Source organism: Diabrotica virgifera, chromosome 7 (genome assembly GCF_917563875.1).
Source record: "Diabrotica virgifera virgifera chromosome 7, PGI_DIABVI_V3a".
NCBI classification, from domain to species: Eukaryota; Metazoa; Arthropoda; class Insecta; order Coleoptera; family Chrysomelidae; genus Diabrotica; species Diabrotica virgifera.
The window spans coordinates 48,479,891-48,551,979 of record NC_065449.1 but is presented as its reverse complement, the minus strand read 5'-3'; the positions used below and the strand labels follow the sequence as shown (position 1 = coordinate 48,551,979).

Sequence of the window (72,089 nt, the reverse complement as noted above, 5' to 3'; positions counted from 1 at the left end):
CTCGCCCATTTCTAGGGCGGATTTGGCTAGCCTGTCTACTATTTCGTTACCCCTAATGCCTGCGTGTCCCTTTATCCATGATATAATGATGTTTTTTCCTAAATTTGCAATTTTATTATAAAGAGTCATAATTTCCAGTTCTATATAATTGAGTTGTTGGGACTTATGTACGTTAGTTAGTCTATCAACGACACTCTTACTGTCTGTAAATATTATGCAGCTATAGGGTTCGTTACTAAATATGTGTCTTAAAGCAAAAAGTGTCGCTATCATTTCAGCGGTATATATCGATGATTCACAAGGCAATTTGAATAATTTTTTAAATCCACTTTGAATATTGATTATTGCACATCCTACTTTGTTTTGTACTTTGGATCCATCTGTATAGTAAAACTGATAATGTGGCCATTTATGAAATATAAATGATTGAAAAACGGCTGGATTTAAATTAATATCCATAAAAAAAGTATTAATTTGTTTTGAGAAAATTTCTTCTAATACATGGGAATACATAGGTGAAACTTGATTTTCATAAGTATAGAAAGTACTTCGGTATTGAGATATTTTCAAGTAACTATTTACAAGAAGGGGATATTTTTAAATTGTAATGCCATATTCGGATTCAGCATAATCAAAAGCAAGAAAGAAAAATATTTGGTAAAAGTAAAATGATGAATTCAACGATATTTTTAAAATTATTTATACAAAACAATTCTTATTGTTTAAACAATTATTAATAAACAATTAGCCGCCAAATCTGCGAGTAGAACGTTTTACTTTAACATGTATATAAACTAACAAAAAAAGTTTTAGACAAATATAAGCTTGTTTGAATTTTTCCGAAAACATGCATTATGTTTTTCTTCTAATTGCACTCACCTATTAAGTGAAATTTCAAAAATAGATTAAAATCCACCATTAGAACGATACTTATTTAAATTCGGAACTTTCCTAATTAGAACCCCTTTCTGTTAACAGTCTAAATCTCTGCCTTTTACAATTTATAAGACATAGAGACGACGATTATATTATATACTCACGGACAAAAATATTGCATATGCATGTGTAATGAAATTTTTTGTGCTATTATCCTTAACCCCCCTGTATCATAGGAATAAGATTTATTTTCTGACGGCAATGTTTTAAAGTGTCATATAAAGGCTATAACCGGATTGAAATCTGATCTGGGCTTTATGCTGGCCAGTAGGGTGGAGCGAAAAATCTCGAATTTTCAAAAATTTACTTTAGCAGTTAGCACTATATATCAAAAGTTGCCTATACAGTAGTAGATGTTTACCAATTTTTTTCAAAATTTTTTGACCTTGAAATTATGCCCCGCCGTGACCTTAAAAAAATTTTTTCACATTTTTTATACAAGATTGCACTATCAGCTAATCTATTTTTAGGCACTAGTAGATCATTCATGCTTTTTTTGGTTCATTTTGACCACTCCTTCATTCCCCGCATTAACTTAAGAATATTTAATTTTGTTAGTTTTAGACCAATATGCAGCTCTCAGCTAGTTTTATAAACTACCCAGAACACACCACGTGGAGGTGGCTGCATTTCGTGTTCCACCACCCCTACTCGCCCTCCAACCACCCTATTTTAATTATTATTTTTAATTTTCTACTTTATAACAACTCGTTATTCCGCCTTATAATGCCGTTTGATTTCAAATATTGGCATTATATTGCGATCTTTTAAACGTCATCTTATAAAACCATCTCGAGCACTAGCGCCACAAACACTTTAAGATGCTTCTGACACAACTTTAACACATCTCTCAACGGCTTGAGTGTGACAAGGTAAATCAAAAGTTAATTGAGAGATAAGTAAGTTTTTATCGATTGCATTTTTCAGCTCTTCGTCACTTAAATGTTGGGTTAATGTTGACTCACTAATAACTTGCTCTTGCCAAAAAATAAGGTCAACATAGTCCGTCGCCAAAAAGTTTATTTTAGGGACCTGAAACTTTCTTATTTTAATTTCTTCCCCCGCTGCAGACTTCTTTGCTCTAATGGATAATATTTGGCGCATAGCTAGCTATCGAATATGTCGCCTTTCATCAGTTATCATTTCAACCAATAAACTTTCAGGGTGGGCGAAAAATGCATTTCTTTGTATAGTTGTATCAACAATTTCTCTTAAATCTTTCTTTAAATATCGGCTCAAATATATACTTTTCCATAAATTGAACGGCGCATCTTTTATTTTTGGTTTGGTTTTAATAGTAAACCACATTGGGGCATATAGGTACCTTATTAATAAAAGTTGCGATTTCTATTAGGTTTTCTGATGGATTCAATGTGCTTACATAGAGCCTTAAAATTCTGTTGGCAGTGGTAAGCCATCTCGCATGAGATAATTTACCAGGATTCTTGGAAGCAAGACTGGCAGGAAATTCACCTGTACTTACAGCGGTGCTTATATCGAAGAGGAACTTTTGATCGGTACTTAGTTGTTCTCTATCTACTTCGGGCAGTTCACTTTTAATATGTTAATAATTTATTACTGGTAACTGGTCGCAAATTGCTAAGCTCTTTCCGATGGTTCCCGAGAATCCCCTAGGACCAGACGTGGTTCCATCTAACTTTTCAATTAAATGCCTCAGAGGAAGTTCGTTAGAATGTAATTGGCAGACAATCCAATGCAAATGTCTACCGAATTCTTTTTCCAAAAGACACATGACACCACCGAAGTTACCTGTATTTATTACAGTTCCATCGCAACCTATTGCTAGTATATCGGATCTATTAATATTAAACTCTATTAAAAACATACATATCGCATTCTTAATGTTTTCAGCTGACCCACTTAATGGCGAAACGTGTCCTAAATAACCTGATCCCGGATCGTAAATAATTGAAACATGTTCTTCTGTAACCATTGTTCGTTTACTAATACCACCGTCTGCTTGAACCATTGTCATCGTCTTATCCTTTCTACCGTCGAAGTAAAGGCCCTTAATAGTTAAATCCCTAACATTTTCCATTTCCTGTAAATCTAGTCGCATCTTTTTCCTTTCCCTCCTTACTTTGCTTCTATCGATAATTATCGCCGCCTCCGTAGTACACTTTATTTCTCCCTTGACCTCTTTATTTATATTTACGTCATGCAATAATGCAGAAGCAATTGCTGCGGCTGACCGGTCTGCGATTCCATACCTATCACAAGCTCTTGCAAAAGTCGGCAGGTTAATTCTTGTTTGCAATGTTGACGGCGTGGGTTGAATATTTTCCTCCAAATTTTTAAGAACTGCTTCTTTTTCTTTAGGCATCTCTTTTGGAATTTTTTTTTCAAACTCAACTTGTTTCTCTCGCATAGATTCCTTAGATTTTCTTATTAAGCTTGTCAGTTGTTAATCGGTCTAGGGATCCTATAGCCATGACTCGTGTAGTTCGCTGGTCCAAAAGAAATGGCCTTTCTAATAGCGGTACTTTGTGTGATATGTCGCAGACACATTCTTCAAACGATTTGCATTTGCAATATGCTATGTCAAACAAATAAGAAGCATTTTGCCTAAAAGATGTCACTTTATTTTTAAAACTTTCGGTTTCTTTGCGAGCGTGTGAATAAGACTTAAGGATATTGTTTAGCTTTTCGTGCTCTCTTTTTATTTCATTGGTAATTGTGACATGATGAACTGTAGGAATAGAGGCTTTTTTCCATATTTCCTCCAACGTCGTCGCAATTTCGTCATAGATTTCACCAACCTTTGGTTTGTATTGTCCTTCACTTTGTTTCTTTTGTCTTATAAAATTATAATATTGAAGCACTTGTTCCCGAGAGGGCAACACTGTTCCTCCTGAATTTAAATCAATCGAAGGCCCAATTATAGGACAATTTGTTTTACTTCGCGTCGTCATTATTTACTACGAAGTAAATCCACGACCACTATTATTTGGGTAACTTAATTTAAAGTATTCTTTATTCTCGTACAAAAACACAACACGCACTACGTAGCAGAACTTACTTAAGCGACAAATAACCAAGAACTGAACTGTGGTTGATTGAGATCGACTAGACCGAGAGCCGAGACCGCGCCGAGAGTCTGCGCTCTCAACCGACGTGACGCGATAATATGCGATGCTGACAAAAGTAGCAATGGGTTGAAAAAACGAGCTGAAGGTCAAATCGATGTTTTATTTACTGACAATTATGCATTTTTTTTAAACAAATTTTTTTCTAGTAAATATAGAGAATTGGATTTTTCTAATGTTAAGAAGCCATAAAATGACCAATGTTTTAAAAAGTTTTGGCGCGTAACTTTTTTTAGGATCATGGCGGGGAATAAAAAAATGTTATAATATATATTTTTTTTTAATTGTAGATTATCTACAGAAGTAAAAGCAACTTTTAGTAGTTAATGCTATTTATAAAAAAAAAAATATTTTTAATTTTTTGGGCATGCGGCGGGGAATGAAGAAATTTTTTTTTAATAAAATATACTAAGAAACAAGGAAATTCGTAGACGAACCGGAGTGAAAGATATTATCGAACATATCATAAGGCATGGAGATGGACGAAACATGTTGCAAGAAATGGAGATTAGCGAAGCATGTTGCAAGAAAAAAGACAAAAATGGACATAAAATTTGCTTTTGTGGAGACTACGGGCAGATAAGCGATGTCCCAATGCCATGAATTGACGACCTCAAAAGAATTATGACCAATTGGGTAGCAGAGAAGCAGAACAGAAGAAGATGCAAATATCTGGACGAGGTCTATATTCAACAATGGAGAAATCTGAGCTAATTAATGATGATGATGATGATGATGAGTGCTATACTATAAGGCTGTGAGAAATACTAAAAAATATAACGATTATTTTCAGAGAACTTTATTTTGCCTATATTAAGGTAAATGATAAACGCCAAAAATACTTTTTGTAACGTCGAATACTTTATACATGTCTATATAGATAAGGCAAAACCTGCGGGTTCGTTGAAAAAAATATTCCCATGAGATTTTTTTGCATAATCATATTCGTGAGACATCCCAGAATAAGGTTCAAGAAGTCGCCCACGTGAAAAGTGGTTCAAATTTTTTTTTTAATTTTTTTTTTAAATCAAATTGCAAAAATCAATATTTTCGCCCCGAACAGATTTTTTTAGGTTTTTTGGGCCATTCCGGAAAAAAAGGTCTCTTAAAATTTTCTCTAAAGTTGCTCGTTTTCGAGTTATAAGCAATTTAAAATTGAAAAAAACGAAAAATTGCGATTTTTAAGGCTTAATAACTCGGTTAAAAATATTATTATGAAAGTCAGAAAATGATCAAATTAAAATTTAAAGCCCGCCCTACAGGATCCTGAAGAAACTTTTGTCATTATTTTATCACTAAGCTGTTATTTTTAAGTAAAAATTATGAGCGCTATGCACGTATTAGGCGGCCGGCAATGATGAGTGCGAGAGAGATGCCAGTCCGGCAGTCAATGGTGCCTCTTACTCGCACTCACATTTACAGCCGCGTCAATACGATCTTACGGCTCATTATTAATAATTAAAAATAACAGCTTAGTAATAAATTAATGACACAAATTTCTTCAGGATCATGTAGTGGAGGCTTTAATCTTTGATTTGGTCACTTTCTGAATTTCATAATAATAATTTTTAGCCGAGTCTTAAAAATCGCCATTTTCCGTTTTTTTCAATTTTAAATTGCTTATAACTCGAAAACGAGCAACTTAAGATAAAAATTATAAGAGACCTTTTTTGTCCAGAATGGTCCAAAAAAACAACTAAAAAAAATGTGTCCGGGCCGAAAATATAGATTTTTGCAATTTAATTAAAAAAAAATTGAAAAAAAGATTGGACCACTTTTCACGTGGGCGACTTTTTGAACCTTATTCTGGGATGTCTCACGAATATGAATATGCAAAAAAAATCTCATGTGAATATCTTTCCAACGAACCCGCCGTTTTCGTCTTTTCTAATAAAGATACATAGTTAAACACAATTAAATTTACAAAACAATTGACTATTTTTTTAATTGGTTTTGTTTAAACATTGAGGATGATGATAATGAGTGCTATAATATTGTGTGAAATAATAAAGAATATAAGGATTATTTTCAGAGAACTTTATTTTGATTATAATGATAAACGGCAAATATTCTTTATAATATTTAATACTTTATGCCAGTTTCTTACGATACATAGTACAAAGTAAGTTTTACGTATGGAATACCTCAATTCTCTCATAAACGGCTTGCAGGATTTTTATAAATTTTGGTGAGTAAGGGTAAAAACATGCCGAAGAGCGCGGTGTAGGTCGCGATCGTGGTCGAGGTTTACATCGATGACGGGCAGAACATACCGAAGATACTTTCAGTATCCTGTTTTGGCATCGATATCGCTATAAACCGCGATGCAAGTTCGCGAGGGTGGACGGGTGACAACATCCTTGGTATGTGAGATCTCATAAGAAAATGAAGGTTTGTTTTGATATCGATGCAGTGACCGCGATCGCAACCTACACCGCGCTCATCCATGTATCTTCGGCATGTTTTTACCCTAAGGGTCTTCTAATGCAGCCGATATTATAGTGGTGTTTTCATTGTTGTCAGATCTTTCCATTATATTTTACCCTGTATATCTTTTGCACTTTGATATTCTGAAGAAACCCTGAATATTTTTTATGTAATATTCCCTATACCGAAATGACTTAATTTTGCAGTTATTGCTATATTTATTTAAAAATTTTCTTTTTAGACAAATTATAAAACTCAATTTTCGGCCTAGACAGCCATCATTTTAGATTTTTTGGATCATTGGGAACAAAATTTTTTTATGTAATTTTATTCTATAGTTGATAGTTTTCTAGTCATAAATAATTTAAAACTGGATCAAACCGAAAAATTATGATTTTCAAGGCTCAAAAACACAAGTAAAAAATATAATTTTTGATATTACGAAGTGCCTAGATTCAAGCTCAAACCTTATTTTATCAGTTTCCGGTTAGTAATTTGAACTTATTTAATTATAAAATATTATTTTTTGGTTGCTAATGAAGCCCGATCGCCCATCCTCTCATAAGCGCTTCATTAACAATTCACAAAAATAAAGATTTATGTAGAAACATGCCCAAAATTCATATCGGGTGTGTATAGAAGAAGGGTTTAGCTTAAAAGGCACTTCGAAATTTCAAAAAATTATATTGTTTCCTTGTGTTTTTGAGCCTTGAGAATCGTGTTATTTTTAGTTTTTTTCAGTTTGAAATGGTTAAATTTTTAAACTCGAAAACGATCAAATTTATAGAAAAATTATAAAACTCCTAGTTTGTTTCCAATGATGATTCAAATAACCTAAAATAATATCTGCCTGGGCCGAAAACTTGATATTTATAAACTGTTTTAAATGTTTTTAAAAAACAAATGTAGCAATAACATCGAAATTACAACATTTAGGTATGGAAAATATTACATAAATAATAATCAGCAATTCTTAAGGATTTAAAAACGCATAATATACAGGGTGGCTTCATTTGTCATAAGAAAGTTCATTAAATTTTGAGAAAAACGGAAGATCTTACAACAATATAAAGACCACTATGATATCGGCAGCAATATAATTTAAAAACGCATAATATACAGGGTTGTTTCATTTTTCATAAGAAAGTTCGTTAAATTTTGAGAAAAACGGAAGATCTTACAACAATGTAAATACCACTATGATATCGGCAGCAATAGAAGACATTTATTTACCAAAATTTATAAAATTCGAGCAAGCCGTTTCTGAGACAATTTTCTATAAATAAAACTCACTATATATGGTTAATAGTTATTTTTCTACAACCGTGTTAAGAATGCAATTTTTAGCACTCTATACGAGCGTTAAAAATTCTACTTTAAAGCACTAGTGCTTTAAAAAAATTTTAAGGCACTGCAGTTCGTATTGACCGTATATGCAATTTTGATGTAATGTCAAAAAAATATAAAATTGGAATGTCAGTCAAGTTCAAGTAAAATTTTTTGTAGATATTGTCCTGTAATTACGTTTGTAGAAAAAATATTGTATGATATGCGTGTTAAAAAGTACACCTTTAAGGCACTCATGTGAATTGCAGAACTCGCTTTCGCTCATTCTGCAAACTTTCACATGCGTGTCTTAAACGTGTACTTTTAACACTTATATCATAAATAACTATTTTCTACAACCGTGTTAAAAATGCAATTTTTAGCACTCCATACGTGCGTTAAAAATGCTACTTTAAGGCACTAGTGCTTTAAAATATTTTTAAGGCACTGCAGTTCATATTGACCGTATAGACAATTTTGATGTAATGTCAAAAAAATATAAAAATGGAATGTCAGTCACGTTCAAGTAAAAGTTTTTGTAGATATTGTCCTGTAATTACGTTTGTAGAAAAAAATATTGTATGATATGCGTGTTAAAAAGTACATTTTTAAGGCACTCATGTGAGTTGCAGAACTCGCTATCGCTCATTCTGCAAACTTTCACATGCGTGCCCTAAACGTGTGCTTTTAACACTTATATCATAAATAACTATTTTGATATAAGTGTTAAAAGTGCACGTTTAAGGCACGCATGTGAAAGTTTGCAGAATGAGCGATAGCGAGTCTGCAATTCACATGAGTGCCTTAAAAATGTACTTTTTAACACGCATATCATACAATATTTTTTCTGCAAACGTAATTACAGGACAATATCTACAAAAACTTTTACTTAAACTTGACTGACATTCCATTTTTATATTTTTTTGACATTACATCAAAATTGCCTATACGGTCATACGAACTGCAGTGCCTTAAAAATATTTTAAAGCACTAGTGCCTTAAAGTAGCATTTTTAACGTTGGTATGGAGTGCTAAAAATTGCATTTTTAACAGGGTTGTAGAAAAACACCGTTAAATATACAAAAAAAAAACATTTTTGGATTGGTTTCGATTATCCAGAATTAGTATTTATATATCTTTGCATATTTATATAATCATACAGGTTTTGGTTATTTGTCGTCTGAGGATCCGCAAATTGTTCATGCTTTGGTAGCATTCCCTTTCCATGATGATCATCAGCCTCAAATTTAATGCTTCCAGGAACTTCGTACTCACCAAGTTCAACGTAGGTGTTATTGTCACTATTATCTACATGCTTTTCTAAAAAGCTTCCAGATTTTGTACTGCTCTTTGAATTTTTCCTGCTTTTTTTCATATTGCACAGTAATAATACCACCAGAATAACAACTATTATTACTAGAACTGTGATGGCTAGGTACAGGTACAGTACTGGTACTGGAAAAGGATTGTAATCACATGTTGATGAGCCTGATGTATTATTGAGTGATTTGTCTGATGTACCTGATCTATTATTGGGTATTTTGTTGTCGCAGATAGTTTGCAGTTTCTTCTCGGGTATTACTTTATGAGAGATGTGGTACTTTGATAGTCTATAATTATATGCACATTCGGTTGTAGCGAATAGTAAAGGAATATCTGTAGTCAAAATTCCTACATCCACCTCTTCTTTTAAATACAGTACGTATGGAGAAGTACTTTTAGTGTCAAATGACAAAACTTTTTGATTGTCCTGATATAATAATGTGGCTATTCCAGTATGATAAATTAAATTCATAAAAGAAGAATTTGTATCCCACGCATAAATTATATTTTTAGAAATATCGTAATAATACCCTTCATTAAAAACTCCTTTAACTAAAGCCTCATCGTAGATGGATTCATTGTAAAACAATCTGTAAAGCAGTAAACTGTTGTTTAAATGGTTACTTTGATTTTTTAATAGGCCTCGTATCTCAGTATGGTTGAGCAGATTTTCTTCTATTTTTCTTTGTTCGGGGTTTTTTATATCCACTTCTAAAGAGCATATTGAGTCATCGCAACTAAAATTTGCCACTGCTTTACCTTGAATAGTAGAAAGAGGTACATCGTCGTGTGATTTTACCAAGTAGGCATATAGATTGGTTGTAACTAGGCTCCATCTTCCTGAATTTATTATTGCTGCACATTTTTCACTTTTACTCACATCCACTATGATAAATAAAACTATTAATGTAATTATCTTTGTACTCATTGTCTTATTTTAAAAATGTGATTCGAATTGAATGTCAGAACTGTTTAGATAAATTTAGGAAATGGCAAAATGTGGTTTCCGTAGCGCAGAACAACCATGCCATTGACGTAGATATATTTTTTTTTATTTATTAATCTTATCAACCATTGCAGTTTATTAGCTGAAGGAAAAAACGATAATTACAATATAAAATTACAAAATAAATTATAATTTCAGTTTGTACTATTTATGTAAATTAAAAATTTAAATTCTATTTATAAATTATTTATTTATTATATGTATTTTTAAATTATTTGAATATACAGAGAGCACGTAATGGTTAGAAACAATTCATTTTCTCGAGAATGGACAATTTTGGAAAAAAATCCCGAAACAGGTCGATTTTATTTTTAAATTACGACTTCTTGGCATATATGTCATACTAGTGACGTCACCTATTTGGGCGTGATGACGTCATCGATGATTTTTTTAAATGAGAATAGGGGTCGTTTTATAGCTCATTTGAAAGGTAATTCAATTCTCTATTCAGTAATATAGAGATTAACATAATTATTTATACAGGGTGTCCAAAAACATTTTGAATTAAATTTATTTACATAAAAAGGAGAACCTGTGTAATTTTTTTAATTCAAAATACATTTTACTGCTATTAGAAAATAGGAAAAAATGTTTGTTTTACAAATAAATATTGTTTTTTGCAAATTCAATATTAAAGCAGCCACCCACCTGCCTTTTGACAATTTGAGCATTTAATTTAAGTGAAAATAGTATGGTATAGTTAGACCCAAACCCAGACATCCAAAGTGAAAGTTATCCTTTAACACCAAATTGTTCTATATGGTTCACATAATGTTCAGAAAAAAATCACACAATTTAGAGCGTCGGGTTTGGGGGGGGGGGGGCGAGAAATCTGTAAATTCGTAGTTTTTTACGTTTTTCGTCAATATTTCTAAAACTATGCGGTTTAGCATGAACAACCTTCTATACAAAATTGTTCTATATTAAATTTGAAATATAAAAGGTTCTATGCATAACTCTTCTAAAATGAACGGTTCAAAAGTTACAGAGGTAGTATTGTATAATTGGTCCAAAAAAAGGCCTAACCCAGACATCCAAAGTAAAAGTTTTCATTCAACACCAAATTGTTCTATATGGTCCACATATTGGTCAGTAAAAAGTTACACCATTTTGAGCGTCCGGTTTGGGGGGGAGATGGGGGAGAAATCGGTAAATTAGTAGTTTTTTTAGGTTTTTCGTCAATATTTTTAAAACTATGCATTAGCGTAAAGATTGTTCTATAGAAAAATGTTTTACATAAAATTTTAAACAAAAAAGGTTCTATACATAATTGTTATAGAATAAACGGTTCCAGAGTTACGGAGGGTGAAAAGTGGAGGTTTTCAATACTTTTTATATTTACAGATTTCTCCACCCTCTCCCCCCCAAACCCGACGCTCAAAATAGTGTGACTTTTTTCTGAACATTATGTGGACCATATAGAACAATTTGGTGTTGGAGGATACCTTTCACATTTTATGTCTGGGTTTTTGGTATAGTTATACCATAAATTGCCCAAAAAATATAAAAAGTATCGAAAACCTCGACTTTCACCCACCGTAACTCTGGAACCGTTGATTTTATAACAATTATGTATAGAACATTTTTTGTTTTAAATTTCATGTAGAATTTTTCTGTGTATAACATTGTTTACGCTAAAGCATAGTTTTAGAAATATTGACGAAAAACTTAACAAAACTACTAATTTACCGATTTCTCCCCCATCTCCCTGTCAAACCGGACGCTCAAAATGGTGTAACTTTTTACTGAACAATACGTAGACCATACAGAACAATTTGGTGTTGGAAGAAAACTTTTACTTTGGATGTTCGGATTGTGCCTTTTTTGGACTAGTTATAATATACTACCTCCGTAACTTTGGGACCACTCATTTTAGAAAGATTATGCATAGGGCCTTTTTTATTTCAAATTTAATGTAGAACAATTTTGTATAGAAGGTTGTTCATGCTAAACCGCATAGTTTTAGAAATATTGACGAAAAACATAAAAAACTACGAATTTACCGATTTCTCCCCCCTCTCCCCCCAAACCAGACGCTCAAAATGGTGTGACTTTTTTCTGGACATTGTGTGGACCATATAGAACAATTTGGTGTTGAAGGATAACTTTCACTTTGGATGTCTGGGTTATGCCATCTTTTGGATCATCTATACTATACTAAAAGCAATGACTTTTTTTCAAATAAACATTTTTTCTGTTTTCTGAGAGCAGTAAAATGTATTTTGAATTAAATAAATTACACATATTCTTCTTTTTATGTCAATAATATATTTCAAATTTTTTTTCGACACCCTGTATAAATAATTATGTTAGTGCTTACATTACTGAATAGAGAATTGAATTACGTTTTAAACGAGCTATCACACGACCCCTATTCTCATTTAAAAAAATCATCGATGACGTCATCACGAAGAAATGGGTGACGTCACTAGTATGATATATATGCCAAAAAGTCGTAATATAAAAATAAAAATTGACCTGTTTCGGGATTTTTTTCCAAAATCGTCCATTTTCGAGAAAATGAATTTATTCCAACCTTTACGTGCTCACTGTATAAATTTATATTCGATCGATTTTATAATTTGTTAATGATATTAATGTCTTTTGAATAGTTCCTAAAACGTAATATTTTCAGCCATTGAGTTTGTGACTTTCATTAATTTTCCGATGCCAATGTGACCGAAAAATGCCAAAAAACCGCATTTTTGGATTTTAAATCGCTTATAACTTTAAAACCGTTAACTTTTGAGAAAAATTTCAGGAGACTTATTTTATTTAGAATGTCTCAAATAATTTATAAAAATATTTTTCGGAGAAAAATATGAGATTTTTGAAATAGACCGCGTATCCATTAGAAAACAACGGTATAAATTAAGGTTAGACGCGATCACTCTTCAGAATCTTGAAGCGGAATATTTAATCTTCAGTTAAAGTATCTGGAAACCTCAAAAATACTAACTTAAATATGAGTTTTTAGGCCTCGAAAATGTGTATTTTCGCATTTTTCAGATTTTATATCGCCTCAAAAGATATCAATTTTTGAGAAAATTTACCATCCTTGTTTAGAATGACCCACAAAACTTAAACATATATGTTCAAGATAAAAAAAACGTGATCTTTTGTATTTGTTAAAAAAAATGTTTAAACAATTTCTGCCCAAAAATTCCGCCCGGCACCCTTCAGATTTGTTTAAAGGGGACATTTTTGAATAGGAATCCACAAAGAAACCGAATCAGAAATTTTTCCAGACGGATTGGTCTCACCACATGGACTATTTTGTATTGACTTCCCCTGGATATTTCAGTTGAAAACTAGCGGCAGTAATTTTTCGATTTTTCAAATAGAAATTTCGTCGAAATTTTTTCAATTCGATTTCTCAAAGTCGTAAAGCTTTTTGGACTTCGTTTCCTGGGACAATAAGAGAAGTTCCGGTAAACCTTTGACCAACGCTGTAAACACCAAAAAAATATTAAATGAAAAACAATATAGTGTAATCCGTTAGTACGTTCATGAGAAAATCAACTATGAAATATGGAAATGAGCATAAATTTTGCGGCTACTTGTACATATTTAATTTTATCTCTAATACTAAAAATATGTACCAACATTTCGTCACTTATTGTATTCTCACTAGTTTTTTCTGTATCATTGTCTTGAATACACCTTCGTTTTAACTTTATAATTATAATATAATAGATATAACCATAAAAAATACTGTTATGCAGGGTATTTCAAAAAAAAATAACACCGTCTCTACGATAGGTGAAAAACTAAAAAATATTTGATTTAACCCAATTGACCTAGTTCGAAAATTCTTCTTATCAAGAAGGCTAGAGCTCTTTGAAGATGGCGTCTTGTAATTTGTTTTTTTAATACTTCCAGAACGCTTCTATCTATAAAAACGAAAACTGGTAGGCCTCTTTATCTTTTAGAGATAGGTTAATAGTCCAGGGCGCATCTGTTTTGAGATTGACGTTGAGAGGTGACTCAAATTTTTTTGCAGAAATTGCTTGAAAATAACTCGAATAATAATATTTGAGCCATCCTCCCACTCAAAATGGTCCGGAACATTGTTTAAATAATTATTTGATTATAATCAAAATGTCAAAATATGAAGGAAAAATTCGATTTTTTATTGGTTTTTTGATTATAACTTTAAAACTATTCATTTCTAAAAAAGTTGTACTGACATAAAAGTTGGGTAATTAAATTTTATACAATACAGAATTGATTAGAAATTTAAAAAATAATCACCCTTGTTGCAAAATAGCAATAATTGCGAAAAAAACCACACAAAAACAAGTATTCGCATTTTACGTTTTCCAACCATTTACGCTTCACTTAGAACCTTCATGTTTTACACAGAAAATTTTTATAATATCGTAAAACAACACTGTAAATTTCATTACGATCGGTTTAATAGATTTTGCAAAATAAATTTTGAAATCCAGCTTTCGCAAAAGAAATTCATTTTTTTTAAATGTTGGAGGGATGAAAATAAAGCAGGTATCAAGTTGAAGATTTTTTTGCTTATAGAAGTGTACTGAACCTTTCATTTGCAATTTACAAAATTAAAATCGATTAATTACCACGGCGTCAGGAAATTTTTTAATAAAAATTAATTTTTGGTGCTACGTGCAGGACAGCTGTGTTCGATTCACACAAGTTGATTTCCACCAAAATTTCTTTCAATCTTTATTTTAATATATTATTTTCTTACTCTATATTTTGTTTGGATTTTAATATTTTCATTCCACAAAAATCCTACTAATTTTATTATTGTTTGTGAAATATTGTTTAAACAATTACATATGTTTAAAAATAATAAACTTTTATTCTCTAAGTTAAAATATATGAACAAAGAAAGTTTTTGCTAAAATAGTGTTATTTCAAAAGATAGAGTATGTGTTTTTATTTTGCAATAAACAAATTTATTTATTTATATCGAAATGTAATAAAAATTAAAATGTATCAATCATTACCAAAGGTCACTGGAATGCCCAATCAGAGCAAATTATCGGCTGTCCTGCGCGTAGTACCAATAATTAGAAAAATCCTGACGCCGTGGTAGTTAATCGATTTTAATTTTGCAAATTGCAAACGAAAGTTACGGTACACTTCTATACGCAAAAAAACTTGCTTATCTGTTTTATTTTCAGTCCTGTAACATTTTGAAAAAAATGAATTTTTGTTGCGAAAGCTGGATTTCAAAATTCATTTTCCAAAATCTATTGCACCCATCTTAACGAAATTTACAGTATTGTTTTACTGTATCATAAAGTTTTTCTGGGTGAAATATGAAGGTCCTAAGTGTAAAATAAATGGTTGAAAAACGTAAAATGCAAATACTTGTTTTTGTGTGTTTTTTTCGCAATTATTGCTATTTTGCAACAAGGGTTACTATTTTTTAAATTTGTAACTGATTCTATATTGTAGTAAATTTAATAACGCAACTTTTATGTCAGTACAACTTTTCTCAGAAATGAATAGTTTTAAAGTTATAATCAAAAAACCAATAGAAAATCGAATTTTTCCGTCATATTTTGACATTTTAATTATTTAAACAATGTTCCGGACCTTTTGGAGTTGGAGGATAACTCAAATATTATTATTTGAGTTATTTTCAAGCAATTTCTGCAAAAAAATTTGAGTCACCTCTCAACGTCCAAATGTACTAATATTTTTACAGATGCGCCCTGGTCTATAAACAATTAGGCATTCCAAATCACGTGATATAATATGGCTGCTGGATGGCGAAACTGTCATCCATAGGCGTATCCAATGTTTAAACCACTTCATATTTAATTTGCTATCACAATTTCACAAATTTCGCTACACAATTAACAAAAAAACAAAACCAAACAGGATATTCTTTACAAATTTGTCAATATTCAATGTAAACATTAAATACGAAATGACCACCCTCCTTAACTATGTCTATGGCCATGTCAGTTTAGCCATCCACCGACCACCACTGACAGTTCATTGGAATCCCTAATTTTATCAATTGCGAATTTTTAGTACGGGTCATAAGCGTCCGTTTTGGGTAGGGCAATAGATATTCTATCGCGTAACTTGTTTGATATTATTTGATAAGCATTTTTGACACTAGATTATTAAAACGTGGGGTATTCTAGTACTAAAAAGTATTCTTGCTTTAAACTAGGATACACTTTTTTCTGGAAAAACGGATATGAAAATATTTCGTTTTTTGAAGAAACAAATTTTTAAAAAAATTACAATTTAGAAAAACGAGAACTTGTACTTTATATGTATGTAAAAAGAAACGAGAGGCCTACACGAAGTATAAAACATCAAATACTCCAGAATCCAGAGACACCTATAGAAGAATACGAAATGAAACAAAGTAGTTGGGCCAGAACAAAAAAACCGAATATAGGGAACAGTTTAAAAAAGATAGAAAAGGACTTCTACGGTAAACAAAAATAAATATTGAGATTCATGAGAAACCAACGGAAAGAAATGGCAGAATTGAAGGAATACATAGCAGCAAACAAATGGGAAAGATACTTGACGGAAATGTTTAAGGGAAAGGAATATAATAATCAACACAATAACCTACCTGAATTAAGACATGAAATAGATATCGGTTATCAGGAAGTAGAGATAGCCATAAATTCACTCAAAAATAGAAAGTCACCAGGACCAGACGGAATAACCAAGAAGATTCTGAAATACGGAGGAGAAAGTTTAACCCTAGAGATGACAAAACTTATACAAACACTAATATTGCACTGCAAGATACCAGGCGCATGAAGAAACAGCATAATGATAACAATGTTCAAAAAAGGAGATATAGAACACCCCAACAATTATAGAGGTATACATCTACCGAGACAAAAAATTAAGGATTCGTAATGATATTACTGTAAGTAGACTTACAATATCATTATGCTTAACCTATACAGTTAAAATCCAAATTAGCGTAAAAACTGGAACTGATAATTTGGTCTTTTGAAATATAGAGGTGGGACCTAACGTTCCAAAATAATAGGGAATTAATAAAAATTTATTTTTTAATTTAAAACGGTAAATTTCAACAACACTGAGAGGGATCACGTCTCTGAAGGGTCGACCGGGACGGGGCACTTAGCGCGGTGTATGTATAACGCACAATTCAAAAAGAACTGTATTGATAGGTGGATAAGGGTTTCGTCTTTGAGCGGACGAAGCAGAATATACTTTCTACGCTAGTTTCGATAAACGACTTATTACTGGGGGGAAGCGGAGCAAAAATAAAAAATGTCGTCCGACGAACTGAAGGACGAGGGCAAGAGAATGCGAAAAGGAGATGAAGAGGGGGAGAAAGGGGTCGTGAAGAAAAGTAGACAGATGGATACAACTACAAGAAAAGAAAGCGGAGTCGAAAGAGAAGATGAGATGATGGAAATACTAAAACAATTGGCCTTGGATGTGAAGGATATTAGAAGTGAGCAAAGAATTTACGCAGAAGAGCTAAAAGAGTTAAGAGCTGAAAATCAAAAGCTGAGGGAAGAAAATGAAGCTATTAGGAAGGAAAGTGAGCAGACAAAGAAGCAAGTACGAGAATTAAGTACTAGACTAGATTACCTAGAGAAAGAGAAGAAAAAGGATAACGTGATCGTAACCGGTTTGGAAATAGATGCTGAGGAGCCAGAGATGCTGAAATTGGCTATGGGAAAAAAGATAGAAGAAACTTTACATATACAAGTAGGAATTGAATCAGCTCTTAAGATAGGAGAGAGAACATGCCTGCTGCAGCTAGAAAACCAAGAGGAAAAGGAGAAGCTAATGAGAAACAAAAGAAAATTAAAATATTATAAAGAAGAAAGAATTTTCATAAACGATGATTTGACAATAACTGAGAAAAGAATGCAAGAGGAAATAAAGGAAAAAGCACAAGAGGCCAGAAGGGAAGGTAGAACAGTAAAAAGGGGGTTTCGGAAGATCACAATAGATGGCAGAGTATGGAGATGGAACCGCACAAAAGGAAAGCTGGACCCACCAGCAAACTAGAGCTGAGCAGCCGGGATGGATCAAAGGATAATGTAACTATGGCAATGAATGAGGACACGAAAGGATTATTAATAGGGGAAGCAAAAGTAAGAAAAAATAAAGGTCATTTAAGCACACTCCGGATAGGTTCCTGGAACATGAGAAGTACTTATGAAGCAGGCGCCCTAAAACATATAGTGTCAGTGATGAAGCAGTACAAACTGGATATCCTGATAATGCAAGAAACAAAACAAAAGGGAACTGGGGTAACAATGATAGACAACTACAGCTTTTTCAGTAGTGGTGGCGAAGACCGGGAAACTGGTGTTATAGTTAGTGACCGGCTGCAAAGTGCGATAGTGGAGTTCGAGCCCATATCTGAACGGATTTGTAGGTTGAGACTAAGAGGTAAGACTAGAAAACTAAGTCTAATAAATGTGCATGCTCCCTCAGAGAATAAAGACCAAAATGTTAAACAGGATTTCTATGGTAATATTGAAATTATATATAATCAAATTCCAAAATATGATATTAAAATTGTAATAGGTGATTTGAATGCCAAAGTGGGGAATGAAGAGATGTACCGAAAAACTACTGGAGGTAAAAGTAAACATGACGAAAGTAACGAGAATGGGAAGATGCTGGTATGCTTTGCGCAAGAGGACAACTTGAGAATTACGATTACTTACTTCGACCACAAGAAAATCCACAAAGAAACATGGATCGCTCCAGACGGCAGAACACGCAACCAAATCGACCACGTCCTAGTGGAGAGTAAGCACGCGAAATTAATAACAGATATTAGAACTTACCGAGGAGCAGACGCAGATTCCGATCACATACTAATGATTACGAAATTAAGAGAAACTATCCCAAAGGTCAGAGAACAGATAATAATAAATAAAAAATATGACGTTGCCAAACTAAAGAAAAAAGAAACCGCCGAAAACTTCCAGACATACGTGACAGCAAAACTACTTCAGAGCGAAGAGCAAGGTGACATTGAAATGGAGTGGGGAATAATAGAAGACGCAATGAAGGAAGCAGCTCAAAAGCGGTTGGGTCAAAATAAAAAGGGGAGCGACAAAGAATGGTTTGAAACCGATTGCAAGAAAAGTCTTAAAACACGGAATGAGGGAAGACTAAAATATATGGATAAACCAAGTGAAGAAAACAGGAATGAATATGAAGCGGCGAGAAGAAACGCGAAGAAAGTGTGTAGGAGTAAGAAAAGGGAGCATATGGATAAAAAGCTTCAAGAGATTGAAGAGCATTATATTAATAAAAATGTAAGAAACTTCTACCAGGAGGCGAAAGGAGCAGTGACCAATGTGTAAGAAAACAGAACTACTACAAGAGCAAGGAAGGGCACCTAATAGGAGATAAGCAGGGGAAGCTAAGTAGATGGGAGAAGCATTTTAGAGAGCTACTTAATGAAGAACCTGATGGGAGTGATCAGGAGCAAGAGGAAATGGTAGAGGAAGTCAGAGGCCCGGCGGAAACAGTAGAGACTCCAACCGTGGAAGAAATAAGAGAAATCATACATAGTATGAAAAACAACAAAAGTGCAGGCAGCAATGGTATTACTGCAGAATTAATCAAGCATGGGGGAGAAGCACTTATAACGCGAATATGTAGCCTGTTGACGAAAATCTGGGAGCGAGAGGAAATGCCGGAAGTATGGAGAGAGGCCATAGTATGTCCCATTCATAAGAAGGGAGATAGAGCAGTGTGTGAAAACTATAGGGGTATCACTCTCCTAGACGTAACATATAAGGTACTCGCCAGAGTCGTAAGAAGCAGACTGGAAAGGCACTTAAACGAGCAGGTTGGTGAATACCAGGGAGGATTCAAAAAGGGCAGATCCACCATTGATCAAATATTCGTATTGAAAATGATTCAAAGCAGTACATACGAGGAACAGTTAAAGTTAAACCTCCTCTTTATAGATTTCAAACAAGCTTACGATTCTGTGATAAGAAGGCGTTTGTACCAGGCCCTAAGAGTACTTGGAATTCCGGAAAAGATGATCAGACTCGTAAAAATGACCTTAGTGAAGACCGACAACAGAGTAAGGATAGAAAGAAGCCTATCAGGAAAATTTGAAGTTAAAAGGGGATTAAAGCAGGGAGATCCGCTGTCCACAGTACTTTTCAATTTCTTGTTGGAGGCAATATTGAGAGAGAGTGGAATACGAACGAAAGGTATGATCTTTGACAACAGAAACCAGGTTCTGCCCTTTGCGGACGATATAGTGCTAATGGCAAGAACGGAAAGGGAACTGCTGAGGATTTTCAAACTCTTTGAAGTAAAGGCTAAGCAGTATGGACTGAGAATTAATGAGCAAAAAACAAAGTATATGGAAATGGGACAGACCTCAAATGAAGACACACAACTGAAAACTACCACAAACAATGAGAATAAAGAGTATTGCTTCAAAAAGGTGACGGAGTTTGAGTATCTAGGAGTAACGCTAACAAGTAAAGGGGAAGAAAGCCAGAAAATCGAAAAAAGAATCTCGAGAGGAAGAAAGACAGTCGGAGCCCTACACAAACTACTAAGAGCCAAAAACATCTCCAGAGAGGCAAAATTAAGACTTTATCGAACAGTGATCCAGCCCACAGTCCTTTACGGGAGCGAAACATGGGTCATGAACAAAAACCAAGAAAATATGCTGAACATCTGGGAGCGGAGTGTCCTAAGGAAGATATTCGGGGGAGTAAAAAACGATGAAGACATTTGGAGGAGACGAACAAATGCAGAGATCAGAGAGCTGTACCGGAAACCAGAAATAAGCCAGATGGTCAGAACAAAGAGACTAAGTTGGTTAGGTCATCTTGCGAGAATGGCTGACGGAAGGTGGGCAAAGGACTCGCTGCTGAGAGGGGAAGGAAAGAGGAGAAGAGGACGACCCAGGAAAAAGTGGCTAGAAGCATGTAAGGAAGACCTGCAATCAATCGGGATATCAAATTGGAGAACTGCGGCCATGGACAGGAGAAAATGGAGAAAAACCGTGGAGAAATTCCAAGCCATGGGCCTTTAAGGCCTGTTGAGTTATATTATATATATAAATCTACCGAACACCGCACTTACGCTAACCACAAAAGCCCTAACCAACAAAATCAATAAACTAACAACTTTATCAGATAAACAACAAGGATTCAGATCCGGAATATCCTGCATAGATGCCGTTTTTGTACAAAGACAAATCACAGAAAAGGCCATCTAGTACAATAAACCAGATTATCTATGTTTTATAGACCTCAGAAAGGCTTTCGATCGCATCCAAGTGGAAGATGTCTTACACCTACTGCATAAAAGAAACATGCCAATCAATATTATAAAAACCATCGAAAACATTTACCTCCATAATCGAATACAGGCGAAGGTAAATTGAAAACTATCACAGTGTATACTAGTACAAAGCGGAGTCACACAAGGTGACTCGTTAAGCCTACTCCTCTTTAATATAATAATGGACAAAATATTAAAAGCAGTATATACAGACCATGGTTATAGAATGGGGAACAAAGGAATCCAACATGTTATGCAGACGATGCTGCATTAATTTCAGAGACAGATTAACACACATCTTCAATACAACAGCCAAGAAATATGATATGATAATATCAGCAGAAAAAACCAAATGTATGACAACATCTAAATACCCACTACGATGTAAAATCGAAATTGATGGGAAAATAATGCGGGAAGCAAGATATCTGGGAATAGATACAACTAGTTCCGGAGATGTTGAAGAAGAAGTACATCAACAAAGGTTAAAAGCAAGTAAAGCGGTGAGACCTCTTAATGACACAATCTGGAAGAGCAAACACCTAAAACAAGATACAACAGCAAGAGTCTGTAAAGCAGCAATTAGACGTATATTGACATACACGGCGGAAACAAGACCTGACACATCTAAAACAAGACGACTTCTAGAAACACCAGAGATGAAAATACTTCGACGAATATCAGGGAAAAGTATGTTGGAGAGGGAGTGAAGAGTATGCAATGTAGAATACATAAATGGATGGTTGACAGGACGGAAACAGGAGTGGAACGAACACATTTATAGAATGGCAGAGGATAGGATAGTACGAATAGCGGGAGACAAGTCACCAAATGAACGAAAAAATATTGGCAGGCATACAAATAGCCTACATACAAGAAGAAAGAAGAAGAAGGAGTATCGTATTTAAAAGATTTATTGCTCGATAATTATTGGGGTCTTTGTTATCTCCTTTCTTGAAAAACATCAGCATGATCGCTTTCCTCAGTTCATCTGGTATTTTGTTCGTGGTGTCAAATATTCTAGTGTCAAATTAATATAAAGAAGCTTAAAAGTTGATAAAATGCGATAAAATAACTGTTTTCCTACCCAAAACGGACGCCTATGACCGGTACTAGATATTCGCAATTGATGGAATCGATTTATCTACGGAAGATAAATAGGCGTACCAGTTTTTGTTTTTATAAATAGAAGCGTTTTCGGACTAGACGAATTATTAGGTTAAGTTGGTTTAAGATTATTTAAGGAATCTCAGGTCTTTGTTGGTAAGGTAAATTTCTGGACGCCCTGTATATTCTAGATTTGTTAAAAAAATAAAATTAAAAGAAGATTACTAATGTTAGTTCTGTTGTACCTAAAAATCTGTAATATAAATTCCCAGTTTCAGTTTTATCACTATATCACCGCAAATATAAATTCGTCATCGTATCCTATACGATAAGGAGCAGTTGCTGTATCAAGTCTAAATAAAAACGTTGTTTGCAATGTAAAAAATGGTGATAGTGTCTAAAAACTGTGTAAATAGGACAATATTTATATTTTTATTATCATCTGTGTCTTCAGCGTTAGCCTCTAACGACTGCTTAGTGAAAATATCAAACACTAGTTGGAGTATATTGATTCAACGTGTATCAGCATTTTCCATAAAACATGAAAATGGAGCATTTTGGGTTGAACCATTCACTTCTTCCTACTTAGGCTATTTTAGCTGTAATGGTATTTGTAAATACAACTTTAGTTCTTTTATCCAAAATTCGTTGTTATCCTCTATAAGAGGATTACTACAAAATGAAAAGCTTAAGCAAGAACTAACTGAAGTACTTAAAAAACACAAATCTTCTGCTATTACCATTTTCATAGAACCAACTGCAAATATGGACACCTTCGAAACTATGTTAAGTAAAGCGACATTTAAAGAAGGATTCTATCTTAACGAAACTAAGAATACAGGATTTGTTTGGAATACTAAAGCTTTAGATTTAGAACTGTTTTATGAAGAACCTGGTGGAGAATACGTATTGAAACAAAACACATCTATACACTTTGCCAATTTTAGCGTAAATGGATCTAGCATATTTTTTAGCTTATTGGAAGAACAACAATCTGTCTGGACTACTGATTCAGATTTTTTATACTTATCCCAGATGCCATCTAAATACGTAAAATCAGTGTACTCTTTGTCAAATACTTCAATAATTGGTAAGAAAAACGTTTGTGAAGAATCATCTACAGAACCTCTAATGCTTCAAGGAGGTTATCTTATTTTTGAAATAATTGGAGGTAAGATATAACTAGTTCATAAACAATTAATTACAATAATGTTATTGTAGATACTTACCATAATTTGTCAACTGTGATTGTTGCATTCAATCAAGCTGATCTCCGTATTTTATTGTTTTCCTGTTATATTCAATGCAGTTTTATTTTACAAAATTAAGTAAATATTTTCCCGCTATCAAAATTATAGATCTCTTTATAGTTTTTGTGCCCACATATAAAATTATTATTTATGACCACACCATCGAAACTTTTTGTACTTGGTATTTGGGTGGAGTCGGACAAATTTGGAGCTTGGCGCATTATGGTAGTGGGGCGTTTGTCTGTCAAGCTGTCACGAATTTGTCAATTTTATGCAAGAAAAAAATTTATAACTACATTGGTCATTTTATTTTTATCAATGGTTTTATCATATAAAAAACGAAAACAATTTTGTCGGACAAAAATATTGGGCCATATGACGCGTCGGACACGCTAAATATGTCAAATTTATGAAACTAATAAATTTATTACCACATGGCTAATTTTAACAGAATCTACTATAAAAGATTTTTACAATAATGTGGTAGCCTTGTCGGACAATTTTCACGGGGCTGATGCGCAGTCGGATGAGCCGAAGATGTTAATTTCCTGAAATTTTTTTATTTACAACCATTTTTCCGACAAAAATAGGTTATAAGTAACTATATTATAAATAAAAAAATCTAAGTGTAGGACAAAAATATTGGGGCAAATCGAGAGCCGGACAAAAAATTTAATTTTTATTAGTAAACTATACTTTTAAACTATGCTGGGTTCGTGCATCACTTATCTTCACAACCATTTTTTCGACAAAAGTAGTAGGTTACAATTATAAAAATTTTAATTGTCTGACAAAAATGTTGGGGCAAACGAACAGAAAACTAAATTCATCTAGGTTATCGACGCCCTTAAAAGAAGGCATTGTCAAAAAATGTTTTAAAACAGTTTTCTCAGTTACTTTGGAATCAATTTAGCCGAAAACTGGTACACACACTAAATACAACATTTAAAAGGGCGTGACGTAGAGTTGTACCCAAAATTTTTCAAACAAATTTCCGACCATACGAAAAATTTTGATCTGAAAATTTGTGTACATACTCCTTAAACAATGAGAAACATCGTTATGTAGTTTATTTTCTAGAATTTAAAAAAAAAATCCGACAAGAGGGAAAATTTCGGAAATTTTTTTGAAAATTTAGACCCATTATTTTTGTCCGACAAGTGATCCAATATGCATTACACATGTAAAAAAACAGTAAGACAGAAGTCACACCCGATCAGATAGCCCATCATCTTCTAATGAACGGTAAGACGACATCAAGAAAGAACAAGGTGAGAGCTCAACGGAATATCGACGAAGAAAGAGATGTTCTAGGTACCTCTTTTTGTCTAGAGGAGATGAGAGACGCGATCCATCAAATGAAAGATAATAAAGCGGCTGGCCTGGACGACATACGAACAGAGCAAATAAAGAACTTTGGACTAAAAACCGTAGAGTGGCTCGTAAAAATGATGAATTGCTGCATCCGTACATTACAAATCCCCAAAATCTGGAGGAAAGCTAGAGTGGTAGTCCTCTTAAAACCAGGGAAGGATCCGGCGGATACAAAGAGTTTTAGACCTGTATCTCTCTTGTGCCACCTTTTCAAGGCCTTTGAAAAAATGATACTGAACCGGATCGCAGAATATGTGGAGACTAAAATTATTCCAGAACAAGCAGGATTCAGGCCCGGAAAGTGCTGCTGCAGTCAAATTCTTAATCTCACCCAACATATTGAAGATGGTTTTGAACGGAAGGAAATAACAGGAGTAGCGTTCATAGACCTAACTGCCGCCTATGATACAGTTATCCATCAACGGCTACTCGCAAAACTCTACGAAACTACAAAGGATTTCCGACTAACAAGGTTAGTGAAATGTCTCCTCCAGAATAGACGCTTCTACGTAACGCTCCAGTCCAAGAACAGTCGGTGGAGGGACCAAAACAATGGGCTACCACAGGGAAGTGTCCTCGCGCCGATTCTATACAACATATACACCAACGACCAACCCACACACCAACAAACAAGGCAATTTATTTACGCTGATGATACAGCGGTGGCAGCTCAGGGAAGAACCTTCAATGAAGTCGAAGTGAAACTGACAGATGCCCTGGGAGACTTAGCTCTATACTATGATAAAAACCATCTGAAACCCAATCCCACAAAAACCCAGGTATGTGCTTTCCACCTGAGAAACAAGCATGCCCGAAGGTCGCTGGAGGTGGAATGGCGTGGTCAGATGCTGGAACACAACAAGACGCCAAAATACCTTGGCGTCCGTCTGGATAGAACTCTGTCTTACCGATACCACTGTCAAGATGTCAAGAAGAAAGTAAGTGCCAGAAATAATATCATCCGCAAGCTAACTAATACAAAACGGGGAGCACAACCACACACTCTCCGCACTTCTGCCTTGGCATTATGTTTTTCGGCCGCGGAGTTTGGAGCACCAGTATGGGCAAACTCTGCTCACGCAAAGAACGTCGACGTGGCTCTAAATGAAACGGTCCGTATAATATCGGGTTGCCTGAAACCGACACCTATCGAAGAGGTATACCCCATTGCTGGAATTGCTCCACCACCTATCAGGAGGAAGGTCACGTCAGAGGTAGAACGGAAAAAGCAGGAGACGGACCGAAGACACCCCTTATATGACCACCAAACTCAGCCAAGCAGACTAAGATCTCGGAAAAGCTTCCTGAAAACATCAAGATCCATCCCCGAAGCGCCAGAGACGCGCCGAATACACCTATGGCAAGCGTCAGCTTCCGCGACACATTTTCCTCCCTCGGAGGAAATGGCTGCTGGACACAATTTACCGTATCCGACTTGGAAAGCGCTAAACAGACTAAGAACCGGCGTTTCACGTTGTGCTAGTAACCTGAAAAAATGGGGATACCAGGAGGACGATACCTGCGACTGTGGCGCGGTTCACACCAGCCGGCATCTACTATCATGCACAGAGATGAGAGAGACCTGCACAGAACAAGACTTAATTATAGCAAATGACAGGGCCATCTATGTGGCCAACCATTGGAAATACAGAATTTAAAGTTGTTGGTGTTCCGTACACGGAAAGTAAGTAAGTATCTCTCACTTCTTTCTCAATGTCTCATTAGCTAGACAGTGTAATCCCTTGCAGATTTATATCTATTACTTGTTCACTGCTAGAACCATCTACTTCCAGTTAACATCTTAGTTCACTGGTTATTATTACTTTATTTTTCTGAGTTAAAATTGTTATGCTATATTCTTTTGCTCTTGAATTAAATCTGTGAACTAGTCTTTGAATGACTAGATCTTCATTTTGGACTGTCAATATTGGATCATCTGCGTAACAAAAAATTTAATTTCGTTGTTCCCTATTCGGTATTCTCTTGCGTTATTCACTTTTTTTGTGACTTAGTTCGTGACTAGATTGAATAACATAGGATTTACTGAATATATCTGTCATATTTCATTGCCTGCAGCTATAGTTTTCGTAAGTTATCCATATATTCTGACTCACATCTTATTGTTTTGACCGACGTTCCAATTGTATTTATAATATCCAGATGGATCTCTTTATTATTATGAAAGATATGTATAACTTATTATGAAAGATATAATATGTATTATGAAAGATATGTATATTAAGATATGAAAGAAGTAAAACATGAAGTCTTACTATGTCAGATGCCTTCTACAAGTCGATCAACCGCAATGAGGCGGGGAATTCTCTTTAATCTGATTTATTTATGGTGAATATTGTATCTTGTATCCTTCCTGTACAAAAACCGTATTACTCGTATGTGTCTTATAATCTTGTTAATATTGTCAGTTGACCGGTAATTGCCGTTCCATCGTTCTTTAGCAATTCACATGGTATCCCATCTTTACCTGCAGCTTTTCTGTTCTTTAGTTTTTAAGTTAGTTTTCATGTTTGAACTTCTTCGTTTATTGCAAAAATTAAAAAAATAGTTTATGTTTCAATTCGGTTCAGAGGTGATGCACCATCCCCATACGTACGTTAGGGTGGTTCGAAAAAAACTTTTTTTCTTATTTCAGATCGCTATAGTGCGCAAAAGTTGCCATTGGTATATACTTGAAAAAAGCACTAATTATTATTTTTTTATTAATTTGTCTTCCGGTCGCGCAATGCCATCGAAGTTAGCAAAAATTGAGAAAAACCTTAATTTTTCAAATTTTTGTTAAACAGGCCAGATGGTTTTAATTGCGTTCCTATACCATGAATTAACTACTAAAATTATGTAAAATCAGTATAAATGCACTTATTATACATTTGTTTCATATCTTCCGGTCGCGCAACGTAATACAAAATGAGTAAAATTAGTAGTTTTTGCAAAATTTCAAAGTTTGACTGTTTAGAGTACAATTTAATCATACGACTTTTAGAGATGCTATAGTTTAATTCAATTACAATAATATATTTAAAATCCAAGCATCTAAGGTACATTTTGATATTCAAGTGGAATTAGGTCGCGCAGCTTCGTCAAAAACAGCAGACTACCGAGAGGCGAGGCGAAAGTGATGAATGCCAGCGAAGCTCGCGCAGCCACAAATAGAGATACATGTGGGAAGACCTCTACAATGGAGTATTATCTTCTCCATTACAACGAACTGCCATTCCGCCACCTTTTACAACACTTAGATGGAAATACAACAGGCACTATAGGATATCCGGATCGATTGGAAAGGCCCTACCTGATTGTGAAAGACTACCATTTGTTGTTGATTTTAATCGTTGGCATCGCTGAGCGGTGCAATAATGTGGTTCTAATGTAGCCGTCTCTGGAACTGTATCCACACACTTTACTTGAAGCTACGGTCACTAGTTTAACGCATCTTTCAACTGCCTGTGTATTGCATAAGTACCTTGAATATTCAATGATTTTGTAATCATGTCTAGGCCCATCTGTGAATTTGTGGTTTATTTTTGTGGCAAATCACATAGGCATATTATAACATTTGAGAATGAATGTGACAATCTCTCTTAGATTTTCAGAAGGGTTGGACACACTGATGTATAAACGCAAAACTCGGTTTGCAGTAGTAAGCCATCTTGAATGTGACGTTGGGATAGGATCACGTACCCACTGACACGTCTTCTGAACAATGTCCTGACTTGATAACTTCTGATATCTGAAGCAAGTACAATTATCGGTGCTTGCTAAGAATACGCTTGTCAACTTTTGGAATCTCACAATCAATAGGATTAAAATCAATAAGTGTTAGTCTTTCACAATCCGGTAGGGCCTTTCCAATTGATCCGGAATATCCTATTGGGCCTGTTGTATTTTCATCTATGTGTTGGAAAAGGTGGTGGAATGGCAGTTCGTTGTAATGGAGAAGACAAATACTCCATTGTAGAGATATCCCCACATGTATCTTTATTTGTGGCAGCGCGCGCTTCGCTGGCATTCGTCACTTTCGCCTCGTCTCTCGGTAGTCTGCTGTTTTTGACGAAGCTGCGCGACCGAATTCCACTTGAATATCAAAATTTATCTTATATGCTTGGATTTTAAATATATTATTGTAATTCAATTAAACTATACCATCTCTAAAATTCGTATGATTAAATTGTACCAAACAGTCAAACTTTGCAAAAACTACTAATTTTACTCATTTTGTATTATGTTGCGCGACCGGAAGATATGAAACAAATGTATAATAAGTGCATTTATATTGATTTTACATACTTTTAGTAGTTAATTCATGGTATAGGAACGCAATTAAAACCATCTGGCCGGTTAAAAAAATATATGAAAAATTAAGGTTTTTAACAATTTTTGCTAACTTCGATGGCATTGCGCGACCGGAAGACAAATTAATAAAAAAAATAATAATTAGTGCTTTTTTCAAGTCTATACCAATGGCAACTTTTGCGCACTATAGCGATCTGAAATAAAAAAATTTTTTTTTCGAACCACCCTAACGTAAGTTTCTGTCTCGCCAGACGTCTTCAGTGGGCTATATGAACAGCTATGAATCGAAACAACACTAAGGTGCCTCTTTAAGTATAACTATGAAAATAATTCTGCGTATCAAACGCTCGGAAGCGACATCTATTAACGAGAAAGGAGAAGTCCCAGATTTAAACAATAAATCTGAGACTTCCCGTGGAACCACTTTCTGGTAACATCCCTAATCTCTGCCTTTTACAATTTATAATGCAAGGAGACAACGACTAAAGCAGATGAAAGGGACTCTATAATATGCAGTCATATTCCGTCTATTCGTCTTGGAAAAATTCCAACGAAAGTTGATTCCGTGTATTCAAAATAGAAGTTTTTTTCCCTCATAATCATCACTACGATGATGATTACATATTACAATTACAATCTGGTCATAATTGACCAATGAGCAATTTTAACCTAACCTAAATTATGACTGTTCCTTAAAATTAAAAGCTTACCCCATAGCGTCTCTTATCTAACCTGACAAGATAGTGCACTATTCTACCATATACACTAACGCGCACAAGCAATATGCTCTGCTTTTCACAATCATCTATCACTTAAACTAGTTCAAAAGGCTTTGTCCTCTTCAGTCTTCTAACTTGCCCAGTGGTATCGAGGAGCTGGATTGCCTCAATATTCTTGTGCATATGAAGTCGTTGCTTGTGACTTCCTGCCATCTTCTTGATGATTATATCCACAGTTTCCATTCCTAGGTCCTTATGGAAATCACTGTTTGTCACATACCAAGGAGCATCTACAATATTTCTTAGTATTTTGTTCTGGAATCTTTGTATTACTGTTGTATTACTTGGTCTAGTACACCCCCATAGTGGGCATCCGTAAGTCCATACAGGTCTCAATATTTGTTTGTAAATTAGTAACTTATTTTGCATCGACAATTAGTATAGTATAGTTGATCCAAAAGATGGCATAACCCAGACATCCAAAGTGAAAGTTATCCTTCAACACCAAATTGTTCTATACGGTACACACAATGTCCAGAAAAAAGTCACACCATTTTGAGCGTCGGGGTGGGGGGGGGGGGGAGAGGGGGGGAGAAATCGGTATTTTCGTAGTTTTTTAAGTTTTTCGCCAATATTTCTAAAACTATGCGGTTTAGCATAAACAACCTTCTATACAAAATTGTTCTACATTAAATTTGAAATGCACAATCTTTCTAAAATGAATGGTTCCAAAGTTACGGAGGTAGTATTGTATAACTGGTCCAAAAAAAGACCTAACCCAAACATCCAAAGTAAAAGTTTTCCTCCAACACCAAAATGTTCTATATGGTCCACATATTGTTCAGAAAAAAGTTACACCATTTTGAGCTTCCAGTTTGGGAGGGAGATGGGAGAGAAGCCGGTAAATTAGTGGTTTTTTTTTTAAGTTTTTCGTAAATATTTCTAAAACTATACTTTTGCGTAAACAATGTTATATACAAAAATATTCTACATGAAATTTAAAACAAAAAATGTTCTATACATAATTGTTACAAAATCAACAGTTCCAGAGTTACGGAGGGTGAAAAGCGAGGTTTTCGATACTTTTTATATTTTTTGGGCAATATTTATAATATAACTATACCAAAAACCCAGACATCCAAAGTGAAAGTTATCCTCCAACACCAAATTGTTCTATATGGTCCACATAATGCTCAAAAAAAAGTTATACCATTTTGAGCGTCGGGTTTAAGGGGTAGAGGAGGGAGAAATCGGTAAATATAAAAAGTATCGAAAACCTCCACTTTTCACCCTCCGTAACTCTGGAACAGTTGATTTTATAGCAATTATGTATAGAATCTTTTTTGTTTTAAATTTTATGTAGAACATTTATCTATAGAACATTCCTTACGCTAAAGCATAGTTTTAGAAATATTGACGAAAAACGTAAAAAACTACTAATTTACCGAATTATCCCCATCTCCCCCCAAACCGGACGCTCAAAATGGTGTAACTTTTTACTGAACAATATGTGGACCATATAGAACGATTTGGTGTTGAAGGAAAACTTTTACTTTGGATGTTTGGGTTAGGCCTTTTTTTGGAACAATTACACTATACTACCTCCGTAACTTTGGAACCGTTCATTTTAGAAAGTTTATGCATAGGGCCTTTTTTATTTCAAATTTAATGTAGAACAATTTTGTGTAGAAGGTTGTTCATGCTAAACCGCTTAGTTTTAGAAATATTGACGAAAACGTAAAAAACTAGGAATTTGCAGATTTCTCCCCCCTCTGCCCCCCAAACCCGACGCTCAAAATGGTGTGACTTTTTTCTGAACATTATGTGGACCATATAGAACAATTTGGTGTTGGAGGATAACTTTCACTTTGGATGTCTGGGTTTGGGTCTAACTATGCCATACTAAATGTGGATTTTCTTCCAATTAGCCAATACATTTTTTTTATTTTATATTTAGTTCTTCCCTTTTTTTCTTAACGTGCACCTTCCAGCGTAGTTTTGCATCTAATGTTATACCCAAATACTCAGCAGTATCTGCGTATGGTACTTGGGTATTGTTGATTGTAACTGATATATATATTGTATTTTTTTGTTGGTGAAATTAACATAGACATATTTACCTTCATTCAGCCTGATTCTCCATTTTTGTGTCCATTTATGGATTTGGTTAACTGCTATTTGGACCTTGTTGGTCGCCTCTTCACTTGTCGTCCCTACTGCTTGAATAGCTGTATTACCAGCAAAGGTGGCAACTGTGTTGTCTTCCAGTACAGGTATATCACACGTGTATAGTAGGTATAGGACCGGACCCAACACACTGCCTTGTGGAACACCTACTCTTATTTCTTTTAAGTCTGAAAAACAGTCTTCTTGCTTAATTCTAAAATGTCGTTCTTTTATGTATGATTGTAAAAGTTTTGAGTACTGTATAGGTAAAAAACATTTTAGTTTGTGTGTTAAACCTTTATGCCAGACTTTATCAAAAGCCTGTGCAGCACCAATGAATACAGTTGAACAGACTTTCTTTTCTTCTAGGGATCTTTCGATAATATTTGTGATCCTGTGCACCTGATTAATTGTTGAATGCTTATTTCTAAATCCGAATTGATGTGTCGGTATCAAATTTCTTGCTTCAATAATTGGTTTTATTCGCTTGAGGAGCAGTTTCTCAAACAGCTTCGATATTACAGGAAGCAGAGATATCGGTCTGTATGACGAAACCTCATGTGCTGGTTTCCCTGGTTTAGGAATCATAATGGCTTCCGCCATCTTCCATATCATTGGTACATATTTTAATCTGAATGCACCGTTAAAGAGGTTTGTTAATTTTACGATAGCTCTTCGGGAAGATTTTTCAACAGCTCACCCGAAGTAAAATAGAAGTAAAATGAAAAATTACGAAAAAAAACAAAGTATGTTTCAATTCGATTCAAAGGTGATACACCATCCCATACGTACGTTTCTGTCTCTCTAGACGTCTTTATTTTACAACATATTTTGAGTACACGGAATCAACTTTCGTTAGAATTTTTCCTAGACGAATTGACGGAATGTGACTGCATATTGTTGACTCCGTTTCGTCTTCTTTATTCGTCGTCTCCTTGTCTTATTAATTATAAAAGGCAGATATTAAGGATGGTACCAGAAAGTGGTTCCACAAGAAGTTTCAGATATTTTGTTTAAATCGCCACCAAGCGTCCGACACGAAGCTTACTCATATTTTGAGAACACAGAATCAACTTTCGTTGGAATTTTTCACAGATAAATGGACGGAATGTAACGGCATATTCTAGAGTCCCTTTTATCTTCTTTATTAGTCGTCTCCTTGCGTTATAAATCTATCTATCCATCTATTTGGGTCACGAAATACAAATAATTAGAGACAACCAAACATGCGAATTACCTAGAAGAATAGCTTTAGGATGGTCAGCGTATGGCAAACTAAGAGACGTGTTCTAGAAAAATATCCCAGTAAAGCTAAAAAGAAAAGCATTTAACCAGTCCGTACTTCCGGCGCTAACTTATGAAGCCGAAACACTGACATTGACTAAAGCATCAATAATAAAATTACAAGTAGCACAACGAAAAATGGAAAGGTCCATGCTTGGCCTGACTTTGAGAGACAGAATACGAAATGATGAGTTACGGCGAAGAACTGGAGTGGAAGACATCATAAAACGCATTACGAAATTGAAGTGGAATTGGTTAGGACACGTCGCAAGACAGAGAGACAACAGATGGACAAAGAAGATTTTAGAGTGGCGGCCAAGGGCAGACAAGCGAAGTCGTGGAAAACCACCTACCAGATGGACCGACGACATAGACCACAGAAAAGAATAGCGATCAACTGGATTGCAGCTGGACACGACAGAGAAGGGTGGAGAAATCTTGAGGAGGCCCATGTCCGACAGTGGACAAATTTGGCTATGTGATGATGCCTTATAAATTGTAAAAGGCAGAGATTAAGGATGTTACCAGAAAGTGGTTCCACGAGAAGTTCCAGATTTATTGTTTAGATCTGAGATTTCTCATATCTCTTCTTCGTTTATAGCAATTTCTGCTATTTTTGTTTGGACTTCATTGTTGTTCCTCTGTATATAATTTTTCTATATAGTCAATCCGTTCATCATTTTTAAGTTTTGGGTGTATTAATTCCTTCAAATATTCTCTTTGGCGTTTTATACGGCGCCATATTTATTGATGGTGACTCCGGTTCTTTTGAGAAGCTTTCCTTTTGCTCGATTATAATAATTCTTCTTACACGTGTATGCGTTTCATTTATATCTTGTAATATGTATTTGTAGTGTGTATATTTCAGGTAAGCTTTTCTCTTTTTCTTGAATTTTTCTTCCAGACCTGTACAGGACCACCGAGTTTTTCGCTTTGGAATACTTCCTATAGTTGGGTTTTAATTTTATATACTAAGTATTTTCACAGTTTTAACTGTACCGGGTGTCCCAATAAGAATGGCTCTCGGCCATATCTCAGGAACCGTTAATAGTAGAGCTTTGAAAAAAAAATTTTATAACAAAAGTTGCCTCGGGAAAAGCCTGGAAATTATTTTCATAATTGTGGGACCACCGCTAGAGGGCGCAATTGAATATCAAAAATTAAAAAATCTAAATTTTACAAAATTTTCCTAATGAAGGGGCACTGGAAATCCGATTGTCGTATTCTTCATAAAATTCTACGCATATTTAATTTGACAAGTTTAGGTCTACCTTTGGAAATAAGAGGTGGGGGTGAGTGGGAACCTTGTTATGAAAAACTGGCTGTGAGTCCGGTTCTGCTTAATCAAATTTTGCAAACTTGACCTTGTTGAAGATAGATCTTTTTCGTCAATGTAAAAGTTATGATTTCGAACCAGCTTACTGAGTAATATGCCAGCTAGAAGGCGTTATTTAATTTTTTTCAGAAATCTAGTGTGCCTTGGAAAATATTAAATACAAACAAGTATTTTTAATACCATATTACAAAATTAGACAAAATTATCAACAGAATAGCGAAAACCGCATGTTAATACCTTTTTTCTATCTCGAGATATCTTACAAAACGTGTAAATTTAAAAACATAAGTGTTACTGTCACCGGTAAACGAAATAATTCATTAAAAGTAGTGTGCTATGGAAACAACAAAGAAACATTTTCCAGCTGTCAACGTATATTAGGTCTTTTCAACGCTTCTCATTTGTTTCGAGCCTCGTTCATACCTCGTATATTAATATTATACACGGATTATACGGCATATGACAGAGGCTCGAAACAAATGAGAAGCGTTGAAAAGCCCTATTACAAAGAAATAAAAACAACTATTTAGTGATGACATAAACGTTCAAATTTTTGCCCATCATTTTCGTTGCAAACATTTACTCTTTCAAGAGTAGATTGAACAGCAGTCTCAATTTCTGCTCTCGATATGCTTTGAATGGCGTTTAGTATTATCTGGATAATGTATTCTAGAGTAGTGTATGATGGGCAACAATTTGAATATTTAGGTCGTCACTAAGTAGTTCTTTTTGTTCTGTGTTATATTTAATTTTAATAGTATTGTTTCTCTTTATATTGTTGTTTTAAATAATTATATTTTTATACGTTGACATCTGGAAAATGTTACTTTGTATTTTTTTCACAGCACACTACTTTTCATTAACTTAGTTTACCGGTAATAGTAACAGTTATGTATAAAATTTACACGTTTCTCGAGATATCTTGAGATAGGCAAAAGGTATCGACATGCGGTTTTCGCTATTCTATTGCCAATTTAATCTAATTTTATAAAGTGTGATTAAAGATGCATACTTGTATTTAATATTTTCCAAAGAAAACTAGATTTCTGAAAAAAATTAAATAACGCCTCCCAGCTGGCTTATTGCTTATTAGGATGGTTCAAAATTATCACGCTTACATTGAAGAAAAAGATCTGTCTTCAACAAGACCCAGTTTTCAAAATTTGATTTAGCAGAACCGGACTTACAGCCATTTTTTCATAACAAGGTTCCCACTCACCCCCACCTCTTATTTGCAAAGGTAGAGTTAAACTTGTTAAATCAAATATGAGCAGAATTTCATGAAGAATACAATAATCGGATTTCCAGTGCCCCTTCATTAGGAAAATTTTGTAAAATTTAGATTTTTTTATTTTTGATATTCAATTACGCCCTCTAGCGGTGGACCCACAATTATGAAAATAATATCCAGGCTTTTCCTGAGGCAAATTTTGTTATAAATTTTTTTATTTCAAAGCTCTACTATAAACCGTTCCTGAGATATGGCCGAGAGCCATTCTTATTGGGACACCCGGTACATATGCCTTCACTAAACAGTTCTCTCCCGTTCTTAATGTTTTGCCTATCTGACTTCATCTCTGAAACATCTTCGGGGTCTGCTGCTCTTCCTTCTTCCTATCGGGCTCCACTCTGTTATTCTATTTATCCAACGATTTTGGTTTGCTCTTTTGACATGTCCGTACCAGGTTCTTCTCTTCTGTTCGATGTACTCAATTATATCTGGGTTCATTCTTATTCTTTTCTTTATCTCTATGTTATTTATTCTCTTCCTTCTTGTTACTCTGCAGCTTCTCCTTAGGAATTCCATCTCTGTTGCTTTTTAGTCTGGGCTGATTATCGTAGAATAGGCACTTTTTGGGAAAAGTTATTTACCAGCAATTTTATTGCTGGAATCGAATTATAAGATCCTATATATTAATAATATAGGTATGCAAAGTCCCCAGATAGTGTGCTACTTTTTTTTTGTAAACAAAATGGCGCATGAAAATCGTGTTTTTTTCAATTATTGTTCTATAACTCCGAAGATTTTAACTTTACAACAAAAACATTCAAATAAAAATTCACCGGGATTAAATTCTGCATAGAGACGTGTTTTTCCCGATCTGCTCCGACGAAAATTTTCTTTGGAAAATGCGGGTTTTCCCAACAAAATTTTTAATTTTCAAATAAAGTTTTAGATAAGTAATTATCTACCAATAATTAAATAGTTTGGTGACTTAAAAGTCTTCTTGGTTTAGATTATAGTTCCAGAAGCTGGTGAAAATTGAACGAATATTTTAGCAACAATTCAATTGTTAATTAATAATTTACGGTCGCAATAATAACCAAAATAATTATGATACACTGATCAAACTTTGAAATCTTATAAATATGAGATTCCTATTTAACATTTTCTTGACAAAATATAAATTTTTAATTTTTTTGCATAATCTTTAAATGTTTAAAAAAAATAGTTATAAACAAATTAACGTTTCTCAGAAAGTTTTTATTATATTATAATTTTAAAAAAATAGCTAAAATGCGCATTTCAACTATCTTGAAAATTAATGCTTTAAAACTTTATTGCATCCATTTGCAAAAAATTTATGAAACAGCAAAATAAACATACTATTACTACGGTGTTTATAATTTTTTTTAATTCTTTCAAAGCGTAGAAGTGAGTTTAAAGTACAAGCTAATTATTTGCAAAAAAATATCGATTATAAGTTTAATGGTTATATTTTAATTAAAGATTATACCTATATTTTTTTGTAATTTACACGCCCGAAATTAGAACAATACAGTACTGTAGCTAAAATTTTCACTCGGAGCGACGACCGGCGGCGTCGCGACGTACACTTTTAATAAATAATGTATGCTGCGTGTCAGTCGCTTCGAGTGAACATTTTAGCTCCGACTCTGTATCAGGCCTACTTTTGCGCTAAAAATTACAAAAAAAAGTATTTTTAATCTTTGATTAAAATATAACCATTGCACTAGTTTTTGACATTTTTTGTGAGTAATTAGATTTTATCATAGACTCACTTTTAAGCTTTGAAACAATTAAAACAAATTGTTAACAACGGAGATATCGTATATTTACTTTGCTGTTTTATAACTTTTTTGCAAATGGTTGGAAAATTTTTTTAAAGCATTCATTTTCAAGACCTATGAAATACGCATTTTAAGTATTTTTTAAAATTAGAATATAATAAACAATTTCTGCGAAATGTTAATTTGTTTATAACAATTTTTTTTAAACATTTAAACATTATGCAAAAAAATGAAAAATTTATATTTTATATTACTATTTTATATTACCTTTATAATATTTTTAAGTTTGATCAATGTCTCATGATTATTTTGGTTGTTATTGCGACTGTAAATTGTTAAATAACAATTGAATTGTTGCTAAAATATTCTTTTTATTTTCACCGGCTTCTAAATTTATAATCTATATCAAGAAAGTTTTTATTTCACTAAGCTATATAATTATTAATAAATAATTACTGGACCAAAAAAATCATTTGAAAATTCGAGATTTTGTTGGGAAACCCCACAGTTTTCGAGGAAAATTTTCGTCGGAGCAAATCGGGAAAACATGCTTCTATGTAGAATTAAATTGGGGTGAATTTTTATTTGAGTGTTTTTGGTGTAAAGTTAAAATCTTCGGAGTTATAGAGCAATAATTGAAAAAAATACGATCTGTCGGCGCCATTTGGTTTATAAAAGAAGTAGCACACTATCTGCGGACTTTGCATACCTATACTAATAATATATAAGATCTTATAATTCGATTCCAGCAATAAAATTGCTGGTAAATAACCTTTCTTTGTACTTTACTAATTAGACCAGCGTATTATAACTATTTTTTTTTCAAAATTTAAAGATTATGCAAAAAAAAGAAAAATTTATATTTTGTCGATAAAATATTAAATAAGCATCTCATCTTTATAATCTTTATAAGTTTGATCAATGTATCATGATTATTTTGGTTTTTATTGCGATCATAAATTGTTAATTAACAATTGATTTGTTGCTAAAATATTCGTTTAATTTTCACCGCTTTCTGGAATTACAATCTACACCAAGAAAGCTTTGATGTCACTAAGTTATTTAATTATTGATTAATAATTACTTACCTAAAACTTTATTTGAAAATTAGAGTTGTGTTAGGAAAACCCGCATTTTCCGAGGAAAATTTTCGTCGGAGCAAATCGTGAAAAACATATCTCTATGCAGAATTTAATTGCGGTGAATTTTTATTTGAGTGTTTTTGTTGTAAAGTTAAAATATTCGGAGTTATAGAGCAATAATTGAAAAAAATACGATTTGTCGGCGCCATTTTGTTTATAAAAAAAGTAGAACACTATCTGCGGACTTTGCATACCTATATTATTAATATGGTGGATCTTATAATTCGATTCCAGCAATAGAATTGCTGGTTAATAACTTTTCCATGAATTTTGCTAATTAGCCCAGAGTACTTATTTTGTTTTTGGTTTTCTTATTTATTGTCCAATTTTTACACCACAGATAAGGATACTCCTTTTGTCATGTAATGGTATTATATTATATTCTTGTGTTTTTTTAATTTCAGTATTTTATAAATGCTATAATATTCCACAGGTTATTACTAACTTTAAGAAAAACAAACAGTTTGATTCTTACACTTCGTAGACCTGCCTGGCAACAATATTATGACTGCGATATTGATAAAAAATAAGGCTGTAACATATTAAAAAAATCACTTAAATCGGACAAAACTAACACTTTCGATAGCGAATAAATCAAAAACTATTAATTTGATCAAACAAATGGGTAGAACGATTTTTTGCTTACAATGAATATTTTTACCAACTTTTGTAGTCAAAATATAATAAAAAATTTCTACCCCCGAGATGGGGTGGCAACCACCCCCATGATAAAAGTGCCTTTTTAGCATCATATAGATTTTGATCCTTGGAATATCCACTACTTATCCTCAAATTGTCAACAAAATCTACATCATCAACTACACAGTGAAGACCCAACAAGAGAAGAAGTGTCAAATGCCATCCTAAAACTCAAAAGAAAATAAAGCCCCAGGAATCGATGAAATCTGTTCTGAAATGTATAAAAAAAAGGTGGTGATCATCTATTTGAAGCAAACCATAAATTAATAGTACTTATATGGCAGCATGAACTGGTACCAAAAGAGTGGCTAAAGGGAATAATATGTCCTGTGCATAAAAAAGGCGAACAACTTGATTGTAAGAACTTATAGAGGCATTACTCTGCTAGCATCTGCGTATAAAATCTTCGGCAATGTATTGTTTGAAAGACTGAAACTTTTCACAAAGGATATTGTGGATTAATATCAATGCGGATTCACTGCTGGAAAGTCAACTATACATAAAATTCAAGCACATAGGCAGATTCTAGAAAAGTCACTAGAATATAACATAGATACCCACCATCTCTTCGTCGACTTCAAAGCAGCCTATGACAGTGTAAAAAGAACTGCATTATATAATGCAATGATAGACTTTGGTATCCCACCAAGTTGGTTAAGTTGACCCAACTAATAATGCAAAATGTAAGGTCGTGCGTTAGAATTTAAGGAGAAAACTCGACGTTCTTTGACATTAATAATGGTCTAAGACAGAGGGACGCACTGGCTCGTCTTCTCTTTAATATTGCCTTGGAAAAGACAGTCGGAAAATTAAATATTAGAATAAATGGAACTATTTTTAATAGATCGACGCAAATTCTCGCATTCGCTGACGATATAGTTATAGTGGGCAGAAGTATGAGGGACATGGTGCAGTGTTTTACAAGGCTTGCGGACGCGGCAAGTGAATTAGGACTTGTGGTAAATGAGGAAAAACCCAAATATATATTGGTTTCTAAAAATCCCCGAAATATCGAACAGAGAATTCAAATTACTATCCATACCTTTGAGCAAGTCAAGGAATTCACATATCTTGGATCGCTAGTAAACTCAATAAACACGACAAGCGACGAAATAAAAAGACGCATAGCAATAGCAAACAGAACTGTTCACGGTCTCCAGAAATATTTAAAAAATAAAAATATAAAACGTGCAGTAAAGCTCAATATATACAAGACCTTAATCTCAAACCTTATCTCAAAATGATGAAAGACTTCTTGGTATTTTTGAGAGAAAAATTCTTAGAAATGTTTTTGGGGCCGTAAATGAAAATGGGCTGTGGCGTCTTAGATACATCTTTGAACTATATCAATTATACACCGATCCAGATATTGTGAAATTCGTTAAAGTGCAGAGACTTAGATGGGCTGGACACATTGCTTGAATGCAGATCACGAATATACTAAGAAATTAACTTTTACAAAACCAGAGGGCACAAGAAGTAAAGGACAACCACGAAGAAGATAGATTGATGATGTGGAAGAAGACCTAAATATTCTAGGGGTCAGAAGATGGAGGGAAGTTGCCAGGAATCGACAGGAGTGGCGACTTCTTTGTGAGCAGGCCAAGATCCACAACGGATTGTTGAGCCACTTATGATGATTATTCTCAAATTTTCGAGTAAATCGATCCATTCTGTAAAAATTGCTAGGTTTTGTCCTATTTTAAGCTTCATTACTTCGACTATTACTGCAGCTCAGCGATGTGGAGTCGTAAGGAGTAACACACACTTTGCCATAAGGAGTAACACACAAATATGTACCTATGGGCATGTAGGGCTCAACCGGTTCTGATCGCACTGGGTATAGATAAATTTTAAAATATTGAATTATTTAATACTTCTATCTCACAATAAAACACTGAAAAACGTTTGTTTTTCTATACTTCCACAAAATTTATTACAACTATGTTATTACTACAGCTGTTTCGGCAAAGTGCCTTTCTCAAGTGATATATTTTACAATGTGTTTGCCTTTTTAAGTCTTTAACTGAAGAGGTTGAGGAGTGGGGAGCTGTTTGTCTCGAGTTAATCATTCACAATTATATCTGTATTTTTCAATTTATTAATTTCCATTGATTCTAAAAGTGATAGCTTAAGGCCTTTATTTTGAATATGTAGAATTTGAAACTCTTCATTGAAAGAATGATTATGATCTAGAAGGTGAAGTGCGTATGTAGAAGTGTCTGTTTTTCTATTGTTGAAAGCCCTTTTGTGTTCTGCTATCCGTTTGTCAAAAGTTCTGCCAGTTTGACCGATGTAAGTTTTCGGACAGTCACCACAAGTTAGTTTGTACACACCACTCTCTAGTTGCTTTCTCTTTCGGCTTTTATTGTTTTTAATATGTTTGCTTAAGTTGTTGTTAGTTCTGAAAGCTGGTGTTATTCCTTTCTTTTTATGTATCTGGCTATTTTTGTTGTTATTTTGCCAGTATATGTGAGAGAGCAGAAGGTACTGGGTTCTTTCTGTGGTGGTGGATACACTAATTTCAAGGCTTTCTTATGGAGTTTTTGGTTTAAAATGTTGTTAACTGTTTGTTCGTTATAGCCATGGTTTACTGCTATTTGGTTAAAAACCAACAACCGCAGTGCCGCCGCGATAGCAGGTATCCAACAGGGCCAGACCAGATGGCTGAAACGGGATAGAAGCACCCAGTACAGGAAACGAGATATTATAGTTGTTTATCTTAAGGTATGTCATTCAGAATTACATTATAGATTAGATAATATAGAATTTGACATCCTAGACTCTAACGTAAGAACAGAAGTAGATAATATAATAGACAAAAAATATAATACACAATGTAAAAAACTAAATAATCTAATTTGCAATAGTAAAAAACTCAATACTCATTATACAAAAAATTTTTCCAATCATACTTTTTTCAATAGATTTATAAACTTAACAGATACCAAATTCAATAATAGTGAGATAGAGCTTTTAGAGAAAGGATTCAAACATAACTTGCCTCAACATAATAATCAAAAAAATTTAGAATATTTAGGTGTAGAATGTGAAGTAGCGTTAAATAAAACTGCCAATAACATAGAAAAAAGCAGATGTAGGTAGTGAAACTAATAACTCCTGTTACAAAGAAAACCAAGTAGCCGTTTCAATTAAAAATAAATCAATAAAACATGACATAATATTTAAAAAAGCAGACAAAGGTAACACTACTATTGCTATCGATAAAAGTGACTATAATAACAAAACAATAGAATTTTTAAATAACCAAAATAGTATAACACTAAACAAAGACCCCACAGAAAAATACCGAAAACAAATTAAACTAGCCATTGAACATTCAAAATCAATACTAAATCCAACAGAACAGAAATACCTTAATATTATGAACCCACAACCCCCTAAATTATACTCTTTTATTAAACTACACAAACCTGACCACCCAATAAGACCTGTAGTTTCTTTTTATACAGCTCCGTCATATAAACTTTCAAAAAAACTGTCAGATATTATTACAGAATACACTAAATTTTCACCTAAATTCACCGTAAAAAATACACTAGAACTAGTTAATAAAATACAACATTTTCAATTGCCCAACAACTCCAGACTAATTTCATTTGACGTAAAAAATCTTTTTCCTAGTGTTCCTCCTAGAGAAACTTTTGTTTTAGTTAAAAACCTTTTAGAACATAATAGTACAAATCCGATCATTGCATCTGAAATTTTACACCTTCTTGTTTGCATAAATCAAGACTATTTTGAATTCAATAATCAAATTTACACAAACAACAGTGCAGGACTTATTATGGGTAATCCTCTAAGCCCATTATTATCAGATGTATTTATGAACCAACTTGAAACAACAATTTCTAAACACCCCTTATTTAAACAATTCTTATATTGGTGGAGATTCGTGGATGACATACTAGTCTGCTTTACAGGAACTAACAGACAACTTGACCAATTTCTATCATACATTAATTCTCTTCATAGTAATATTGAGTTCACAATAGAAACAGAACAGAATAATTCCATAAACTTTCTAGATGTAACGATTACCAGACTACACAACAAACATGAGTTCTCCGTATATCATAAACCTACCCATACTGACACAACTATACACAATTCATCATCCCATCCTACACAACACAAATTAGCAGCCTACCATAGCATGATACATAGAATGACAGATATTCCTATGACAAAAAATAACTTCGAGACAGAACTAAATATCATTAGACAAATAGCAGTAAAGAATGGCTATAACGAACAAACAGTTAACAACATTTTAAACCAAAAACTCCATAAGAAAGCCTTGAAATTAGTGTATCCACCTCCACAGAAAGAACCCAGTACCTTCTGCTCTCTCACATATACTGGCAAAATAACAACAAAAATAGCCAGATACATAAAAAAGAAAGGAATAACACCAGCTTTCAGAACTAACAACAACTTAAGCAAACATATTAAAAACAATAAAAGCCGAAAGAGAAAGCAACTACAGAGTGGTGTGTACAAACTAACTTATGGTGACTGTCCGAGAACTTACATCGGTCAAACTGGCAGAACTTTTGACAAACGGATAGCAGAACACAAAAGGGCTTTCAACAATAGAAAAACAGACACTTCTACATACGCACTTCACCTTCTAGATCATAATCATTCTTTCAATGAAGAGTTTCAAATTCTACATATTCAAAATAAAGGCCTTAAGCTATCACTTTTAGAATCAATGGAAATTAATAAATTGAAAAATACAGATATAATTCTGAACGACCAACTCGAGACAAACAGCTCCCCACTCCTCAACCTCTTCAGTTAAAGACTTAAAAAGGCAAACACATTGTAAAATATATCACTTGAGAAAGGCACTTTGCCGAAACAGCTGTAGTAATAACATAGTTGTAATAAATTTTGTGGACGTATAGAAAAACAAACGTTTTTCAGTGTTTTATTGTGAGATAAAATGAACTTCCATCAAGTAACGGTCGAATCCATCAATTAATACTTCTATGTTTACTAATAAAGCGTATTCCAGTTAAAAAGTTTTAAATTGTTTTCTATTAAAAGTCTAATAAGTCAGGAAATAAAATTCGAAATTATTTATCCTCTGAGCCTTTTAAGTTGGAAAAATAAAGCATAACAGGGTGGCGAAATGCTCGACCAAGGAAAATCTAAATTGCATTTCACGTCATGTCATTCACCGTGATAATAATTTTAACGAACTATGTCCTTTAATATCCACCAAAGGTGATTAAAGTATAACCTAAAAGAAACGAATGATGGTTCAGATTTGATTACAATACAGAGCCTCTACTATGTGCTTATACGTATTTGGGAATAACCGTTTCCTCATCGTAGCACCTTTTGATTCATAGATGGTGCTAGTAGCATCTTTGGTAATTATTTTGATAATTACCCGGAAAGGATGAAATGATTTGATTTCAGTTAAATGCCTCTACCCAGGAGCTCCGATGAGGAAACAGTTTTTCCGAAATACGTATAAGCACATAGAAGAGGCTATATACTGTAATCAAATCTGAACCATCTTTCCTTTCTTTTAGTTTATAATTTATTCACCTTTGGTGGATATTAAAGGAAATAGTTCGCTAAAATTATAATCACGGTGAATGACATGACGTGAAATGCAATTTAGATTTCCCTTGTCGTGTATTTCGCCACTCTGTTAGGTTTTATTTCTCCAACTTAAGAATCTCAGAGGATAAATAATTTCAAATTTTATTTCCTGACTTATTAGACTTTTGATTGATAGATGATGCTAGTAGCATCTTTGGTAATTGTTTTGACAATTACCCGGGCAGGATGAAAGCATTTGATTTCAGTTCAGTGCCTCTACCCAGGTGCTCCGATGAGGAAACGGTTATTTCGAAATACTTATAAGCACATAGTAGAGGCTCTGTACTGTAATCAAATCTGAACCATCTTTTCTTTCTTTTTTGTTTTATATTACTCTCATAATTTTTAGGTACGCTTCTGGTCATTGTTGTCATCGCGGTGTCCCTTGCAGTCTGCAGATGGTATGTCAAGAAGAGAAGGAAATCCACCCACGAGCAGCAGCATCTGAATTGGATTTTAAACAACCCCATGATCAAGTATGTACATCACACAGAAAATGGTGATACAGAAGGGGAATCAAATGACGATAAAGTTTATGTCGAACCTATAGAATTTCATAATATCGCCTTCCCTGAACAGAATATTCCAACACAAAATGCTGTAACAAGCGGTGATCCACAAAGAATAAGTGTTCAGACCGTTGCGGATGAAGAGTTTCTGTACGACTATGCGTATGGCGCATTGTCAAAGAAGCCTACCAAAAGTCCTACATTGCCAAAGAGGCCTACCAAAAGTCCTAAAAGCAGGAAAAAATCGGAGCCTCAGAAGAAGATGAGTATTCCCATGGAGGACAAGTATTACATGTAGACTAGGATTTTGTAAATATTTAATTTTTTATATTAAATTTTACTCGTTAGTTACGTTTTCTAATAGTAAGTCTATTTCTATAGATATTATATTCTTAATAAATATTCCATTTATGAAACATAGGTAGGTTTCTTATCCTTTACTTTCTACATTACCTTTGCTCTACCTCATCAATGATGATACTTTATATTCATTAAGCTACCAACTAAATTTCTGTCAGACTAAGGTAAAATTAGAAACTTCGAGAAGATAGAAATATTTTTATTTTATTTAATTATTATATCAAGTTATTATAGTTATTATAGTCCAGAAAGCCACTGCGCATCCGCTAGGAAAAATATTCTAATTCGGATTTTTTGCACAATCTTACTTAAAAAGGGCTCCTTTTAACAAATTTGCATGTTGCCAGGACCAAAAGGTGGTCAAAAATTTTTTAAACGTTTTTTTTTTGTTTTTTTCCTAAAATTATTTTTTTTGTATGGAAAAAGGTTTTTTAGATTTTTTGGATCATTCCAAACAGAAAAGGTCTTTAGTGACTTTTCTCTAAAAATGATAGTTTTTGACATATAAGCGATTAAAAATTGAAAAATTGCGAAATCGGCCATTTTTAACCCTCAAACACTATGTGAAAAACTTAAAATTTCAATGTTGCCAAGGCAGACAGATATTTTTTAAACATCGATTCATGAAATCCCGAAAAGTTTTTTGCAATACAATATTCAAAACTCCTTTGTTTTTTAATTGATAATCAAGCGTGCGCGACACTATTTTCCACCGACAGTATGGTGCAAATGAATGGAATAAATTCGTTATTTCGTAAACCGGCGACCTTAAGGAAAAATACCGAAACAGGTCGATTTGTACCTTTAAGTTACGATATTACGGCATATATGGTATACTAGTGACGTCATCCATCTGGGCGTGATGACGTAATCGATGATTTTTTTAAATGAGAATAGGGGTCGCGTGCTAGCTCATTTGAAAGGTTCTTCAATTCTCTATTCAGTAATATAAAGAGTTATATAATTATTTATACAGGGTGTCCTTCTACTTCTTTTTTTGTCAAATAATTAAATTTAATAAAAAATTTTGGACACCCTGTATAAATAATTATGTAAATGTTTACATTACTAAATAGAGAATTGAAGAACCTTTCAGATGAGCTACCACACGACCCCTATTCTCTTTAAAAAAAATAATCGATTACGTCATCACGCCCAGACGGATGACGTCACTAGTATACCATACATGCCACAATATCATAATTTAAAAATAAAAATCGACCTGTTTCGGGTTTTTTTCTTAAAGTAGCCGGTTTACGAAATAACGAATTTATCCCTTTGTAGCAACCCGAGCCGGCCCTGTCTTTCCACACCACGGCATGATCGACTTGTAACATAGTACGTTAACCCTTAGCATTGAATAAAATATTATAAGTATAGTTTATAGTAATGTAAATATGTTTCGGCATTGACCGGTATTGACCTTATGATTTATTGTATATAAACGAACCAAAGAATTGACGAGACATTCAGATCCATCGATTAGTCACGATGAAGCAATAATACCTTAGTTATTGTTTACATATATACTGTTGTTTAATTGTTTAAACGAACGCTGTGAAGTTCAAATATATTTATAAAGTGAAAATGGTATATTATTATACATCCCGCACTTAGGGCACAATAGCTCAGCCACCAGACCTAGTACCACGTCATGGCGATCATGCCAGGATTGGAAAAGCATGCTAAGCTCCAGCCTTTTGGACCCGAAGGAAAGTACGCAGAAAATAGTTGTTATAAACTAGAAATGGGAAGTAAAACCAATCCAATAGAGAAACGAACCAAAGTCGACACAGGGGAGAAACTTTAAGAGGACAATCCAAAGAAGCAATCCAGGTGTAAAGAGACAAGGTAAGAATTTATCCTATTTTTATACTTCCTTTATCGAACTTTTATTATTATTTTCAAATTTTTATTATCATGATGGACCGAGTTTAAGGTATTGACATTATTTTATAGGGATTCTAAAATATAATATTCTTTAATATTCATTGACATGACATTTATATAACATAATATTTTTTTAATATAATGAGCAATGATTAGATTTACTTTAAATGTCGGCTAATTGGGAAACTTTTGAAAATAAATTAGATAGCCTGTTAAAAGAAAGTGATAAACAGAGTAAAAGAGCATTGAAAAAAGCAATACCCAAAAATATAGAAGTACGATTGGACATAATCAGCAACCTAATCACTACATAAATATAACGAGTTCATTGCACTGGTAAGCAAAAACGAAGGAATCCTTAACGACGCTCAGCGTACTATTTGTAGCAATTATTTCCGCAAAATCAGGGATAAGGTTATCAGAACTTTCCAAGCTCTAGACTCAAGGATAATAGTTCCCGAGACGATTACACAACATATAAGAAAAGATATAGTGGAAGCACAGGACCACAGCGAAACTGAGGAAAACATGGCCTTAAATATGAACGACTTTCTAACTACAGCGAGTAGGGTGTTGCCCAGAGAATTCGATGGAGAAATCGGGAAGTTGCAAGCATTCGTGGATGCATTAGAATTCGTAAAATCGATACAAGAAGGGCACGAAAATACAGCAATAACACTGGTAAAATCAAGGCTTATTGGAAAAGCGAGAAGTCTAATCACGACAGAGGATTCCATCGGAAAAATTATAGACACATTAAAGAAAAATATAAAAGGAGATAGTCCTAAATTGGTAATAGCCAAGCTGAATAGGAAGAAACAAGCCCATAGGGACGCGACAACATACGCTACAGAAATAGAAGAATTGGTAGAACAACTGAAAACAGCGTATATAGCGGAAGGAATGCCCGGAGACCTGGTTAGAAAATACGCGGCAGAAGCAACAGTCAATACATTGACGCGAAATGCAAGTTCGGAAAGGGTAAGGATAATAATGGAAGCAGGGAAGTTTGACACACCACAGGAGGCGTTGACAAAATTTTTGTCAATAGACACGTCAGATGAGCAGCAGAATAGAGTGCTGAACTATAAGACCAACTTTAGAGGAAACAGTAGTAGAGGTCAGGACAGAAATTGGAATAGAAACAATTATGAGAGACAGCAAGGAGAATGGCGAAATAACAACGGTACTAGATATAGAGGAGACCCAAGATATAGGAGAAATCAGGAATATTATAATAGGGGAAACAGTAGATCAAATTTTAACAGAGCAAATAATGCCAATATTAGAACTTGCGAAAGCGAGAGTACAAGCGAAAATTCGCCTGAGGAAACGCAGTTGGGGTTTTGAATGGAAATAGGGTTAGGGTCAATCCCAACCGTCTCACAAAAGAAAGTAGCCATTATATTTACAACTTTGACTTAACACTCTCTAACTTTGTAGAAATTTACACAAAAATATCGAATAAAATACACACATTTATACTGGATACAGGAGCAGATATTTCCTTATTAAAAATTGAGGATGATTTCCCACGCCAAGCAATACAAAGAAACTCAATAGTCAAAATAAAGGGAGTTACGCAAGGAGAATTACAAACGTTAGGGAGAGTAGACACTTTACTAAACATAAATGGAAACACTTTTCTTCATAGCTTCCAGGTAGTTAGGAAAGACTTTCCGATACCCACAGATGGAATAATCGGGAGAGACTTCATAACCAAATATCAATGTATGTTAGACTATTCCAACCTGAAACTACACGTAAAAACTGACGATGATTATTACATTAGTCTTAATATTCTTGATAACACAAATCAGAACAACATAGCAATTCCACCGAGATGCGAAATTTACAGATTAATCAATGGATTTAAAGGTATAAATGAGAATATAGTCGTAGAACAACAGGAAATTATACAAGGAGTTTTCATAGCAAGATCGATCATTTCAAGGAAAAACCCATAGGTATATCAAAATTTTGAATACAAACTATGAGAGTGCGATTATCAATACAAATGACATCAAAACATTGGAGCTGAACCTATTCAACATATATAAGGTGGAGAATGTTATGGAAAACAGGAAGAAAATATTGCAGGAATCACTGAATCTAGAAGTTCCTGAGTATGCGAAAGAGAAACTAGTAGCCTTGTGTGAAGATTTTGCAGACATCTTTGCATTACAAGACGACATATTAACACATAATAATTTTTACGAACAGAAGCTACGGGTGAAGGATACTACCCCAGTATATATTAAAAATTATCGTACCCCACATTTTCAAACATCGGAAGTCAACGCGCAGGTAAACAAAATGCTAAAGCAAGGTATCGTAGAACCTTCAACATCGGAATACAACAGTCCAGTAGTTTTAGTACCTAAAAAATCAATAGACGGAAGCAAGGCGTGGAGATTGTGCATTGATTTTAGACAACTTAATAAGAAGTTAGTCACAGATAAATTCCCGTTACCGCGCATAGATGCAATTCTAGATCAATTAGGAAGATCTAGGTGGTTTTCAGTCCTGGACCTTTCAGTCCACCAAATCCCACTAGAAAAAGCCTCAAGAAAATACACCTCCTTCAGTACAGAGAAAGGATCATTTCAGTACACAAGATTACCGTTTGGGTTAAACATAAGCCCAAATAGCTTTTCAAGAATGATGTCGATAGCATTCTCAGGATTGACACCCGAAAAAGCATTCCTATATATGGACGATATAGTTGTAATAGGCATATCAGAAAATCATCACTTAACTAACTTAAGAAAGGTATTCGAAACATGCCGGAAATTCAACCTAAAACTAAATCCTGAAAAATGCCAATTCTTCCGAAAAGAGGTTACTTACTTAGGGCATGATTTATCTCAAGACGGCGTACGACCAGATAAAGCAAAATATTCGGTAATTGAGAATTATCCTACCCCTACAAACGCTGATGAAGCAAAAAGATTTGTAGCTTTTTGTAATTATTACAGACGATTTATTAGGAAATTTGCAGAAATTTGTATACCGCTAAATAGATTGGCAAAGAAAAAAGTGAAATTTGAATGGTCGACAGAGTGCGAAAATTCTTTTCAGAAGCTAAAACTGGCATTAACAAACCCTCCTATACTTCAATATCCGGACTTCAACAAACAATTTATTTTGACAACGGACGCATCTAATACAGCATGTTCAGCAATTCTGAGTCAAAACTATGATGGTATAGATCTACCCATAGCATATGCATCACGTGCCTTCAAGAAAAGTGAAATCAATAAGCCTATAATTATGAAAGAACTGCTAGCTATACATTGGGGCATAAATCATTTTAAATGCTATCTATATGGGGCACCGAAATTTATTATTAAAACAGATCACAAACCATTGACCCATCTGTTCTCCATGACAGAACCTACATCTAAACTCACAAGAATTAGGCTAGATTTGGAGGAATACAACTTTGACATACACTACATCACAGGAAATAATAACTACGCGGATAGTATTTCAAGAATATCCGTGGATCAGCTGAAAGACTTATATATTGATAATACTCATATCTTGGCAATAACAAGGGCCCAAGCAAAAAGAAATGCAGGGTCTAAGGTAGAGTGCGGAAAGCCCGTCCCGAATCAAGCAAAGATTAACACTCACAGTCAGGGAAAAGCTGTAAGGAAGGTACTAAATAATTTAGAAGCACATAAGCTACCAATCCTGTCTTTTGTAGATAACCGTATTTCTCTCGAGATGAACATACGGATCAGAAACAGGATACGGGTTTGCGAAAGACTGCCTACCAATTTTACCAACTTTGATTTAGGTCAAGCGTTGGGAAAGCTTAATAAGCTTGCGGAGGCTAGAGGAATCAAAAGAATAAAAATATATACGAATGACGTTATTTTCACAAACTGCACAATCACAGAATTTATAGAGAAAGGAAATAAAGTATTAAAAAATATAGAAATATGCATTTGCGAAGTACCTAGAACAATAACGGAGAAAAAAGAAAAAAAGCAATTAATAGAGACCTATCATAACCACCCGATGTTTGGAGGCCATGTAGGGAATAATAGACTAATAAAGAAACTAAAAGCCAATTTTAAATGGAAAAATATGGAAAACGAAGTAAGACTGTATATCAAGAATTGCCACAAATGTCAAGTAAACAAACCAAAGAAAGGCCATACAGAGGAATTCGTAGTAACGGACACTTCCGAGAAACCATGGGATATAGTGTATATTGACACGGTAGGCCCATTCCCACGGAGCAGAGAAGGAAATCGGTATTGCATAACAATGCTCTGCGAACTGACGAAATACGCAGTAAGTATCCCGGTGCAGGACAAGGAGGCGCATACAATAGCTAGGGGTATATTCGAAAACTTCATACCCACCTACGGGCTAATGAAACAAATAAGGACGGATCAAGGGACGGAATACAAAAACGAAATAATGTCGAGTTTGACGAAAATGCTCAACATCCAACATAACTTCTCGGTAGCTTACCACCCTCAATCGATAGGAAGCTGCGAAAAATTACATCGCACACTTAACGAGTACGTCAGGTGTTTCATCAACGAAGGTAAGGATGACTGGGATGAGTGGTGTAGAATGTTCACATACTGTTACAACACCACCCCCAATTCATACCATGGGTACACACCTTTTGAATTAGTATATGGGAGGCCAGCAAATATACCTGAGAACCTCACCTCTAACATCCAACCATGCTACAATATAGACGCATATTATAATGAGCTTAAGTATAAACTTCAGTTTGCGCATACCAGAGCCCGCAAAATTTTAATACAACAAAAAATAAACAGGCAGGGGCAAAGCCAAATCGTAGCATCACCTCAGAAATTCAAAGTAGGTGACTCAGTCTTAATTAAAAACGAAGAGAACACCAAATTCGATTCATTGTACAACGGTCCATATAGGATATCAGAGATAGGTAAAGTAAATTGCAAAATTGAGTTAAAACCGGGAAAAATAAAGGAAGTTCATAAGAATAGGCTATATTCATACAAGAAGTGAATTAGTGTGAAAGAAAGACTAAAATATATTTAATTTGTAAATAAGATTTAATCTGGTTATAAAATAGGTACCAATTTATTAGAATAAGGAATAATATAAATATTTTATTGCTATATTTTGGATAAAAATAGGATTTCTGTTAAGTTAGGGTGATAATATAGTTGAGGACTTATATCTGACGATATAAGCCCTCCTCTCTAAAAGGGGATGATGTAACATAGTACGTTAACCCTTAGCATTGAATAAAATATTATAAGTATAGTTTATAGTAATGTAAATATGTTTCGGCATTGACCGGTATTGACCTTATGATTTATTGTATATAAACGAACCAAAGAATTGACGAGACATCGATTAGTCACGATGAAGCAATAATACCTTAGTTATTGTTTACATATATACTGTTGTTTAATTGTTTAAACGAACGCTGTGAAGTTCAAATATATTTATAAAGTGAAAATGGTATATTATTATACATCCCGCACTTAGGGCACAATAGCTCAGCCACCAGACCTAGTACCACGTCAGACTGGTGTCGATTGTACCCGACTCCACTACCACATGGACTCGAGGTGGTGGTAGGTACTCGGAGAGAGGCCAGGGCATTTTCAGTCATTCGACAATTCAACATTCGAATCCAAGACGTTGAAAAGTGAAGACGTGTAATAAAGACTTTACCTCTCAACGTTTCTTTAAATTTCGATAACTTAATGTTTTTTTTTTGTATTAAGGTTTTAGACTCAATAAAGTTTTAATCATAACATTTACAACTGGCGTCCAACGTAAAGCCCTTTTAAAATTAATATCGTCGTGTTAAGAAATAAGAATTGCAACGATTCCGCGTAACATTGAACACGTGCAGATTTACTGCAAAACATTCGCAAAGCAGGCTTTGTTTAGTTCACTTATCCGCATTGAAAAAAAAATCCAATTGAAGACACCCGACAAAACATTCGCTTTATGGAGCTTTGTTTAGTAGTTGTTTTCATAGGAAATAATTAGCAAATTCTAAAATAAAGGTAATTGAAGACACCCGACAAAACATTCGCTATCTACGGCTTTGTTTAGTAGTTGTTTTCAATAATAATAACAAATAATATTCAAACTTGTAACTGAATAGTAAATTCAATTGAAGACACCCGACAAAACATTCGCTATCTACGGCTTTGTTTAGTAGTTGTTTTCAATAATAATAACAAATAATATTCAAACTTGTAACTGAATAGTAAATTCAATTGAAGACACCCGACAAACATTTGCCTTTGTGGCTTTGTTAGTAGCTGTTTTTGGAAATTTTGAAATAATTTAATAAACGTGTTGAAGGCGACCAACAGAACATTCGCACTTGTGGCTTTGTTTAGTAGCGTTTTCAATACAAAAACGAACATTTCTACATATTACCTATTAACGAATATTTTAAACGTGTTGAAGACATCAGACGAAATATTCGCCTTTCGTGGCTTTGTTTAGTAGCTGTTCTCAACACACATTATATTATATTCACATTTTACTTTGGCTTGCAGATCGTGCAATAAAACATTCGCTAGCTTTTCATTGTTTTGTCAGTTCTGTACGTTTCAAACAAGCGTCGACAAGAATTCGCTTTGCGACGATTTGTATAATTGTGATAACCCGTAAGCGACGACTACACCAAACGTGGCCGATCCAAATCAAAACGCGACACTTAGAAGAAGTCCAAGATTTGCTGAAAATATGACTACTATAACTATGTCTGCGGATCAATTTAATGAATTACTTAGAACAGTCGCAGCCAGTCCAGGCACCAACAATTCCAGCGGTAGTTTTAGTAAATGCACCGCACGTTTTAGCGGTAAACGATGTCATAATACAGTTGAAACATTCATAACAACGGTGTCAATTTATAAAAAATTGAAAAGATTTCAGAAGCAGACACACTGAAAGGGTTACCTTTACTGCTTACTGAAAATGCAGCTGTATGGTGGCAAGGCTTCCAGAACGAAGCCAAAACCTGGAACGACGCTACCCAATTACTTTGAACAGCATTCTCACCATCTAAACCTGCACACCAAGTTTATGTTGATATATTTAACAATAAGCAACAATCCAACGAAACCATTGATGAATTCGTTACGCAGAAGAGGGCGTTACTCGCTCAACTGCCCCTCAACAGACACGACGAACAGACCCAATTGGACTTAATATATGGATTGCTGAGTCTCCACATACGGAAAGAAGTACCCCGAGATAAAATAACCACGTTCAGTGAGCTTTTAGATAAAGGCCGACAATGTGAGGAGATTCGCAAAGAAGCTATCCCAGATAAAGGAATAGACGAGAAAAAAGGCACTTCAACAAAACGCAAGCCGGCACGATGTGGATTTTGCCACTTCAAAGGCCACACAACTGATGTGTGTAGAAAGCGGCAGACTAAAGAAAATGAAAAGCATCCCGGTACCGACAAAGCACCTGATACGCAGAATTCAATGAAAGAATTGCCCCAAACCAATAATGGTATCATATGCTATGGATGTGGCAAGGCCGGTTACTACAGAAGCAATTGTCCAGTATGTACAGCTTCGCGACCTAACGTAAACACCCAAGCTGTGAATTTTTACTCCTTCAATACACTACAAAGCTTAAGCACTCAAGTACCGACAATACCAATAACAGTACAAGGCATTCGAGGCATTGCGCATATAGACATTGCAGCCAGGACTAGCGTCGCTGGTAGATCTCTCTATGAGTGCTTGAAGAAGACACCATCTGTTATTTTCAAGAAATCGGAAGCTACGGTTACCCTAGCCGATGGTTCTAACCAAATGCAAGAGATGCTTAACACCACAGTTGAAATAGATATTGAAACCAGAACTTTTCAAATAAACTTTATAGTTCTACCGCACGCTTCAGATAATCGAACACTTCTGGGAATCGATTTTCTCGAGAAGGCGGCCATGACCCTACACATACCACAAAGGTGCTGGTCTTTTGCTGATAAACCAGACCAATTTTTTGAGTTTTTGGAAACGACGGATCATACTCCGAAAGACAGACAACAAACACCCTCAAAGAAAACTGTATATGCTACAGGGGTTAGGCAAGTAAGGTCACCGTTTCTCGACATTTTTACTTCGCCATTACCGGAAGAGCAAAGTTATAATCTATGCGAGCTAGAACTACCAAATATACCAACACAGATACCATTAAAAGAAGTATTTCAACACAATGATTTATATTCGCCAGATGCTATTGAAGAAATATTCAAAGACTCGATACCTTCCCTATATAGTAGTCCACCTCGTGATCCTCGAAAAAGAAGAAGGTTCGAAATATTTGGCATAGACGTTGTATTGAATACGGAAGAAGCCTCCGGGCTGACCGAAGGACAAAGGGACATTTTCAATACCACGCTGCTACGGTTCCAAGATATCTTCGCTGAAGAAGGTCCGCCAACGTGCTATGCTCAGCACCGGATCAACACAGCAGATCATGCTCCAATAGCCAGTGCCCCTTGCAGGCTGAATTCATCCCGCCAAGCGATCCTTCGCGACAAATTAGATGACATGCTAGCAAAAGGCATTATTGAAGACGAGTGACACCCCTTGGGTATCTCCAGTGGTCTTGGTTCCCAAAAAGAACAACGATCTTAGAGTATGTGTAGACTACAGACGCCTGAACAGTATTACGATCCCGGATCACTACCCGTTACCTAGAGTCGACGATCTATTACACGCCGCAAAAGGTTGCCCATATATGTCAAGCCTTGACCTTCAGTCAGGATATTGGCAGATCGAGATCCACGAAGAAGATAGAAACAAAACAGGATTCATAACTCCATTTGGAGTCTACCGCTTTAACCGAATGGCATTTGGTCTTTGCAATGCCCCTTCAACGTTCCAACGACTGATGGACCGTTTTACAACCAGTCTGCACACAGTGTCACTACTAACATATTTAGGCGATTTAATAATAAGATCTGTTAGCTTCGAGCAGCATATCTGCGACCTAGAATTGGTCTTTGAACGTCTTAGACAATATAGACTTAGAGTAAACCGATTAAAATGCAACTTTAGTTGCGCTACTATCCCATACCTGGGACATATAATAACAAGAGATGGAATCAATATGGATCCAAGTAAAACGGAGGCGATCGTGTCGTTACCGGCACCAAAAACCGTTAAACAACTTCTTTCGTTTATACAAACATGCTCGTGGTATAGGAGATTCATACCGAACTTCGCTCATATAGCCCGACCATTAACCAATCTCACCAAAAAAAAAAATCCATCTGGAAGTGGGGTGAGCAAGAAGGGAGAGCCTTCGATAATCTTAAGATGTGCCTGTCCACGTCACCTATTCTGAGACAAGCTGATGATGCTATCCCTTTTATAATTAAAACAGATGCTAGTGCCTACGCAATTGGAGCAGTTTTGTTCCAGGGGGAGAAGGAGGAAGACATCCCATAGAATATGCAAGTCGCTTACCCACCAGTGCGGAAAGGAACTACTCGACGACGGAGCGAGAAGCCCTCGCTATCGTGTGGGCTGTAGCCAGGTTTAGGGGATATATAGAAGGCGCAGAAACCATTCTCATAACCGATCACCAGCCGCTTATATGGTTAATGACACTAAAGACTCCCAGCAGTCGATTAGCAAGATGGAGCCTGCAGCTACAATCCTACAATCTAAAGATTCAGTACTCGCCTGGTAGAACTAATACTGTTGCCGACTTTCTATCTAGACCGCCATGTTCACAGCACACTGAAAACTGTAGCGTATGCAGCGTGCAGATCGACTTACCCGTACGAAGCGAAAAAGAGATCCGCGAGGAGCAATTGGCAGACGCCGAATTGAAAATCGTAGTGAATGCATTAGAAAACATAGAGGATTTGGAGGCACACCAAAAATGGTTCAATCGAGGATACCTGTTGCACAGAGGCGTACTCTATCGATACAGTGAAGAACAGGAAGACGACGACGCCAGATTGGTAGTTCCCGAATTCCAGTGGAATAATATTTTACAAGCATACCATGACGATCCGACAGCAGGATATTATGGCGTTGAGAAGACCTTCCATAGAATCTCAAGACGGTACTACTGGCCGAAAATGAGGCAGTGTATTACCAAACATGTTGCCCACTGCCTAGACTGTCGAAGATATAAATTAGCCAACAGGAGACCCCCTGGATTAATGCAAACATCCACAACTAACCAGAGATTTGAAGTACTAGCCATCGACTTATTCGGACCTCTGCCCACATCCAAAAGAGGCAAACGGTGGATTTTTATTGTAGAAGACACGGCAAGTCGCTGGGTGGAACTATTCTCGTTGACCGACGCAACCGCTGAAGCTTGTGCACAAGTCCTTTTGGAGGATATATTCCTGCGTTATGGTCTACCCCGCAGAATTTTAAGCGACAATGGGGTACAGTTCGTTTCGGCCGTAGTTCAGCAGCTTACATTTTGTTTGGGAATCAAACAGTCCTTTATTCCCATGTATCATGCCGAAGCTAATCCCGTTGAAAGAAAGAACCGAGACTTAAAGGTTCAAATTGGAATATTGGTTGGAAGAGAACACACAACATGGTGTGAACACATACCCGCCATACGTTTTGCCTTAAATACAGCAAACTGCCAGAGCCCAGGCTATACTGCCGCCTACCTAACTTTCGGACGCGAGCTCCGAACTGTGCAAGAAGTAACTAATGACTTAAGTGTCATAGTACAAAACGAAAACTTCGTTGCAGAGATTACCCCCAGGTTGCAGCAATTAGCAACCTCACTTAAGCTTGCACAGAGTATTACTGAAGAGCGTCAAGATCGTAATCAAACATATGAAAATGCGAAACGACGGCCTGACCCAAAGTATAAACAAGGTGATAAGGTGTTACTACGCTGCCACTTCCTCAGCAATACGCAGCAGGGGTATTCTGCTAAACTTGCCCCTAGAAGGGACGGACCGTATGAAATCTTAAAGCAGCATGGGCCTACAAGTTATACAATCGTAGACCCCAGGGACAAGAGCACCCCACTAGGTGTATACCACTCTAGCGCCCTTACTCCATTTCAGGAGGGCGACACTATTACGGCTGAGCCCGTAAGGACACTACGTAAGCGAGGACGGCCCAAGAAACAGGGACCAGCTACCCATACTCCTACAGAGTCTTCTCGAGCTACTCCAACTACTGGCGACTCGTCGAGACGCCTTCCTCGCCAGAGGGGGAGACTGTAGCAACCCGAGCCGGCCCTGTCTTTCCACACCACGGCATGATCGACTGGTGTCGATTGTACCCGACCCCACTACCACATGGACTCGAGGTGGTGGTAGGTACTCGGAGAGAGGCCAGGGCATTTTCAGTCATTCGACAATTCAACATTCGAATCCAAGACGTTGAAAAGTGAAGACGTGTAATAAAGACTTTACCTCTCAACGTTTCTTTAAATTTCGATAACTTAATGTTTTTTTTTGTATTAAGATTTTAGACTCAATAAAGTTTTAATCATAACATTTACACCTTTCATTTGCACCATACTGTATACACATGCAACGGTGGAAAATAGTGTCGCGCACGCGTGATTAGAAATTAAAAACAAAGGAGTTTTGAATATTATATTGCAAAAAACTTTTCGGGATTTCATCAATCGATGTTTAAAGAATATCTGCCTACCTCGGTAACATTCAAATTTTCAGTTTTTCACATAGTTTTTGATGGTTAAAAATGGCCGATTTCGCAATTTTTCAATTTTTAATCGCTTATACGTCAAAAACTATCATTTTTAGAGAAAAGTCACTAAAGACCTTTTCTGTTTGGAATGATCCAAAAAACATAAAAAAACTTTGTTCGATGCAAAAAAAATAATTTTAGGAAAAAAACAAAAAAAAAAAACGTTTAAAAAATTTTTGATCACCTTTTGGTCCTGGCAACATGCAAATTTGTTAAAAGGAGTCCTTTTTGAGAAAGATTGTGCAAAAAATCCGAATTAGAATATTTTTCCTAGCGGATGCGCAGTGGCTTTCTGGACCAAGTTCCTGACTCCTTATAGTGATTATTATCAACTGTCTTTAGATGCCTTCTCTAATGGAGGTTGGCGATAAATTCTGAATCCTTTCTGTTTAGCCCTTGAGCTCTTGTCAGTACGTGGTGACACTTTAAATATTGTTAGCTTCTGGCTCAATTGGTTGCAATCCAGTACCAGATGGACGGCTTCATATAGGGATTTTCCTAACCGAGTTTTTATTTGGTCAGTTTTTTTAATACCCGCCTTTTATATGGATCTGTTGCAGAATTTACAGGTTGGTTCTATGTTGTCTAGGACACGCGTAGAATGCTTCTGTAGATCCACATTTCAAAGCTATCGATTTGAGATACCAATTTATTTTAAGTCCATGTTTCAGCTGCGTATATACAGGGTGTCCCGAAAAGATTGGTCATAAATTATACCACACATTCTGGGGTCAAAAATAGTTCGATTGAACCTAACTTACCTTAGTACAAATGTGCTCATAAAAAAAGTTACAGCCCTTTGAAGTTACAAAATGCAAATCGATTTTTTTCAATATATCGAAAACTATTAGAGATTTTTTGTTGAAAATGGACATGTATCATTATTATGGCAGGAACATCTTAAAACAAAATTATAGTGAAATTTTTCCACCCCATAAAATTTTTATGGGGGTTTTGTTCTCTTAAACCCCCCCAAACTTTGGTGTACGTTCCAATTAATTCATTATTGTGGTACCATTAGTTAAACACAACGTTTTTAAAATTTTTTTGCCTCTTAGTATTTTGTCGATAAGCCAGTTTTTATCGAGATGCGGCTTCTTTTTTAATATGTTTACATAAAAATTTTAAGGGAGTTTTGTTCCTTTAAACCCCCCAAATATTTGTGTACGTTCTAAATAAACTATTTTTGTGGTACCATTAGTTAAATACAGTATTTTTAAACCTTTTTGCGTCTTAGTCTTTTTTTGATAAGTCATCTTTTATCGAGATGTGGCTTCTTTTTCAAAATATACCTAAAAATGTAAATTATAAATAAATTTTCAGATTATTAACAGGTCGCTATAATCGTACTTAACCATATACCAATATGTGGTGGATTCGACAAATATTCAAAATATCTCGATAAACACTGGCTTATCGAAAAAGTACTAAGAGGCAAAAAAGTTTTAAAAATATTGTGTTTAACTAATGGTGCCACAATAATAATTTAATTGGAACGTACTCAAAAGTTTGGGGGGGTTTAAGGGAACAAAACCCCCATAAAATTTGTATGGGGTGCAAAAATCTCTAAGAGTTTTTGATATATGAAAAAAAAATCGATTTTCATTTTGTAACTTCAAAGGGCTGTAACTTTTTTTGTGTGCACTATTGTATATAGGTAAGTGAGGTTCAATCAACCTAGTTTTGACCCCAGAATCTGTGGTATAATTTATGACCAATCTTTTCGGGACACCCTGTAGAGCAATGTAAAAAATAAGATTTTGAACAGTATTCTAAAGATAAAGCGGAACTGCGGCTTTGCTGGTATTGCATAAATATGAAGCATTCATGAAACTATGATAATTCTTATATCGCTCTATTAGCACATTTTATATCGCACCTCTTTAGTTTTCTGAGGAATTTTCGGAGGCTTCCTGAAGAATAAAATACGATGCATCTATTTTTGACCACGAATTCATAATATACAATACGCAAGTATGCATGAAGAAAATGAATCTGTCTTATTTCAGTAAGAAACATTTTCGTTCAATTGACCGTGAATTGGTGCACTTAACGTAAACCTAGCACTCGAATCCAATAATTTTAGAAGGCTGTAGCTGGAGAATAGTAGTTATTCAGACCCAGGTCCCATGGACTTTTTTAATCTACACATCGAGAAGTATCATTGACCAAACTTTCGTTAAATTTGAATGGGACCACTTTCCATAAGGAGCGTTGGTGCGTCCGACAACTGGAGAACCCCTTAAATATTTGTCGGACAATATCACCAGTAAATTTTAGGTATTTTTATCAAACAATCTTCAAATATGTCTCCAGTACGGGGGGGGGGGGGGCTCACGCATCAAATAGTGTCATAAAAATTATACCATTACAGCTTATTTTTTGCAGGATTTTTATTAACAATATTTTTTATAATCGAGGAAATGAAGCATTTTGGCTCGCAATTTTTGCGTCCAGCATGGATTTACTTGTAATTTTCACAGAAGGTGGGGGGAATAGTCCAAGGATCATTTTCTATATCATACCGCTGTACGCTAAAATCTTGGGGTGGTTGCCACCCCATCTCGTGGGTGGGAATTTTTTAATTAAATTTCAACCATGTAAATCGATATAAAAAGTGGTTCTAAGAAAAAACTATTTTTTACATTTTCTTCGTAAAAATAATATTTTTCGAGTTATTCGCGCTTGAAGGTAACAGTTTTTCGTCGAAAAAATCGACATTTTAGAGGGTTTTTGAAAATATCTCCAGAAATATGCATTTAATCAAAAAAATTGTAGATAAAAAAATTGTATATTTTAGTAACGTAAACTAAATTCTTTTTCTATAATATCTTTAAGACCCATAAAAACCGAGATACGTCATGTTAAAGGTTAGCTTTTCTCGTCAAATACATAATTTGAAATATTCAAAGCCAAATAACGGGAAAACTTTGCATTTTTCGAGAAAAACTTAAATTTTTTTTTCAAGTATGCAATCAAACATTTCAAAAAATAATAATGAAAAATATCTAACATGAAAATAGAGCGACCTATGATCAAAAAAAGTCGGTACTGCTTTTCTCTACGAAAAAATCAGTGAAAATTACCCCATACAACCCTCCTAATTAAAAATTGGCCTTCACCTTTCTGTAATTTCTTGTATATTTGTATTGTCAATACACGCAAGAAGTTTGACCTATTTAAAAGGCCTAAAGAAAAATTGGAGTTTAAAGAAAAATTTATTTTTTGCAATTTCGTATTTTTTACATTTATCTCCAAATATCTCCGAAAATACTGGAGATACGAAAAAAATTATACACTACTAAATTGTGGCTTTTTTAATAACTAAAATTATATTTTGCGAAGATTTTTATTACAGGAAATAGTTACCGAGATATAACCGTTTAAAACCTCTATTTACGAGCAAACACAACCTTATTCGAGCCCTTTAAACCCGCTCCAATTAAAAAGTAAGGGATCTAACGGAATTTAATTTACACAGTCTTATAGTTCTTCAAGAATCCTACAAAATGGTTTTTGAAAAACATTTAATCGCCAAAAATGAACGAGCTATGTATATGAAACGAATTTTTTCTCGAAATATTCGAATAGTCCGCTTATGTAACATTTTCAATGCATGTATAATACCACAGAACTGGTTCGCATACTGGAAGATGACTTTAAAACTATTTGTATTTGTACTTCTACATATTTGTAAATTCGTATTTTTGTGTAAATAAATGTTTTTGTAATTCTTTAATTCTACTTTTATTTCTGTATAGATCTATTAAATTATCTACTTATAAAACTTGTAATGTTCTTAAGAGTAAACAGTAGCGATCAACAGGTAGCAACAAAATATAACTTCGGGAGATAGTATCATAAACTTTGGCAACAGTGGTAATCTTTGACATTATCTAAGATTAATATTTTAACAATATCATAGTCGCGCTAAATGGAAGTAATATAAAACGATTTTATTATTAATCAATAGATATTTATAAAAATAAACCAAAATGGGTGAAAATTTTATGTTAAGATAGGTATTTAGAAAGGTTTTTGCATGAAATATCTAATAATAAAACAATAATAAATAATAATTTTTTGTTGTGAAGCGAAACAAATTTCGATTTTCGCATAATTTTGGCACGGTTTTTAATGGACTTTTTCTTAAAAGATTTCACTTTATTTTTCGTTTTATTTATTTTTCCATTTTGTTAAACTCTTGATAGTATTTTTAGAATAAAAAAATCCTCCTAAAAATTTATATACTCGCATTAAAATTTGAAATATTTTTACGTAAAATATACTTACCTACCTACATATAACTAAAACACAATTAAAAACAATCTATTCTTTCAAAGAGGCCAACAACTTATACAACAGCAAATATATAATAAATTATCAATAAACACTACTTTCCTATGAAACAACAATAACGAATTCTTAAATTAACACACTACTGCACTTAACTGAAGAGATATCGATAAAGATGACAGAACAGATTAGAGAAAATCTGACGCAGGTTTTTTCAAAATGACAGTGATAATTTCTCTATGTTGCCTAATTAGTTATTTAGTTATAATATGTTCGATTTCTTGTTAGAGATAAAAAATTTTAGTAGTTCCAAGATTACACAAAATCTAGGCATGCGATAAAAAAGTTTATTTGAAGAAAATTTATTTTTTTTTCTTCTTAATGGCGGTACAGGCTCCTTTTTTCAATATTTTATTTAGTTATAGAGTAATTTCCACATACTAACGTATTTCTGAAATTGGGCTCTGTACCGCCATTATTTATTATATTACGAATATGCGTGCCAAATATCTCGACAAAATATTCAAAATTAGAGCCGCAATCTTGGAACGCGTTTGTTACTACCTGTTGATCGCTACTGTGGCCTCTTTTAATTAAAGTTTACACTGTTTTTATATAATTTTTGACAATAAGCGGTAGTTTACACCCCTAAAAATAATCGACGCCCTTGAGCATGTTATAGAATATGAAGTACAGGTTGAGTTGATCCTCATCCCAAATTTTTATGTAAATCGATGCAAGATATTATTCTTTTAGGATAAGTAATTTTTTATATACAGGGTGCGGCAAAAGTCAGTTCCCCGATTTGCGCAATCGAAAAATATCGGAAAATGAAAATGCAAAACGTTTAATTAAGTCGTAAATTTGGGTTACAAAGGTGCATATAAAAATCTAAGCTATATGTTCGAACTGGTGTCCATCTTCCTCGATACAACGTTCACAACGACTCGCAACGCTACGACATGTTCAGTTGAGGATTGCCTTGTTCTGACGGAGGTGTTCAAATTCTTCCTCAATAATTTTGTCTTCAACTGTGGGAGAGTTTGCGGTCGCCTAGCATACACACTATTCTTCAGCAGACCCCATAAAAAGAAATCGCAAAAGAAAAACGCGTTCTTATTTCGTGTATTTGCCGCCCGCCTGCATGTTTAACTCGTTACTAACAACGCACCGACACACACAACGAACAGCAACACGTGACAGGGAGATGAACGAAACTCAAGATTAACCCTACAAACAGTAGGGGACACCTAGCTGTTATGCGAGGCCGATTGTTAGCATGTACTTATAGCGCTTATGCACGAAACTACATAGCGGGAACTGACTTTTGCCGCACCCTGTATAGCTACAACAAGGGTGGTTTTAAGAGCTGAAATATTATGATAGTATATCATAAAGCATAAAACAATCATTATGTAACTAATAAGAACCAAATGTGGACAATATTAAAATTTAAAATGTTATTTTATAATTTTTTACAAGTAGTTTTTTTAGGGGTAGTTTTCACCCTTAAAAAACCAAAAGCGTACAACGGCTCAATATAGAAAATGAACTAGAGCGTGGAATGAGCCTAATTCCAAATTTTTGTATAAATCGATGCTGGACGAAAAAATTGCGAGGTTTTGCCATTTTTTCAGTTTCATTTCCTCGGCTATTATAATTACCTGGTATATAACATTTTCCCATAAATTTTTAAGGGTACTCCAAAAAGGGCCGGACGCATCAAAATTTAGAAACATCTACGAAACGCCTCCCTCCCGAAAATTTTCCAAAATAGAAAAGTTTTTCGACTTGACATGAATAACTGAATCAAAAAGTCTCGTCAGGGAGGCAGTATTTTTTAAGTATGGGCCCAAGACCTATTGTATAAACTAATAAAAACGGTTTAAAAACTTTCACATTGCATATTTATTCAAAACTGATCTCTCATATCATTTATTATAATATATTCACTATTCAGTAGACGACGACATATTATCCTTGCTATAATATTGAAACCGAGAAAGGAAGATCGGATTTAGTCATCAGAGGCTGATCGGTGGCTAGCAAATTGGTTTAAATCTGAGTTTACGCCATTACCAGGAAAGCACTGAAGCGTTTAATTTTATACGTTGAAATTTGAATATGCAAATTGTAAGGTCCTACCTGAATCCACTAGTGTCCAATAATTGAATAGAAGGGCGTTGATTACGGTTTCGAGCTATGAAAATCCCTTCAATTCTGTTCTATCCCACATCCCAGCGTATTCTGCATCTTATAATATGATAATGATAGATATGTGACAAAATATTTAGTAAGTGGTAATTTGTTAAAAAAATGAATGTGTGTGTATTATATAGTCCGTCTAGAAAGTATCCGGAATTTTATATTCTTCCTAATTTTAATAGATTTCCTTTTTGTAACATTTTAAGACAAAAGTAATGTATCAAGTAGGTTGTGCCGATAGTAGGTTATGGACAAAATCTCATGACAACACACAAAACCATCTGTCACATATTGTTGTTTGTAAACAGACCTAAGATTAGTGAAATATTGTCACAAGTAGAAAAAAGAAAAGTGGTGGAATATTTGTATAGAAAGGGTGTCCGAAATGTTAAAAAATTAGTGCAATTGATTGAACTCAGAAAAAGTGCAGTGTATCAGACAATAAAAAGGATAAAAATGGCATAGATATGAGACATAGACCAGTTTCGGGTAGACCGCGTAAGATTCGCGGAAACAATTTAAATGCTTTAGTGGCTTTAGAACGACAAAATCCGCGCCTAGGGTTTCGAAAATTGGCGAACAGATTTGGAAATCAACAAAGAATAAAAGTGTGCCCAGAAACTGTTCGCATGTCACTGAAAAAACAAGCCTACATATCAAGAAATAAAAAAATAGACTTTTGTCAACGTTTTCGATAAGATAATTTTAATAATGTCTTTATATCTGATGAAAGTTGTTTCCAGTTTGGTGCAAATCATCTAAAAGTCCTATCAAGAGAAAATGTTACCGTTCAAATTTCCCACTAAAATAATGATTTGGGGAGCAATATCTCAGCGTGGTGCTACACCTCTCTGTATAGTTAATGGTACTGTTGATAGTGCCAAATATTGTGACATCCTAAATGGTTTTCTTCTGGAAACGACTCATGTTTTATATCCAGATGGGTGGCGTTTTCAGCAAGATAATGCAAGATGCCATACTTCTGCTTATACTCAAGCTTGGATGCAAGAACAAGAATTGGCAACAATTCCGTGGCCAGCAGCATCTCCAGCTCTTAGCCCCATTAAAAACATATGGGAACTGATGAAGATTGAAGTGAAACGAGCAGCGCCACGAGATAAAGAAGGTTTGATTCGGTCTGTTTTACAGGCCTGGAACACCATTACCGAAAATTGACCTAGTTTCGGGTGTACCTGGACGTTTAGTTAAATGTTTAGATTTTAATGGAGGTTGTATAAGTAAATGTGATGAATTATTTGTTGAAATTTTATATTTCATGAGATAGAAATAAATACCGTAAAAATATAATCCTGCTTTCTTCTTTTCGGATACTTTCTAGACGCACTATACATGCACATGAAATAAATATATTTTATTCAGTTCATTTGTATTTTGTTTAAATATTAAACTAATTTTAATACTTACTACTTTCCAAAAAAAAAAAAGATTAAAACAATACCAAACATTAAAAAATTAGTTATTTTAGTTAAACTGTTATTCATCTTAAACTAAAAACTTTAGGAGCTAACTTCATGCTCTCGGTGTCCGCGTACCTACCTCATACTGTCATTTTTATCAAAATTTACTCTTAACATTTTTCCCAATCGCACATAAAGAAGTATAACTTTTATAAGTATAAAAAATACTTTATATCAGTTTTGGTAACGAACAGTTGTGTTAAAAAATTTACCAAGACACCAAAAAGATAGACACCTACGCATTTTTATTAGAGTTCAATAAAGTTTTACATATCGATTTTTTTTGGCATGAACACCAAGTGATACAATTTTCAGTCTGTTAAGTTGGCTGCATAAATTTTTTGGTGATAAAGAAACATTAAGTTTTCATGAATTTATGATGTCAGTTAAATTTTAAATTTCTTGTAGCTGAATGAGAAGCCTCTTTTATCAAAAAAAAAAAAAAAATAAAAAATACCAGGTTTTTTGGAAAAGGTATATTTTAAAATACCCTAAATAACCCAATTAATTGAGAGAAAACTTAAAAAAAATTGACAGAGGTTTTAAAAAACATGAGGCCATACTTACAAAAATTGCATGCCTGAGCCACCAAAATGTATTGGGTAAAATACTTTAAATGTAAACGATTATGTTGTTTTACATATTTATATAAAATTCAAGTGATGTTAAAGATATGCCTGGATGTTACCCAGGGCAACACATGACTCTTCCCATGTGGTTGGAATTTTTTTGGAGAAAACTTCACATATTGGATTACGATGGCCAACTGACAACTGACTCAAGAGCAACCCAAAATGACATTAAGAACTGGCAATGTAACCTAGTTGTATTATTACTTCAGCCATAATGTTTAAAAATTATTTTAATATTTAAGATAAAAACAGTATCAAATTTATGTATGTTGGAGTTAAAGTTGTTCGAACAAAGGTGAAAAAATTTTTTTCTTTGAAATAATCCATTAATTAAGTATTCAAATAGGAAAATAAAATGTTTAGGTTACCAGAAGTTATGCAGTCAACTATAGCAATAATTGTTGTATTAGTGGTATGAAATCAATACAATTAGACAAATAATGGGAAAGGGCTTATACGTATAGACGTCTAGGAACACAAAATGGTATGTAACGTGTACATATGTGTACAATTCTAAGAGTATTAATTGAAGGATAATTGTTTGACGACTGATAACTTGCTTAGAAGTGGACCCAACATAAATTGGATAAAGATGGAAAAAGTAATTAGGGGGGTGCAATTAGAACGAAAATATGCATTGGTTCGGAAAAATTCAAACAAGCTTATATTTTCCTAAAACTTTTTTTGTTAGTTTATATACATGTTAACGTAAAAAGTTCTACTCGCGGATTTGGCCGCTAATTGTTTATTAATTGTTTAAACAATAACAATTTTTTTGTATTCCAAATTTTAAAAATACCGTTAAATTCATCATTTTACTTTGATCAAATATGTTTCTATTTTGTTTTTGCTTATGCTGAATCCGAATATGGCATTGCAATTTAAAAATTCTTATACAGAAGCTCTTATACATTATGTCTGTGTAGCTAGGAACCACATGGAAAACTTTTTTATTCTCAATTTTACGAAAAAATGTTATTCTTCATAAAATGCTCTGGATAGTCCAAAAACTAAAACTCAACCATCAGATATCAAATTTTATCAATTTTATACGAGTTATGTCAAAAATATGAATTTCGTTAAAGAGTATATATATATATATATATATATATATATATATATATATATATATATATATATATATATATATATATATATATTTATATATAATAGCACTAAAGGCCTTAGAGGCCCATGGCTTGAAAAGTTTGTTCGTTCTTCATTTTTACTTTTCTTTAGGTACCTAGATCTTCTCTGGCTTGGTATGTGATTTTTCTCTATTCCTTCCTGTTATTCATTTTTCTTCTCTGACCTTCTAACCCCATTTTTTCCATATCTTTTTCGACCTCTTGCTTCCATCTATTTTTCGGTCTTCCTTTTCTCTTTGTTGAGGCTATGTTGTAGTTTAGTACCCTTATTGGAGTCCTCGCGTTCGGCATCCTTTCTATGTGACCTCGCCATCTAAGTCTCTGTGCCTTTATCACTCCTATTATATTAGGTTGATTGTATAATTCCTTTAACTCATTATTTGATCTTCTTAACCATAAACCGTCCCTTATTATTCCTCCATATATCTTCCTCAGGATTTTCCGTTCCCAGATCTCCAGTAAACTTTGTTCATTTTTTGTCATTGTCCATGTCTCACTGCAGTATGTTACTATTGGTTGGATAGTTGTTTTGTATAACTGTATTTTTGCCTTTCTTGATAAAAACTTGCTTTTCAGCATTCCATTAAGCGCATGTACACTTTTGTTGCCTGCCATTATTCGAGCTTGTATTTCTTCTTTAATATTCGGTTTACGTGATATTATTGCTCCTAGGTATGTAAATCTTTCTACCATTTCGAATTCGTATGATGTTCCTTCTTCTACTTCTACTTTGAGCTTTTATCCATTCCTGAACTGACCATCTGTCCATTCCATACATTTTGTTTTAGTTTCATTTATGTGGAGTCCCATTTTCTTCGCTGCTTTTACTATTCTCTGTACTATTTCCTGTAGCTCTTTTGTTCCTCTTGCAAGCAACACCACATCATCCGCAAATGCCAAAACTTGGTGTCGTTTTTGATATAGGAGTGCTTCTCTATTGATTTTTGCTTCTCGCATTATTTTTTCTAGGCATAAGTTAAAGACTAATGATGACAAAGGCCCTGCCTTACTCCTTCATTTACTATAAATGTGTCTGATGATTGGTTGTTTATTTTGACTCTATTTTCTGTATTTTCTAACGCAATATGTATCATGTTGCGTAACTTTCTGCTAACTCCCAATTCCTCAAGCGCCTGCTTTAAATTCTTCCTCTTTATTCTATCGTACGCTTGCTGGAAATCGATGAATAGCGCTATCGTTGGTAGGTTGTGTTCATAGCTTTCTGCTTGTAATTCTCTGATTACGAATATTTGGTCCGTTGTGCTTCTTCCTCGTCTAAATCCGCACTGATATTCACCTATTATATTTTCCGCTTCTTTTTCAAGTTTATCTTTTATGGATTTTGATAAGATTTTATATATGGTATTTAGTAATGCTACTCCTCTGTAATTACTACATTCTGTTTTGTCTCCTTTTTTGTGTAATGGGCAAATAATTGCTTCCTTCCCATCTTTTGGTATCCGTTCTATTCTCCATATCTCTTTTATGATCTTGTATATCCACTCATGTAGCAATTTTCCACCATATTTCATCATCTCTGCTGTTATATTATCGCTTCCAGGACATTTGTTATTCTTCAAATCTTTTATGATTTCCTCGATTTGTTCTTTGCTGGGTGAATTATCTTCTATGTCTTCTAAGTTTTCATTTCCTTCTTCTGCTTCCATGTATTCTCTTTGGTTTGACTTATTCTTGCCATTTAGTAACTCGTCAAAATACTCTTTCCATCTCTCTACTATTTCTGCTTCACCGCTTATATTATTCCTCGCTTTGTTTTTAACGAATATTGGTTTTTGTTGGTATCCTCTTTTCTCATTTCTGGCACCTTGATACAGGTTTCTTATTTCTTTATTTCTGTAGTTCTCTTCTATTTCTTTTAGCTTATTTTCTACGTGTTTTCTCTTCTTTTCTCTCAGCAATCTCTTTACTTTATTTATTTGCTCTATATATTTATTCTTCGTCTCTGTCGTTTCTTTCATTATCATTTCCATCCTTAATGATTTTCTTAGTTCTATTTCGTTTTGGCATTCTATGTCGAACCACTCCTTTCTCTTTTTATTCTCCTGTTTATTACACTCTTTTGCTGCTTTGTTCATTACTTGCTTTATGATGTCCCAGTTGTTTTCTGTTCGTTCTTCTGTTTGTATCTTTTTTAGTTCTCTTTCCATTGTTTCCCCATACGTTTCTTGCTCTTTCTTTGTTGCTAATCGAATTGGTTTATTTATATATTTCTTTACCTTTATTTTGTTTTTGTTTTCTGGTATCAGTTGTTTCATTTTGATGCCCACCATGTAATGATCAGAGTCGGCATCTGGTCCTCTGTATGTTCTTATCTTCTTTATACATTGCTGTTCTTCTTTTTCAATC

At 34.4% G+C, this 72,089-nt stretch overlaps 1 protein-coding gene across 1 annotated transcript; it reads left to right on the top strand.

Annotated features, from left to right (window-relative positions):
- The first annotated feature begins 22,834 nt into the window (after nt 1–22,834).
- Nucleotides 22,835–46,405, top strand: LOC114327836 (uncharacterized). Its single transcript, XM_028276542.2, has 2 exons — nt 22,835–23,692; nt 45,828–46,405. The coding sequence occupies exons 1-2, from the start codon at nt 22,906–22,908 to the stop codon at nt 46,283–46,285; spliced, it is 1,245 nt and encodes a 414-aa protein (XP_028132343.1). The 5' UTR covers nt 22,835–22,905; the 3' UTR covers nt 46,286–46,405.
- Nucleotides 46,406–72,089: the final 25,684 nt, after the last annotated feature.

Excerpts from the sequence above, each read along its gene's own strand:
- LOC114327836 (XM_028276542.2), top strand. The coding sequence starts at position 22,906 with ATGGTGATAGTGTCTAAAAACTGTGTAAATAGGACAATATTTATATTT. Across the intron at positions 23,693-45,827 it reads TATTTTTGAAATAATTGGAG|GTACGCTTCTGGTCATTGTT; the intron begins GTAAGATATAAC and ends CATAATTTTTAG.